Genomic DNA, 72,089 nt, shown 5'->3' with positions numbered 1-72,089 from the left:
CTTCTGAATCACTGCTACCATCAGCAAACTCGCCTTATATCAACAAATTTTTTTTTCAATAAAATTTTCCGAGTGATTTTTTCCCCCTCCTATTTGCCTTGCTTGAAAACTAGCTTTCCGCCCCCAGGGAATGCCGTCTGCCTCAGCCCTTTGAAGGGGTTTGCTTTGAATCCCATCGACGCTGGTGCTGGAGGGTGGGTGTGCCATCTTTCTTCCATCATCACCTCCCAGAGCCGTTACTGCCCCGGACCCCCACACCGGCCCCGTGAAAACTCTTGGCTCCCATTGGTTTGCTGTCATCTGCCTGCCTCCTTTTCACTGTCTTCATTGCCGTCTCTTCCATCACAAGAAGTGTGACCGTTCTCAGAGATGGCAGAGTTGGTCTCCAAGACATGTCCCAATAAATAACCTTTCTGCACCCAAAGCTCCATCTCAGGTGCTGGTTTGTCACCCCTGACCTGTGGCAGTAAGGATGTACCCAGTGGCTGGGTACCACTAGAGGCCTGGTGAGTGGTGTCTGAGTTTCTCAGTGAAATGCTCTATCTGTAATATATTGCCTCCTATGAGCCCCAAACTTTTGAATAGTTAGTTGGTTAGTGTTAGTTGCTCAGTCGTGTCTGACTCTTTGTGACCCCATGGACTGTAGCTGGCCAGGATTACTGTATCCCACCATGGGATTTCCCAGGCAAGCACACTAGAGTGGGCAGCCATTCCCGTCTCCAGGGGATCTTCCCGGCCCAAGGATCAAACCCTGATCTCCTGCACTGCAGGCAGAGTCTTTACTGTCTGAGCCACCAAAAAGGGACATTAACTCAAATTTGGTTGGGGACCCAAGGCAAAGTCATACCATGCAGATGGGAAAAGATCAAAACTGAAGGTCACTGGACAAAGAAAACAGATGTTCGGGTCTCAGTAACTTTTGTGGGTAACTTTTGCTCTTAAGTATTCCATGAGTCTTCGGGAGCCAGGGTCTGGATTAGTTCGTGTGTCCCTCACGACCCACAGGACCTCTTACTCAATGCATCTGCCTGGAATGGAGAGTGAATGTGTGGATGTTGGCCGCTTGGCAGTGAAGGCTGTTAGGACATCTCTTGGGACACTCATGGCCATGTGCCAATGTCCTACTGAGGGCAAAATGGCCTCAGCCTCCAAGGCGTCCAGCTCCCAAACCCTTGCTTGAATAAGGCAAGGAGCCACATATTCGCTTGGATGTCAACTCAAGGGCCTTGCCTGGTCTCCCTCTAAACAGAGGCGGGGGGTCCATGTAGACCACCTGAAGGGTCCTTTCCCCTCTGTCAAGTGAGGCATTGGAATTCAACCTGCCGTCTTATTTCAACACTGTCTTTCTGCCCTTTTCAACTTCATTCCCTAATCATTCGTCTTCTATTGTTTTTCACTTTCTTCCTCTTGAATCATTTTAAAACTTTGTGTCATCTTTTAATCCTCTTTAATAGCTTCTTGGGTGTTCAGGATCTCAGTTTACGTGGCTTCATTTTTCCTTTTCGAATGTGAAAGCTTCTTAGGTTGTTTACTTATGCTTTTCATTTCTTCCAAAATTAAACTTCGTGAACTTCAGGCCTTGGATCTTCTAAATTTATTTTTACTGCTCTTCGCTTGTTTTCTTTGAAGGCTTTTGAGTTTATCATAAGACAGACACAGGGAACCAGCATACGGGGACCAGCTGTGATTCAACAGTCGGTCTTCCCCGAATTGTCCATGGACATGAGGGAGTTGCGAGGAGCCAGGATGAGCCCCCCAGTGGATGGAATCACCGCAGAGTTCCCATGGAGTTTGGAGCCGTCCATGCACTCTCGACAATGTAGAGACTCTCCTTTGGAAATGGCTCCTCCATGGTACTAAGTGCAAGGGGACAGTGCCATAGGTCCCCAGTCATGAGCCAGATGATGCCCGACCCACCAGCCACCCACCTAGTCATGTGTGCCCCGCGTCACTCCATCGTTCAGTGGAAGATCCAGGTCAGAGCGAGCAGGGTCTGCAGACCCCAGAACCTGGCCCGAGCAAGGAGCTCGAATTCCCACTTCTGTCACAGTGCCACCAACTCTTCAGCCCGCATCGGTAACAGCTGATGGAGAAGAAAAATGGAACAGGATGTACAGATGTTTCTTCAAGAAGAGTCAGTGCACATGACAGTGGAGCGCTGCTGAATTCAGCCCTTACTCAGGGCCTTTACAGAGAAGGGAGAATGCCCTAAAAGCAGAGCTCGGGGCCTTTATCTTATCCACCTTGCATGAAGACATCCTGCTACTCCATGTTCAAGGTCAGGAGGGGCGGAAGAGAAGCGAAAAGCAAAGGAGAAAAGGAAAGATATAAGCATCTGAATGCAGAGTTCCAAAGAATAGCAAGCAGAAGTAAGAAAGCCTTCCTCAGCAATCAGTGCAAAGAAATAGAGGAAAACAACAGAATGGGAAAGACTAGAGATCTCTTCAAGAAAATTAGAGATACCAAGGGAACATTTCATACAAAGATGGGCTCGATAAAGGACAGAAATGGTCTGGACCTAACAGAAGCAGAAGATACTAAGAAGAGGTGGCAAGAATACAGAGAACTGTACAAAAAAGATCTTCACGACCAAGATAATCATGATGGTGTGATCACTCACCTAGAGCCAGACATCCTGGAATGTGAAGTCAAGTGGGCCTTAGAAAGCATCACTATGAACAAAGCTAGTGGAAGCGATGGAATTCTGGAAGATGATGCTGTAAAAGTGCTACACTCAATATGCCAGCAAATTTGGAAAACTCAGCAGTGGCCACAGGACTGGAAAAGGTCAGTTTTCATTTCAATCCCAAAGAAAGGCAATGCCAAAGAATGTTCAAACTACTGCACAATTGCACTCATCTCACATGCTAGTAAAGTAATGCTCAAAATTCTCCAAGCCAGGCTTCAGCAATACGTGAACCGTGAACTCCCTTATGTTCAAGCTGGTTTTAGAAAAGGCAGAGGAACCAGAGATCAAATTGCCAACATCCTCTGGATCATGGAAAGCAAGAGAGTTCCAGAAAAACATCTATTTCTACTTTATTGACTATGCCAAAGCCTTTGACTGTGTGGATCACAATAAACTGGAAAAATCTGAAAGAGATAGGAATACCAGACCATCTGACCTGCCTCTTGAGAAACCTATATGCAGGTCAAGAAGCAACAGTTAGAACTGGACTTGGAACAACAGACTGGTTCCAAATAGGAAAAGGAGTATGTCAAGGCTGTATATTGTCACCCTGCTTATTTAACTTCCATGCAGAGTACATCATGAGAAATGCTGGGCTGGAAGAAGCACAAGGTGGAATCAAGATTGCCAGGAGAAATATCAATAACCTCAGATATGCAGATGACACCACCCTTATGGCAGAAAGTGAAGAGGACTAAAATGCCTCTTGATGAAAGTGAAAGAGGAGAGTGAAAAAGTTGGCTTAAAGGTCAACATTCAGAAAATGAAGATCATGACATCCGGTCCCATCACTTCATGGGAAATAGATGAGGAAACAGTGGAAACAGTGTCAGACTTTATTTTTTGGGGCTCCAAAATCACTGCAGATGGTGATTGCAGCCATGAAATTAAAAGACGCTCACTCCTTGGAAGGAAAGTTATGACCAACCTGGATAGCATATTGAAAAGCAGAGACATTTCTTTGCCAACAAAGGTCATTCTAGTCAAGGCTGTGGTTTTCCCTGTGGTCATGTATGGATGTGAGAGTTGGACTGTGAAGAAAGCTGAGCGCTGAAGAATTGATGCTTTTGAACTGTGGTGTTGGAGAAGACTCTTGAGAGCCCGTTGGACTACAAGGAGATCCAACCAGTCCATTCTAAAGGAGATCCAACCAGTCCATTCTAAAGGAGATCAGTCCTGGGTGTTCTTTGGAAGGACTGATGCTAAGGCTGAAACTCCAACACTTCAGCTACCTCATGTGAAGAGTTGACTCATTGGAAAAGACTCTGATGCTGGGAGGGATTGGGGGCAGGAGTAGAAGAGGGCAACAGAGAATGAGATGGCTGGATTGCATCACAGACTTGATGGACATGAGTTTGGGTGAACTCTGGGTGTTGGTGATGGACAGGGAGGGCTAGCGTGCTGCAATTCATGGCATTACAAAGAGTCAGACACGACTGAGCTACTGAACTGAATCGAACTGAATTCAACGAAATTATCCGAACAGGGAGGGAGGTAACCATCAGCAGCTGCGTGTTAGGCACCACCTTCTCACATTTACTCCTTTTGTGGTAACCAGATGAGAGAAATGGCAAGGGATGAGGCTTGGCACTTGGACCATGGTACAAGAGTCAGGGACTCAAAATGAGCAGCACTGAAAACCAGATCCATTGGCTTGTGATGTTAAGCGGTTGGCCTATAGGCTATGTCAAATTCTCTTAGCCAGTGACTAAGAGATGCTGCTCTTTCTTCTGAAGTTAATATACATGACTCTAAGAACAGTCATGTGAAAAGGGATATGCAATTTTCCACAAGTTTCCCTGATGACCTGACTGCATTTTTTTAGTCTCGGTTAGAGAGGTCAGTACCCTAGGAAGAACTGAGATTTCCAGTCTTATAACAATGATGCATCCAGTGAGTAGGAAATAATGCTGCTCCTTGGCCATTCAGTGTTCCTCATGCTACTGGATTAAAGCAAAAAAAGGGTTATAGTGCCTACGTGCCTCTGCACAGCGGAGCATCCTGTGGCCTTCAGCCATACTCCTCTTCACTCAGTTTGCAGCAAACAGTTTTTTATCTTTGAGGCTCGGGATCCACCGCAGTCTTGGCTGAGGTCTTGACTCCTGTCTGACTTCAGCTCCCTCTGGGAGTGCTAGGTCTTGGATCCTCTGCTCCAGTCCTTGTCTGCAGATGACCCGAGCCAGGTAGTATACAGGAACTCCAGATCCTCCTGATTCATATGTGGACCAACCTGATGGCTGTTTCTCAGTATCCTCATCCACTTGGGTTCGCCTGAATGGTTGTTCACACTTGGACACAAGCCATGAGAGTCCTGGCTTCCTCCAGCCATGTCCCATCCTCCCTAATTCAAAGCCTGTTTGACTCAGACTCTCATCTCCAGCATGTCCTGTTCCCCAGTTTCCTTGACCATAAGCAGAAAGGGAAGTATCAGTGGTATGAGCTCAGGGAGGCAGTTCCAGAAGGTTGATGAAAATCATCCAGAAGTAATCTATAATAGGAATAGAACAGCATTTTATTTGAGACAAGCCGAGGGCTATAGTCCAGAAGCCAGCCTCTCTGATCACTCTGAGGAACTTCTCCGGAGAAGCAGGGCTTTCAGCGCAGTTTTATATCTTGTCAGAACAAAGAACATCAAACAAGACATAGAACAACCTAGATGTCCATCAACAGGGGAATGGGCAAAGAAGATGTGATACACACACACACACACACACACACACACACACACACACACACCCCAGAATATTACTCAGCCATAAAAAGGAATGAAATAATGCCATTTGCAACAACAAGGACTGACCCAGAGATCATCATACCAACTGAGGCAAGTCAGGCGGAAAAAGACAAATATCGTATGATATCACTTATATGTGGAGCCCCAAACATGACACAAATGATCTTACATACGAAACAGAAACAGACTCACAGACTTGGAGAACAGGCCAAGGTGGGGAGGCCCAGAGGAGGGAAGGATCGGGAGCTTGGGATTAGCAGACACAAACTGTTTTATATAAAACAGATAAACAACCAGGTCCTACTGTATAGCACAGAGACTATATTCAATGTCCTGTGATAAACCAGAATGGAAAAGAACATGAAAATAAAGGGGGAAAAAAACTAAACAAGTTGTGGGTGTGTTTCTTTAAGGTTTCAAAATAAGACCAGATTAGCACATACACGGCAACTCAGCACATCCATGTGCCATGTACCCAACCTGGGCACCTGGGAAGGAGCTCTTAGCATTGAAGGAGGACCAGCATCAGTGTCTCACGGCAGGAGGCATTTATTCTTTTACTTCTGATCAATGTGCCCCTTTAAAAAAAAAATAATTAAAGAAAATACACAATGTATGTTTGGTCAGCATAAAATTCAAGTTATCTCATGGATAAGCCAGAATGACTTCCTTAGACCTCAATATGTAAACATATTGAGCATCCTGAATATCTTTTCCCAGATAATTGGGAAGACAGTGGCAGGAGCTGAACTAAGAACGTGGAGGCAGCTTGTTTTACTGGAAAGAGTCTGCAGTCGGACAAAAAAGGCACACACTGTGGAGCGGAACAGATTGGACTTGAATCTCCGCTTGGGCCCAGGAACATCTGTGTAGGCAGAGGCAGCTTCCTAACCACTCTAAGCTTCAGTTTTCTTGTCTGCAAAAATGGTTCACTGAGCTAATGTCTGTGGAAGATTCCTAATGTATGTGCACAGTTCAATACATATTTTTTTTTTTGTTTTAAATCTTCAGTATTAACTATTCTACTACAGTTCTCCTGGGTTCCCTTACCTTACTGCTCTCCACCCGGGTGCCCTTTCCCAATAAAATCTCTTGCTTTGTCAGCACATATGTCTCCTCGGACAATTCATTTCCGAGTGTTAGACAAGAGCCCAGTTTCGGGACCTGGAAGGGGTCCGCCTTCCTGCAACAAATGGCAACTCTGGTGGGGTTCTTCTTCGCTGAGACTGACATCCTGACCACTCGGGGTACTCAGGGGCCAGCTTGCCTGCCAATGGACCAGACCCAGCGGCCGCAACTGGGACCCTTTTGTCCCTGGTCTCCTCCTGATGCGGACAACTGGCCAGAGTGCCCCGACCAGTAAGGAACAAGAGACTTTATTGCCCTCTCTCCCCTTCCCTCTCTTTCCTCTCCTTAACCCTTCCTATTCTTCCCCATTTTTCTAGTCCCCCAGTCCTGGATGCAGGAATCTGGTCGAAGGGCAAGCTGAGGATTGGAGACTGATCACCTCCTCTTGGCAGAGAACTTGAATTCTGGTTCTTGTCTGGTCTGATTTCTGGTAGGGCTGAGTTCCAGTCCTCCCTTCTCTGGAGGCCCAGAGAAAAGTCCCATAACGCCTGGGTATCTGTAGGTGGCAGGAGACGTCTGTAAGGCAATCCCTTTCACCCCCTCTCCCGCGTCCTCCCCCTTCTTCTTTCAACCTGGCTTCCTTTCCTCCTTTGAAATCTTTGATGTTAGCACTTGGATCCAAAGTTCTGTGTCTCTATTGGAGGTTTTCTGAGAGACTGTATTCTTGTATTTAAGGGCTTCCCTGGTGGTGCAGAAGTTAAAGCATCTTCCTGCAATGTGGGAGACCTGGGTTCGATCCCTGGGTCGGGAAGATCCCCTGGAGAAGGAAATGGCAACCCACTCCAGTATTCTTGCCTGGAGAATCCCATGGATGGAGGAGCTTGGTGGGCTACAGTCCACAGGTTGCAAAGAGTCGGACATGACTGAGCGACTTCACTTTCACTTTATTCTACTACAGGGCTTCCCTGATAGCTCCATTGGTAAAGAATCTGCCTGCAATACAGGAGATCTTGGTTCGATCCTTGGGTTGGGAAGATTCCCTGGAGAAGGGAAGGGCTACACACTCCAGTATTCTGGCCTGGAGAATTCCAAGGATGCTATACTCCCTGGGGTCACAAAGAGTCAGACACGACTGAGCTACTTTCACTTTCTTTCTGCTACAGAACACTCTTTTCTTTATTATGAAAAGGTATTGTACATACTGTTGTTGTCGTTCGGTCTCTAAGTCGTGTCTGACCATTTGCGACCCCATAGACTGCAGCATGTCAGGCTTCCCTCTCCTTCACTGTCTCCTGGAGTTTGCTCAAACTCCTATCCATTGAGTCAGTGGTGCTATCCAACCATCTCATCCTCTGTGGCCCCTCATACACACTACATATATAAAATGGGGCTTCCCAGGTAGCACCGTGGTAAAGAATGTGCCTGCTAATGCAGGAGATGCAAGATACATGGGTTCGATTCCTGGGTCAGGAAAGATCCCCTGGAGAAGGGAATGGCAACCCACTGCTGTATTCTTGCCCAGAAAATTCCATGGACAGAGGAGAGAGACAGCTCATAGGACTGCGGAGAGTCGAACACAACTGAAGCAACTTAGAATGCACACATGTGTAGCACAGGGAACTTCACTTAATACTCTGTAATGGCCTATATGGATAAAGGACTTTCAAAAGAGTGTGTGCATGTGTGCTCAGCCATGTCCAGCTCTGTGCGACCCCATGGACAGTAGCCTGACAGACTCCTCTGTCCATAAAATTTTCTAGGCAAGAATACTGGAGTGTGTTGCCATTTCCTCCTCAAGGGGATCTTCTTGACCTAGGGACTGAACCTGTGTCTCCTGTGTCCCCTGCATTGGCAGGCAAATTCTTTACCACTGTGGCCCTTGGGAAGCCTGTAAAACTGGTTCCCTTTGCTTTACGCCTAAAACTAACACAACATTGTTAGTCAATTATGCTCCAATTAAAAAAAGAACTAAAGAAGGTTTTGTAAATATTACCATTAAGACACCATTTGCATTTCTGTTATTTTATATCTCAGTTAAGAGTGAACAGTCTTACCACCCCCCAGTTTTATTTATTATTATTTTTTTCATGCATATGTGTGTATTTATTTCTTCAAAGCAGTTTTGTAACATCCTTTTGAGACAAATCCTAAAACCTCACTTTGACAACAAAAACTCCTTTCTGAACACATTTGTCTTTTCCCTAGTGACCTGAGTTAGCACTCATCATTGTGTTCTTTAAATACTATATTTATGGAAATGACATCATATGAGAAAGAGATGCTTTATGGCTGGTAATCTCTGTCTTGTTACATAGGATTTATGAGACCAGAGGGGCAGTCCTCCTCACTGGCCTTGGAGCCTGATGTTTCATGCGTTTTCCCTTCTTCTTTGTTAAGCAATTGAGGCTGCATTTTACCTTGTGTTATCCATTGATTTTCCTTTGCTTCTGCCATATTTGCTAAATGTTTCTTTTTTTTTTTTTTCTTTTTTAATTTAAATTTTCATTTTTACTTTATTTTGCTTTACAATACTGTATTGGTTTTGCCATACATTGACATGAATCAGCCACGGGTGTACATGAGTTCCCAGTCCTGAACCCCTCTCCCACCTCCCACCCCATACCATCTCTCTGGATCATCCCCGTGCACCAGCCCCAAGCATCCTGTATCCTGTATCAAACATAGACTGGCAATTTGTTTCTTACATGATAGTATACATGTTTCAATGTCATTCTCCCAAATCATCCCACCCTCTCCCTCTCCCACAGAGTCCAAAAGTCCATTCTAAACATCTGTGTCTCTTTTGCTATCTCGCATAGAGGGTTATCATTACCATCTTTCTAAATTCCATATATATGTGTTAGTATACTGTATTGATGTTTTTCTTTCTGGCTTACTTCACTCTGTATAATAGGCTCCAGTTTCATCCACCTCATTAAAACTGATTCAAATTCATTCTGTTTAAATGGCTGAGTAATACTCCATTGTGTATATGTACCACAGCTTTCTTATCCACTCATCTGCTGATGGACATCTAGGTTGCTTCCATGTCCTGGCTATTATAAACAGTGCTGCGATGAACACTGGGGTACACGTGTCTCTTTCAATTCTGGTTTCCTCAGTGTGTATGCCCAGCAGTGGGATTGCTGGGTCATAAGGCAGTTCTATTTGCAGTTTTTAAAGGAATCTCCACACTGTTCTCCATAGTGGCTGTACTAGTTTGCATTCCCACCAACAATGTAAGAGGGTTCCCTTTTCTCCACACCCTCTCCAGCATTTATTGCTTGTAGACTTTTGGATCACTGCCATTCTGACTGGTGTGAAATGGTACCTCATTGTGGTTTTGATTTGCATTTCTCTGATAATGAGTGATGTTGAGCATCTTTTCATGTGTTTGTTAGCCATCCATATGTCTTCTTTGGAGAAATGTCTGTTTAGTTCTTTGGCCCATTTTTTGATTGGGTCGTTTATTTTTCTGGAATTGAGCTGCATAAGTTGCTTTTATATTTTTGAGATTAGTTGTTTGTCAGTTGATTCATTTGCTGTTAATTTATCCCATTCTGAAGGCTGTCTTTTCACCTTGCTTATAGTTTCCTTTGTTGTGCAGAAGCTTTTAATTTTAATTAGATCCCATTTGTTTATTTTTGCTTTTATTTCCAGTATTCTGGGAGGTGGATCATAGAGGATCCTGCTGTGATTTATGTCAGAAAGTGTTTTGCCTGTGTTCTCCTCTAAGAGTTTTATAGTTTCTGGTCTTACATTTAGATCTTTAATCCATTTTGAGTTTATTTTTGTGTATGGTGTTAGAAAGTGATCTAGTTTCATTCTTTTACAAGTGGTTGACCAGTTTTCCCAGGACCACTTGTTATATTCTTGCCTCCTTTGTCAAAGATAAGGTGTCCATAGGTGTGTGGATTTATCTCTGGGCTTTCTATTTTGTTCCATTGATCTATATTTCTGTCTTTGTGCCAGTACCATACTGTCTTGATGACTGTGGCTTTGTAGTAGAGCCTGAAGTCAGGCAGGTTGATTCCTGCAGTTCCATTCCTCTTTCTCAAGATTGCTTTGGCTATTTGGGATTTTTTGTATTTCCATACAATTTGTGAAATTATTTGTTCTAGCTCTGTGAAAAATACAGTTGGTAGCTTGATAGGGATTGCCTTGAATCTATAGATTGCTTTAGGTAGTATACTCATTTTCACTATATTGATTCTTCCGATCCATGAACATGGTATATTTCTCCATCTATTAGTGTCCTCTTTGATTTCTTTCACCAGTGTTTTATAATTTTCTATATATAGGTCTTTAGTTTTTTTAGGTAGATATATTCCTAAGTATTTTATTCTTTTCGTTGCAATGGTGAATGGAATTGTTTCCTTAATTTCTCTTTCTGTTTTCTCATTATTAGTGTATAGGAATGCAAGGGATTTCTGCGTGTTGATTTTATATCCTGCAACTTTACTATATTCATTGATTAGCTCTAATAATTTTCTAGTGGAGTCTTTAGGGTTTTCTATGTAGAGGATCATGTCATCTGCAAACAGTGAGAGTTTTACTTCTTTTCCAATTTGGATTCCTTTTATTTCTTTTTCTGCTCTGATTGCTGTGGCCAAAACTTCCAGAACTATGTTGAATAGTAGCGGTGAAAGAGGGCACCCTTGTCTTGTTCCTGACTTTAGGGGAAATGCTTTCAATTTTTCACCATTAAGGATAATGTTTGCTGTGGGTTTGTAATATATAGCTTTTATTATGTTGAGGAATGTTCCTTTTATTCCTGCTTTCTGGAGAGTTTTTATCATAAATGGATGTTGAATTTTGTCAAAGACCTTCTCTGCATCTATTGAGATAATCATATGGCTTTTATTTTTCAATTTGTTAGTGTGGTGAATTACATTGATTTGCAGGTATTGAAAATCTTTGCATCCCTTGGATAAAGCCCACTTGGTCATGGTGTATGATCTTTTTAATGTGCTGTTGGATTCTGATTGCTAGGATTTTGTTAAGGATTTTTGCATCTATGTTCATCAGTGATATTGGCCTGTAGTTTTCTTTTTTGTGGCATCTTTGTCAGGTTTTGGTATTAGGGTGATGGTGGCCTCATAGAATGAGTTTGGAAGTTTACCTTCCTCTGCAATTTTCTGGAAGAGTTTGAGTAGGATAGGTGTTAGCTCTTCTCTAAGTTTTTGGTAGAATTCAGCTGTGAAGCCGTCTACCACCCCCCACTTTTAAAAGACTTCTTATGTTTGGGCTTTTGTTATTGCAAAGGCAGACAAGTTCACATTCGGAAGTGTTCATACATTATATAAAGTTTTATTTTCACCTAAAGTGGATTTGCTGAGGATTGTGGTATACTGACTGAAAGCTCTGGCATCATAGTGAATGTTAAGTTTTTGATCAAAGGCAAAGTTCAGTCATCCATGGCAGCTAGTCTTGTGTGAATTAGCCATGATTCATCTCAAGGCAAACATTTGTTGCTATGTTAGTCACGGAAAATCCTGTGATCTAGCCTGGCTTTGGGGTGGGCAATGCCATATACATTATTTCACTTAACCTTCACGACAGTTCTGTAAAGGAGATACCAAGGCAGAGAAGGTGAACGCTCTTTACAGATGAGGAGATTGAGTTCTGAGACTTGGAGTGGCTGGGTCGGGGTCACACATTTGATGAACGAGGAGGGCTGGTCTTCTGTCTGTTATGTTTGTTTCCTCACACTTCGCACACTTCCCGGTTGCTGCTCTGTGTGTTTGAATGAGAGTTGGCGAAAACACACCCTCATCCCTCCCGTTGGTCCTCTCTCAGGTTATTGCATGGCACCAGCTAGCAATTGTGGGCTTCCCAAGTGGTGTGTGTGGTAAAGAACTGTCTGCCAGTACAGGAGATGTAAGAGACATGGGTTTGATTCCTGGGTCAGGAAGATCCTCTGGAGGAGGGCATGGCAACCCACTGCAGTAGTCTTGCCTAGAGAATCCCATGGACAGAGGAGCCTGGCGGGCTACAGTCCATGGGGTCACAAAGAGTCAGACACGACTGAAGCGACTTAACACACACAAGTAGCAGGTATGACCACATGTGCCTGAAAGGTATCCTTTCAATGTCAACTTTTCTTTTCAGACAAGTCATCCCAAAGATGCCAGACTATAAAAATGAAGCACTTTCATATGAAACTTATTCTATTAAAACAAAGCAGGGTTGCCTTTCTCTTGGTATTAGTACTATTAAAGTTTCCAACTAAATGAATTGTTCTTTTTTAAATTGAAGTATAAAGAATCTGTCAGCAATGCGGTAGACCTGGGTTCAATCCCTGGGTTGGGAAGATCCCTGGGAGGAGAGCATGGCAACCCACTCCAGTATTCTTGCCTGGAGAATCCCATGGACACAGGAGCCTGGCCGACTATGGGGTTGCGAAGTGTTAGACAGAACTGAGCAAGTAAGGACACATAGTTACTCTACAATGTGGGGTTAGTTTCAAGTGTACAGCAAAGTGATTCAGTTATACATATAGTATTATATCTATGTATTGTTTTTGCAGATTCTTTGCCATCTAGGTTATTGCAGAATGCTGAGGGTAGTTCTCTGTGCTATACAGTAGGTCCTTGTTTATCTATTTTATGTGCCGTAGTTCTGGTTTCAATCAGTTCCTTAAAAATACACCTTTGCTCAGTTGTTCAGTTGTGTCCTATTATTTGTGGACTGTAGCCGTCCAGGCTCCTCTGTCCATGGGATTTCCCAGGCAAGGATACTGGAGTGGGTTGCCATTGCCTACTCCAGGGGATTTTCCTGACCCAAGGATCGAACTCACGTCTCTTGTGTCTCCTGTATTGGCAGGTGGATTCTATAACACCCTGCCACCAGAGAAGCCCCAAATGCACCTACTACATATGAGTAGTTTGGAACTTAAGAACAAGTCATATATTTTATTTTTAATTATATGAATGGCTCTTCAATTCCAAACTGTCCATACATAGACAGTGCATTTTTAAGGAACCTCTTGCTGCTATAACTCCCCTGAGGTTTGTATCCATGTGTAGACATTCCTGAGCTGCTTGAAGATATCTAGGTAGGGCCATGAAAGGTGTTCTTGGATGATGTCAAAATCACCCTGGGCTTCCCTGGTGGCTCAGCAGGTAATGAATCTGCCTGCCATTCAGTAGACCGCCTGCATTGCAGGAGATGCAGATTTAATACCTGGGTCAGGAAGATCCCCTGGAGGAGGAAATGGCAACCCACTCCAGTATTCTTGCCTGGGAAATCCCTAGATAGAGAAACCTGGTGGGCTACAGTCTATGGGGGTCACAGAGTTGGATACAACTTAGCGACTAAACCACCACCCCCAAGATCATGTTAAATGTATAGTGCTGCAGCTTTCAAAGCATAAGTTCATCATCTCAGCTAACTGACACTCAACATAGCCCTGGGAGACAGGCAGAGCAGACCCTCTGTTCATTTCACTGGAACACTGACGTGTCCAGAGGCATCAGAGGCAGACCTGTCTCCATGACGCTGTTCTTGGATTCTATCACTTACATGCTGTTAAAGAGGATATTTGCCATTTTATGTAGGGTGACTGGTTTGAAAACATCTCTACACTGCATTTGGTTCACTGGAAGAGCTGGGGAAAGTAACTGCTAGCAGTACAGCTGCAACTACCCAGCTCTCAATTCTCTCACCAGAGTTTAGCTGGGGAATGCGGTCAGCGCAGTGAACCATCTCTTCCTCGTCAAGACATTTGACCAGCTTTTTAGAATCTCCTGTGGACATGCTGGAAAAATATGAGGTCGAGCCTGGGATGCTGAGACGAATTACTAGCTGGCTAGCGGTGTCCAAAGGGATTGTTGACTCAGCCACCCAAAGGTTTTTGGTCTTGGTGTTGTAGAGCTTTCTCCAATTCTAGACTTTTTTTTATCAGGGCCATGAACAGAAACACAGAGCTCACTATTCTCGCGTTTATAGATAGCATGAAGGGCTTCCCTGACAGCTCAGTTGGTAAAGAATCCACCTGCAGTGCACTGGCAGGGAGGCTGATGAGAAGTTGATTACGGGGGCTGAGTCTATAAAAATCCACTTTTTAAAAAGTCTATTTATTTTTTAATTGAAGGATAATTGCTTTACAGAATTTTGTTGGTTTCTGCCAAACATCAACATGAATTAGCCATAGGTGTAAAAATCCACTTAGATAGCCATAAATGTGAATAATTCTGTTTGGATCTGCTCACCCAAATCTTAGAAATGAACTACTTTCCAATATAGGGTAAAGAAATAATAGTTTAATAGTAGCGACTTCCAAGCTGGTGCTAGTGGTAAAGAACCTACCTGCCAATACAGGAGATGTCAGAGACACTGGTTAGGTCCCTGGGTCAGGAAGATCTCTTGAAGGAGGGCATGGCAACCCACTCCAGTATTAGTGCCTGGAAAATCCCATGGACAGAGGAACTGGGTAGGCTATGGCCCATGGGGTCAGAAAGAGTCGGACATGACTATAGTGACTTCACTCAGTCAAATAGGAGTAAACACTGTTAAATATCCATTGAAAACCTTGTTTGATTTCACATGAGTTTATGGAAATATGATGTCTAGGTGGAGGTCTGGTGAGATCACACCAAAGGAACTGCTGCTCCATAAGAAGCCCATTGGGAAATGTGTGTGTGCAGGAGAGGATGCTCACTGTGGGAGGTGGCACCAGTCCCTGACCATGAAAATGCTTGAAGGAAGCAGAGGTCTTCCAGGAGGCAAGGGGAAGATTCGAGGTGACAGGTCATTGGTTATTTCCTGCACATGTGAGAAGCTTTTCTGTAGAAGAATTCTTTTCAGTCCTAAGATTTCAAACCAGATGGGTAGATGGTGGAAGATGAAGTAGGCTGCATAAGGCTGGGTTCCAGTTCTTCCAGACTCTGCAAACACTTGGAAGGGAAGATTACAGATGGGAGTTTGACCAGGGCTTTGATGCTCACTGGGAGAACTTTACTCAGGAAATGCTTCCTGGCAGAGATGAAAGTCACACTGAGCTTTGAAGAATGGGATGCAGGCTTGAAGTGTCCCAAGAAGTCATTCCAGGGGCAAAACAAGCAGCAGGGTAATGAGATGAGAGGCAGGAGAATGTGACAATTATGACTCTAAGTTCTGTTATCTGCATGCAAACTCTGCTACTTGTCAGCTCTGCAACCTTGATTCAGATAGAAGGGTGCACCCCCAAAGGTGGCCACATCCCCATGCCTGGAATCTGTGATTATGTTATATTACATGGCAGAGGGGCATTGAGTTTGAAGATGGGACTAAGTCTGCTAAACAGCAGACAGGGGATTATTTTGGATTATTTGTGCTCAGTCTCTCAGTTGTGTCTAACGCTATGTGACCCCATGGACTGTAGCCCACCAGGCTCCTCTGTCCATGGAATTTTCCAGGCAAGAATACTGGAGTGAGTTGCCATTACCTTCTCCAGGGAATATTCCAGACCCAGAGGTCAAACCCATGTCTCCTGCATCTCTTGAATTGGCAGGCAGATTCTTTACCACTGAGCCATCTTGGAAGTTCTTTGAATTATCTAGATGGGCCCAGTTTAATCACAAGAGTACTGAAAAGTGGAAGAGGCGGGACAGAGATCAGAATCAGAGAGTGAGGCATGAAAATGGAAACAAGGTCAGAGAGCTCCTAGGTGTTTGCCTTTGACGGTGGAGGAAGAGGCCCTCAGCCAAGAAATGCTGTGCTTGGTCATTCAGTCATGGCTGACTCTTTTTGATTCCAAGGACTGTAGCCCGCCAGGCTCCTCTGTCCATGGGATTCTCCAGGCAAGAATACTGGAGTGGGTTGCCATGCCCTTCTCCAGGGATCTTCCTGATCCAGGGACTGAACCCAGGTGTCCCACATTGCAGGTGGATTCTTTACCATCTGAGCCACCAGGGAAGCCCCAAGAAATGCTAGCAGCCTCTAAAGAAGAGGGCAAGAAAAAGGACTCTCTCCTCGAGCCCCCAGGAAGGAACCCAGTCCTGTTCACACCTCAATTTTCACCCAGTAAGATCCGTTTCAGACTTCTGGCTTCCAAAACTGTGCAATAAAAAAATTTGTATTGATATAAGTTACTGCTGTTGTATATTTGCTATAATAGCAGCAGAATTCTAGAACACTTGTGTTAGTGTGACAACTCAGAGCCAGTGTTTTTAATAAACTAGGATGTTAATAATATCTAATTTCTAGAATTCTTACAAGTAACCAGTACCCTGCTTGACATATTGTGTGTTTTCAGTAAAAAGTCATCATCATTGTTATGAAAGACTGATTTATGGTGACATCATTTAGCTGTCACAAGACCTTATAACCAATCCATTTCTTTCTCATCACCTTGCAGGAACTCCTGACACAACCCTCACTTCCCCAGCATCAGAAAACATCACCCCTCTGCTACCCAACTCTCCCATTTCAATTTCTAGGGAAAGATGAATTGGCCTAGCTGCCAGTTTGGACAAGGACCTACTTATCCAATCCTGATAAGGTTGACTATGTAGATAACAGGAAAGAAGTTTCTAGATAAATGAGGCTTAGCAAGTTCTCCAGTCTAGAGTCCACTGCTTGGCTTTGCATGAGCACATGTGTACACACACACACACACACAGAGTCATTGTATCCAGAGCTGCCACTACTCTCTGAGTATAGGATTGCTGGTTAAAACTATTTCTTCCCTTGCATGGTCTTGATATGGTGTAGATACTATGTCCTCACACCTTGCAGTGTGGGTCCTAGATGTGTGCACATCTGATGTGAACTGGAGGAGACAGAATAAGATGGACATTGGAAAGCACCACCCATTGGTCAACTGGATGTTTCAACACATGCTATCTCAACACATGTCTGTTTGCTGGCACATTGCCATGGACACGGACTGAACAAAACGGATTTCCTGATGTGTGTGTGTGTGTGTGTGTGTGTGTATACCTTCTCATCAGTCTAACCCATTCTGTAGGTACATTGAAGATCAAGAAAGGTGTGGGTGAGTGCTGAATGATGGAAAAATCTCAAGACTCTCTAAAGCTGGAGAGTCTTAGTGACCTACCTGCTTAAAATATTGCTAGGGTTCCTTTCTCTTCTATTTTTGAGGCGTACATTTGTAAATCGTTAATGCCAGACACTTTGGATATCATGGTTTTTATTCATCAGGCCCACTTAAGGAAACTGCGACTTTAGGACTTTTGAGTCTCCTGAGTTCTGAGGTTACTGATCTGCAGGAAGTACACATGGGGAAATAAACAGGAGCGTGAGTCGTAGGGAATTTGTTCTCAAATATGCCCTGAACTGTAGCTTGAGCCTTCTCAGATTACCTTTAAGTCAAGTTTGCCAATGATCACATTTTCCCTTCATTTAAAATGAATTTATTGAGTGTCTAATATGTTCTAGGCATTGCCCTAGGCATTGTGAATGCAACTGTGAGCAAAACAAAGTTGCTGGTTTCATGTAGCTTACATTTTAGTGGAAGAACATTCCATAGTGGTTGTAAGCTGTTCAGCAAAACCCAGTCTCCCCTTTGGTGGACACACACCAAAACTCTACTTCCCAAGTCCTGTAAAGTTATGTATGGACATATGGCCAAGTCCTTTCCAGTTAAGAACTAGAGCAGAACTCAGTGCCCTTTGCCTTAATTCACATGTTCATTTTCTTACTTAGATTCTTCTGAAATCCTTGTGACCATAGGAAAAACATCTAATTGACTCGGTCTGTTTTTAGGTAAAAATATTTTGATGTTCATTTTATTTCTCTTATGAGATGTTTGTTAAGAGAAATCTGTGCATCACATGTTTTTATGAAAAATATAAAAATGGGACTAGCTTTGTAAGCTTTAGTTCTATGGAGAAGAATTGAAAGAGTTCTTTGAAGTTTACTGTGAACTCAGACAGTAAAGCACTGAAATATACAAGTATGAAAAAAAGGTGGCACAGTGGTAAAGAATCCCCCTGGCTGGCAATGCAGGGGATGCAAGAGAGGCAGGTTCAATCCCTGAGTTGGAAAGATCCCCTGGAGAGGAAACGGCAAGCCACTCCAGTTTTCTTGCCTGGAAAATTCCACGGACAGAGGATCCTGGTGGGCTATAGTCCCTGGGGTCATGAAGCATTGGTCATGACTGAGCATGCACACAGGCACATGAAGGAATGAGACAATGTTTAAAGAGATTTGAAAATAGCTATAAAGGTTTCATTACTTGGCTTGTCTGTGCCTTAGTTTGCTCATCTGTGAAATGGGGATACTTTAACAGATGAAGAAACTAACAGGCAATTGAATTAGGCACCTAGATTCTGGTGCCAGACTGTCTGGAGTCTCTTCAGAGGACTCACTCGATGTGTGGGCAACATTTGTCTGGGTCTCAATTTTCTCATCTGCAAAATAGGGTTAATAGTACCTGTTCTGTAGGATTGTTAGGAGAATTAAATGAGTTAACATTCCAAGCACCACCTGGCACATCGCTATGATCATGTGCTAACTCCTGGCAATTTTAGTTAAGATATCAAATATCCTATTTTCTTAAGAAAATATACACAGACCTCCAGTTTTTCACTACTTTTATTATCATGAAATCTCACATTTTACCAATCTCAAATTTTGCTACAATTTGTTTCAATGTCTCATCACAGGAATTCTCCTTTAGTCTACCTTTTGAAAATAAAAATTGAGGAACTTGTCAACTTGGGATATGGCAGCCGGCTGCAAACGATGGGGAAGGGAAGCAGTTCTTCTAAAAAAGGAGATACGCTGAGTAAACAGTCCCCAAAGCAGTCCTGAGTGTGTTCCAGATGAGTAATGATTTATGAACAGGAAATCTGGGTCGGCGGGGCTTCAGTTAAACAGTGTGAGGAGATGGAAACCAGATGTCTAACCTTCGTCGCAGAGGAGCCCCACAGAGCAAGGCAGTGGGAAGAGGCCCGTGGAGGCGGGAGGACAGGGAGGACCGCAGGGAGCACATGTGGCTGGGGTTGGGGGCGGGGGCGCAAGGAAGGAGGGGGCGGGGAGTGGGGTCGCCAGGCAGGCCCTGATGGACTCGGACTCCCTCCAAAGTCAACTCATAAAGTGTGTCACCAGCCAGAAAACCCAGCGCTTGTTTAGGATATACATCTTGTTTCAAGCCACATTCCCATGGAGACCTGGACACCAGCTGAAACCGCTCAGACGTTTTTGTTAACAGAGATCATGTGTGTATGAGTGTGTGTAAATGCGATGTATTTCAGAAGATACTTCAATGAAATACCTCTCTTCTTCCAACTATATCTCTGAAAGGGCCTAGTTTCCTGAAAACCTAAAAGCAAGATTGACTTTTAATGTGAGCAAGAGAAGGAAATTTAAGTGCGTGTTCTTCCTGATGCCAAACCTGTCTTGATACAAAGAGAACAAGAGATTAGGAGAAGGGTCAGCAAACTGTAGCTTGTGGTCTATTTGAACCCACAGACTTTCCATACAACCCTCAGGTTAAGAGTCTAAAAAAAAAAATCTAAAAAGAAAAGAGTGGTGAGCAAAAGAGAGGAATATGAGACAGGATTGTGTGTAGCCCACGCAGCACAAAGTATTTGCCATCTGGTCGTGGACAGAAAAGTTCGCTAACCCTGATGTGAAACACAGTGTCCTGGCAAGTGAAACCAGCATATAAGATAAGAGGTCAACCTGGTAATTGCTACAAACAAAATGATCTGAGCCCTGATTTTGTAGCCCCACGCAGCACTGGTTGAGTTAAAGTTCACATGTTCACTTCACGCGAACCCCTAGACCCTGTCCTCAGAAATGGGCCAAGCTAACAAGCAGCACATACAGGCGGAAAGGCAGGCCTGGAAAGGGTCTCTGGCTGCTTCTCGGGGAAAGCACATGATGTTTCTGGGTCTGCACAGAGCTGTGCAGCCGCCAAGTTCAGAGCTGGCACTCACCTTCAAGCCTCAGGACAGCCCATGATCAGTGAGGGAAAGTCACAGAAAAATATGCCTTGGACTTTGGAGAGACCCGGAGAAATAAGGCAAACAGAGGCAGGTACCCGATTATACCTTTGCTTAGATATTAACGAAAGTGACTCTGATCAAATAAGTATGAAAATAGCAATGCAATAAACAAAAAGTAATAATAGTTAAGCTAGTCACAGCTACAATTTATCGAGTGTTTATAATGTGCCAGACATTGTGCTAAGCACTTCCCGGGAATTATATTTAATCCTTATAATAACTTTCTGAAGATGAAGAAACAAATTCACAGGTAAAGGAATATTTCCAAAGTCAAAACTGTTAGGAGGCAGAGCTGCGAACTGAGAACAGAGTCTTCACCACTGTCATTAAGGCATTTTTTTTGTTTGTTTTTGAGCTGTGCAGCAGGCGGGATCTCCGACCAGGGATTGAACCAGTGCCCCCTGCATCGGGAGCTCAGAGTCTTAACCGCTGGACCCCCAGGGAAGTCTGTTATTGCTTCTCTAATGTAGAAAGGCTCAGGGTGAAGAGCCTGAATTAAATAGGCAGGGTCTAATTGGAGAAGGAAATGGCAACCCACTCCAGTGTTCTTGCCTGGAGAATCCCAGGGACGGGAGCCTGGTGGGCAGCCGTCTATGGGGTCACGCAGAGTCGGACACGACTGAAGTGACTTAGCAGCAGCAGCAGCAGCAGCAATGGAACTGAAACATAAATTTTTATTATCCATATCTTATGTCCCTTTTCTTTTAAAAGCCAAGATAATAAAACCCTAATCACTGAGGTGTCACAAAACTCCATTCTAGGATTTATTTCCCATGGAGTCTGAAATGTGCTTTGTCGGGCCAAACTCAGCACTCTGGATGGAAAGGTATCCTCTCCAGGATACTCTGATTCTTGTCTTTTTTTCCTTTTGGAAAGTCTGTTCTTTTGTGCTCAGGTCAGCTGCTGTTGTTGTTTTAGTTGCTAAGTTGTATTCAACTCTTTTGCGACCCCACGAACTGTAGCCGGCCAGGGTCCTCTGCCCTTGGGGTTTCTCAGGCAAGAATACTGGAGCGGGTTGCCATTTCCTTCCCCAGAGGCTCTTCCTGACTCAGGGATAGAACCTGTATCTCCTTCACTGGCAGGTAGATTGCTTACCACTGAGCCACCAGGGAAGCCCCCAGGTCAGCTGACTATATAGTGTATCTTGACTTGACCTCACCTGGAAATGAAATTTAGTTATCAACATAGGCCTTTTCTCCAGTAACCCTTTCAGAACGCTCCCTTATCAAATAAGTGTGCAAAAGCCCACTTGTGCTTCCCCTGCGTGGGGGAGTCACCCTGCTTGAGGAGGGGTGGAGCTGGTCACTTGGTCAGAGCCAGGCATCAGCTTGGCACACAGAGCTTGGCTCAAACAGGGAGGATGGCGGTCGGCTGTGACAGTCAAGATCAGTCTGCCTCTTATTCTCTGGTGCTTACCTTGCACGACTTTTAACAAGAAGCCTCTAAGAGACCCTCATGTTTGTTCTTATGCTGATAATGCGTCTGATGCCTACAGGCTTTTTTCTTCATTCTCACTTGTGGTCCCCGTTTACCCTTGCAGACATTTCCTTAGTAAATCTCCTGCACATCCAGTCCCACCTTCTTAGAGGACAAACGCAGAGGTCAACGCCATTAACTAGAGCACGTGACCCAGGGGAACAGGAACAGCTCAGGCACGAGTGCTCCAGGCAGAGAAACAGTAAGTCCCATCAGCAGGGAGGATGCTCAAAGATCTTCCAAAGGACCGAATGCCTACACACCTATTCAAATGGCCCAGATCCAGAACTGACAGCCCCAAAAGCCATCGAGGATGTGGGGCAACAGAAATCCTCATTCACTATGGATGGGGAGGCAAAATGATACAGCTACTTTGAAAGACAAGCTAACATTTCTTTCAATGCTAAACATACTTATACCACACGTGTGTGTTAGTCTGTCAGTTATGCCTGACTCTTTGCGACCCCATAGACTGTAGCCTGCCAGGCTCCTCTGTCCATGGAATTCTCCAGGCAAGAATACTGGAGTGGGTTGCCATTCCCTTCTCCAGGGGATTTTCCCGACCCAGGGATGGAACCCAGGTCTCCCTCATTGCAGGCAGATTCTCTACCATCTGAGCTATCAGGGAAGCCCCATCTGTTGTTACACAGTAGTCCAAACCCACTGAATCTAAAACACCAAGAGTGAATCCTCATGTAAACTATAGACTTTCAGTGCTAATGGTGCATCAGTGTAGGTACATTAGTTGTATCAGGGAGTGGTGTTAATAGAGGGAGAGGCCGTGCCCCAGTGGAGGCAGGGGATATATGAGAGATCTCTGTACATTTCCCTCAGTTTTGCTGCAAACCTAAGCCTGCTCTAAGAAATAAAGTCCATCTCCACCACTCCTCCATCTAGAATGCTTGCAGCTGAGTCAGTGAGAGAAAGATGAGAAAAGGGCAAGATCATTCACCATCCTAAGGATTTTGGTATCATTCTGAAACAGTGGTAACCCACTCAGTGATTCTATGGAGGGAAGTTACATGGGCCAATTTTCATTTTAAAAAGCTCTTTACAGATGTGATGATTAGAATAATTTGATAAGAGGACAGAGGGAGGCATGGAACCCACTGAGGAAGCTATAACAGAAGTTTCATGCAGCGATTATGATGCATGTGGGAGAGACGGAATGTGCAACAATGGAGAAATACATGAAGATTAGAATATTGAGAAAATTCAAAGGAATCTTTGGGATAAAAGCAGGTATCTTTGGGGAAGTTGGGGAGTGTGAGCAGGCTGACTTGGGGTACCATGGAAGAATCTCAGTGGACCTGTTAGGAAGATAGTGGGATGCTTGTGATTCTGGGGCTCAGGAATCAGTGTGGGAAAGAGTTGGCAGTTTTAGGATATTTGGTCCATAGATGGTGTTTGATGTCATGTCATGGATGGGATTGCAAAGACAGAGAGTTTAGCATGAAGAGGTGTGGGCTATGGGCACACTGAGTGACTTTGGCATTAGGGTTAGTAGAAGGCAGCTGGAAAGGGAGGTTGCCAAGGGGCACAGAAGACCGTGAAGGAAGTAGGTGTCCTGCGGGCGGAGGTGTCATGATAGTGCAGGTGGGGACCCTGAGTAACCCCCCTGAGGGGGCACAAGAAATCTTAAAGGGTCTTTAAGGAGGTGAGGGAGCCACCTCAGCACAGACGCATGATTTAGGCAGAGGCGATAGCACGTGTGAAGCAGAGCTGGGAATGGTCATGTGGGAAACTGCCGCGCAGAAATGATGATGGGAGAGCTCAGTGCTGGAGGAGGAGACTGGAGCTAGGGCTGAAGGGCGATGCAGGGGCGATCCTAAAGGGCTCTGTCCATTTGGGAAAGCGTGGGCTCTGTTCTGAATTCTGCTTTATTGGCGTATTTCAAGCAGGGAATCTGCATGATCCAATTTGCATTTTGGCAGGCTCAAGACCCTGATGCTGGGAAAGGTTGAGGGCAGGAGGAAAAGGGGATGACAGAGGACAAGATGGTTGGCGGGCATCATGGGCTCAATGGACATGAGTTTGAGCAAGCTGCCTAGTGTGCTGCAGTCCATGGGGTTGCAAAGAGTCAAACACAGTTGTTCAACTGAACAACAACAATCCTGGCATGTGGTCCTGTGGCTTTGATATGGGAAGGATTGAGACCCAAGGGCAAAAGGAGGGTTGTGCTGGAATCCAGGCTGGAAGTGAAAAGGAATGGGGGTGCGGGGGTGGAGGGGTGGGGGAGGGACTCCAGAGATTTGTAGGAAATAGCCTGGGTAGGGATCGTAGTTAGATATCTAACACCTTGAAAAGTTCAACTTTAAAAATTTCCATCATGTTAGCATTATTCTTAGAGAAATAGGTCTTTAATTAAAACTCATTAGTGACCGTCCAGATATAAATTGTGGAAATGTCATTCCTTTCAGGATGTTGAATGACATTACAAGTTGGTGCCACTTCACATTCTTTGGGAACCACTGTTCATCTGTCCTCATTTCATGCATCTCGTACACCAGGCATATCCACCCCTATTAAATGTTTTCCCTCAGCCTCTGGGTACAATGCTATCTGTCTCAATGCCATTAAAAGTCAATTGTCACTGAACACAAACACACTGGTGATTTGCAAGTTTACTAAAAATTCTGACTTCCCAAGTTACAGACACCAATCAGAACAGCTAAAACTCGAGCCATCAATGCTTCCAAACCAGTCATCCTAATGCAGCCCAATCCCATTTTAAAAATGTAAAAATCCAGTGTGATTACACCAGAAGCACAGAGTGTGGCCTTAACGAAGCTGTGATGACTCACCATGGAATTTTCTAAGGCACGGTGGCGCTAGTGGTAAAGAATCCGCCTGCCCATGCAGAAGACAGGGTCTGATCCCTGGGTCAGGAAGATCCCCTGGAGCTGGAAATGGCACCCTACTCCAGTGTTCCTGCCTGGCGAATCCCCGTGGATGAAGGAGCCTGGTGGGCTCCGTGGAGCCACAAAGAGTCAGACACGACTGAGCGGCTGAGCACCAACAGTGCAGTGTGGTCCTGCCAGGATTTGCTGCTAAGAATTCTGGGACATTTCCTTATATACCAATGCATGTTACCGATTGCTACAATCCTTAATGCTTCCTCCTTTCCTTTCTTTCTCCCTCCCTCCCTTCCACAATTATTTGAACATCTTATGTCCCAAGTACTAGGAACACACCAGTGAACACGCAGAAAGCCCTGCCCTCATGGAAGTTTTATTCTATTGATACTATGGGAAACCATTCAATGTGATCATTAAATTTAGTTTTTTTTTTTTTTTCTTGTGATGGATCCTGAAGACCTGCATTGAAATCCTCACTCTGCTCACTTTCTGTATGATTTTAATCACTCCACATCTCTGAGCTTTAATTTACAAAATTCTTGAGAGGATGAACTGCCTTTCACAAAGTATACCCTGCCCCACACATATATGATTATCCCTGTAGAGGTAACTGAAACTGCAGATCTAGCAAGCTTTTGGCATTTAAATGGTGGTTGGATTTGTAAATCCTTTAATCTATATCCCTGTGTGTGGGCTCCTTTGTGTTTGAGATGAGATAGGAGAGATTTCCAAATTAAGGTCAAAGAACTTGGAACACATTTTCTGGGATCTCCCCCAAACCAGCCTGTCTTTGAGAAATCCTACCGTGGATAAGTGTCTGAGTTTCTGCCTGGACTGTGGTCATGGGGGCCTCCAGTTCTATTCAATTTACTCAGCCGCAGCCTTACCATCACCGCCTACGCTCTCAGCGAGTCAGATCCTTCTGGAAGCAACCCAACATTACATTCTACACTGCACCTTTGTTAATAAAACGAAATTTAAGTGACTCCGAAGCTAAGGCAGGGTCTCTTTCACATGCACGGTTAGGGCATCTTTCTTTGTTGTTGTTTCAGTCTAGTTGTTTGAAACTTGCAGTAATTTCATCATGACTGACTGTACAATATTAGAAGATATAGACATGTATGGATGTGAGAGTTGGACTCTGAAGAAGGCTGAGCGCCGAAGAATTGATGCTTTTAAACTGTGGTGTTGGAGAAGACTCTTGAGAGTCCCTTGGACTGCAAGGAGATCCAACCAGTCCATTCTGAAGGAGACCAACCCTGGGATTTCTTTGGAAGGAATGATGCTGAAGCTGAAACTCCAGTACTTTGGCCACCTCATGCGAAAAGTTGACTCATTGGAAAAGACGTTGATGCTGGGAGGGGTTGGGGACAGGAGGAGAAGGGGACGACAGAGGATGAGATGGCTGGATGGCATCACGGACCCGATGGACGTGAGTTTGAGTGAACTCCGGGAGATGGTGATGGACAGGGAGGCCTGGCGTGCTGCAATTCATGGGGTTGCAAGGAGTCGATCACGACTGAGCGACTGAACTGAGACATGTTTGTCTAGGTCTCTAGAATTTGCTTGCTGAGGAACTTCTTTTGTCCTAGACTTTTCTAGTCTTCACAATTAACTTGACTCATCTCTCTTTTATGTTTATTTTTTGATGTGGACCATTTTTTAAAGTCATTATTGAATTTGTTAAAATATTGCTTCTGTTCTGTATTTTTTGGCCATGGGGCATGTGGAATCTTAGCTCCTTGACCAGAGATCGAACCCAGGCCTGCTGCATTGAGGACAAAATCCTAACCACTGGACCACCAGGGAAGTCCCTGACCCGTCTCTTTGATGTTCACGCTTCTGCCTGCTTTCTCCCGCGACACTCCAAGACAACGAGAGCCTCTGGGCTTTGCCACCAGGAGGACAGACATTAGGGCTTGTTGCTTTAAAAGGTTCTTAATTCACTTTGTGTTCTAGCTGCATGTAGACAAAACAATCAGTGGTCATTCCATGAACATTCTGATTTTTCCCTTTAAAGATAATTATTATATTATGAAGATAGTAATATGCTAAATTATTTCAACCAATTAAAATATCAATCCTATTCATTGTTATCTATTTGGAAGAAAAAGAAAGAAAAGCAAGACTGGTATCAGGAACTTTTCCATGCAACAAATACTTATCATGCACCTCCTGAAGATAAAGATACTGTGTTGGTTACTAAGGATCCTGCTGGGAATGAGGCAGCCACTGCTGCTGTCTCTGTAGACCTTGTCTCAGCCGGGAAATTGATTAGAAATGAGACATATTTACTAACGGAGCCAAAATCCTTCCTGTTCAACTCCAACCTTTCACCCTTGACCCTGCATCCCTCAGCCAAGGGGGCTGGGAGTTGCCTCCTAGATGGTGTTATTAAAGAACGGACGTGAACAAGCACTTCAGACACTTCTTAACATAGGTTGAAACAAAAATGTATTTGATTAACCCCCGAATTCAACCAACTTGAAACCCATTTAACCAATTTAGTTGAGGTGTTACACATAATTTAGAAAGGGTAAATATACCTTTAGAGAGCTTCCAGGTTTGCAAAGACTCTCACCAGTATCTTTGCTTTGTGCCTTTGATAATCTGCTGAGGTTATCACTAGATGCTATTGGTCTTATTTTATAGTCGAGTAGAAACCTGTGGAAGTGTTAGCTGCTGTCATGTCTGAGTCTTTGTGACCCCATGGACTGTAGCCCGCCAGGCTCCTCTGTTGGTGAAATTCTCCAGGCAAGAATACTGGAGTGGGTAGCCATTTCCTCCTCCAGGGGATCTTCCTAACCTAGGGATCGAATCCAGGTCTCTTGCATTGCATGCAGATTCGTTACCATCTGAGCCACCAGGAAAGCCCAGCTTCGAGTATTTACTGTGTGTAGGACAGAGGAGCCTGCGGACTACAGTGCATGGACCACAGAGTCAGACATGACTGAAGCAACTTGGCACGGACACACAGACGGCTGTCTTCAATCTGCTCTGGAAGCTTAAAAATGAAACTGAGGTGAAAAATTATTGAGTGACCTTCAGATAGAGAAGAAGAAATATGGTATGATATCCCTTTTATATGGAATCTAAAAAAAATGATACATACGAACTTATTTACAGAACAGAAAGAGACTCACAGACTTAGAGAACAAACTTATGGTTGCTGGGAGAAGGATCGGGGAGGGAAGATAGATAAGGAGTTTGGGATGGACATGTACACACGGCTATCCTTAAAATGGATAACCAACAGGGACCCACTGTGTAGCACGGGGAATTCTGCTCAGTGTTGTGTGGCAGCCTGGATGGGAGGGGAGTTTGGGGGAGAATGGATACACGTATATGTAAGGCTGAGTCCCTTTGCTGCCTACCTCAAGCTATCACAACATTATCAATCAGCAGTGTTGGAGAAGACTCTTGAGAGTCCCTTGGACTGCAAGGAGATCCAACCAGTCCATTCTGAAGGAGATCAACCCTGGGATTTCTTTGGAAGGAATGATGCTAAAGCTGAAACTCCAGTACTTTGGCCACCTCATGTGAAGAGTTGACTCATTGGAAAAGACTCTGATGCTGGGAGGGATTAGGGGCAGGAGGAGAAGGGGACGACAGAGGATGAGATGGCTGGATGGCATCACTGACTCGATGGACATGAATCTGAGTGAACTCCGGGAGTTGGTGCTGGACAGGGAGGCCTGGCGTGCTGCGATTCATGGGGTCGCAAAGAGTCGGACATGACTGAGTGACTGAACTGAACTGAACTGATACTCCCATACAAAACAAAAAGTTTGTTTTTTAAAAAGAAAGAGAAAAAATTCTTTTTTTTTTAAAGAAGGAGACAAAGAGTAAGTTGGGAAAACAGTCCTTGAATGGCCTAGATTTTGTTGCTGAAGTCAGTCTCAGCCAGTTTAAGAGCACAGAGGTAGATGGCCCAGAGGGAGTCTCTCCCAATGAGGGCCTGTCGGTGTGACCTCACCCAGAGGCTGCAGGTCAGCTGGATTCTTGGGGCCAGCTTTTCATCTCAAGCCACTGGTGTGGGTGACCACAGGAATTTCTGCAAGATACAGATGGTGGCTGACTCTCATGACTTGTACTGGGTGCTACTGAAGATGTTTCTGTTCTGGATGATTCAGTGGGGGAATTTACTCTGATGTGGGGCGGAGGCCAGTGGTCCCTGGTGTTTTCATTTACTGGAACATCCCAATAGATCAACCCCCACATGGACAACAGTAGCTGTCAGATTTCCTCTAATTTCAAACGTTTTTGGAATTTTTTTTCTATTTTAAACTTAAGTATGTACAGGAATTCATATCCATCCCCTTTAAATTCCAGCTGGGTAGTCTGGGCTCACTCTTCTGGCTTCCTGCTCTGTGCAATGAGGGGATCAGACTGCAGCACAAAAGCCTCTGCAAAGCCTTTGACTTTATCAAGTGCTGAATCGCTAGATTCCTGCCGTGTCATGAGCTGAGACAGGAAAGGCCGTGTGAGATGCAGACAAGATCTCACTCTGGAACCATCCACTGAGTGAGGACAGCAGAAAGCTCAGTGATAGGAATCACCTCCTGCTTTGAATTCAATGTGTGGTGAAGCTGCTGGCTCAGAACCACAGAATGTGTGAACAGCCAACCCCATACAGATGCAACCCGCTCCGGGATTCTTGCCTGGAGAATCCCATGAACAGAGGAGCCCAGAGGACTACAGTTCATAGGGTCACAGACAGTCAGACACGACTGAGTGACTGAGCATAGCTGCAGACTCCAGAGCTGACATCTGAGATAGAGGCCGTCCTGGTGCCCTGCACCCTCCACCGCCATATCGATCTCCCCGGCTGCCCACCTGTAGATCTTTGCACCTCTTTCCCTATCTCCCCCCTCAGCTGACAGTGGTGCCCTGCTCCCACTAGATGGAGAGCTGGCCACCTGTGTTCTGACTCCTCTCCGCTCTTCCTTCTAAGGACTTTGATCCTACAAATCTCTCTCTCTTCTGTGTCATTGGAGAAGGAAATGGCAACCCACTCGAGTACTCTTGCCTAGAAAATTCCATGGATGGAGAAGTCTGGTGGGCTATAGTCCATGGGGTCACAAAGAGTCAGACACAACTGAGCAACTTCACTTTTTCACTTTCTGTGCCATTAGTCATTTCTTCTACACTATTTTCTCAGCAACATAAGCTTTACTATTTCCTGTCTTAAAGCAAGGGCTTCCCAGGCAGTGCTAGTGGTAAAGAACCCACTTGTCAATGCAGGAGATGTTAGAGATTCGGGTCCGATTCCTGAGTCAGAAAGATCCCCTGGAGGAGGGCATGGCAACCCACTCCAGTACTCTTGCCTGGGGAATACTACGGATAGTGCAACCTGGTGGGCTACAGTCCATAAGGTCGCAAAGAGTCGGACATGACCGAAGCGACTTTCTGTGCACGCATGTCCTAAAACAAAAGCAACATCATCAATTAAAAAGAAAATTCCATGAAACTTGTGCAGCCACCTCGATTCTCCACTCTGTCCCGGTGAAGCCCCACTTCTGTTGGCTTTAATGGAGCTGCTCTAACCAGGCTTTATACCCATTGCTTTTGCCTTTCTCCCAAGATCACCGATGCCCTCTGTGTTGCCAAGTTCCACGGCCCTGACTCTCCTGTCATCTTCCCTAAACCGCTGGCGCTTTTAGTGCCCTGGACCTCCTTGAAAACCTTTCTTCCCTCAGCTGTCAGGACTCCAGTGTCTCCTGGTTTTCTTCCCATTCACTGTGGGGTCCTGCCTAATCTGGTGTGAGCCTGTGTCTCTGGTTTCCTCTCCTTCTCCCCTTAATGTCTCCCGCTCCCATGCCCCCTCTCCATCACACACACAGATGGAGGGTGCATACCATAGCTATGGCTCTGGGGGTCTTGGGAGGGGTGATGGTGAAGCTGGAACCAGCCTGCAGATCTGAGAGTCAGTAAGAGGTAACATTACAGCGTCTCTGCCTCCAATCTATAGTCAACAAGGTGCAGACTTTGCAGGTGGTCCATCCAGGGGTTAAGAATCCACCTGCCAGTGCAGGGGACATGGGTCAGATGCCTGGTCTACGAAGATTCCACATGCCTTGGAGCAACTAAGCCCGCATACTGCAACTGCTGAAGCCTGCGTGCCTAGAGTCTGTGCTCTGCACTAAGGGGGGCCCTTCCATGAGAGCCCACACAGCACAAGTAGAGGGTCGCCCTGGCTTGCTGCAATTAGAGAGAGCCCACATGCAGCAACAAAGATCCAGCGCAGCTGTAAATAACTAAAATTCAAAACAATAAGTAAACAAGGCCTCAGGGGGACAGCAGGATTTCTGCGTGGAAATACAGGTCACAAATATAATTTAAGTGATGAATTAAAGGCTCATTCAATATTTAAATACACTGCAAAGCAATTCTAAAGCAAAGTCGCCAGGTTATATTGACAGTGATAGCAGGGTAGGCAATCTTTTTTCTTTAAAATTGTTCTCTTCAAGGTGGGTCATAAAATGGATCACGGGTCAGCATTCAGCTGATCACCAGGTGGAGCGTCTCTGGGCAGCAAGAGACACTGGCTTTACTTGGAAACCAGGGTTAACTTGACTAAAACCAGGCGAGGCAGCCTGTGAGCAGCTGTGATGGAGTTCTGGGAGATTAATGTCCCATGAAGGGATTTTACAGATCAGATCATGGTTCAGAAAGCCTGGTAGTCAAGTAGTGAGAGCTGTCAAAAAGAAAAAACAAAACAAACAAACAAAAAAAAACAAAGGGATCAAAAGTCTAGGGCAAGACTTTGCAATTTGGTTCACTGAACTAGCTGGGCAAAAAGTGACTCCATTTGATTAGGAATGATGAATCTGTCAAATTTGTATGAATATCGTGTGATAACCTGTGCTACGGTGCTAAGTCACTCAGTTGTGTCTGATTCTTTGTGACCCCATGGACTGTGGCCCACCAGTCTCCTCTGTCTATGGGAGTCTCCAGGCAAGAATACCAGAGTGGGCTGCCATGCTCTCCTCCGGGGGATCTTCCTGGCCCAGGGATTGAACCCGTGTCTCTTACACCTCCAGCGCTGGCACACAGATTCTTTACCACTAGCACCACTGGGTCACCTAAAACAACCAAACTCTTCTGCTGCTTACCTGGAGGTGACTTCTTGAATATGACACCCAAAGCAAAAGCAACAAAAGCAAAAATAAACAAATGGGATGACGTTGGTCCTAGCACTGGATGGAGAATAGAATATCCTTTCTATTTACTTATACCTCTTACTAAATGTGTTGTTGTGGTTGTTTGGTTGCTAAGTCGTGTCTGACTCTTTGCAACCCCATGGACTGAAGCATGCCAAGCTTCCCTGTTCTTCACAATCTCCCGGAATTTGCTTAGACTCATGTCCATTGAGTTGGTGATCCTATCTCTCTCTTCCTCTGCAACCCTCTTCTCCTTTTGTCCTCAATCTTTCCCAGCATCAGGGTCTTTTCCAATGAGTTGGCTCTGTGCATCAAGTGACCAAAATATTGGAATTTCAGCATCAGTCCTTCCAATGAATATTCAGGGTTGATTTCCTTTAGGATTGACTGGTTTGATCTCTTTGCTGTCCAAGAGACTCTCAAGAGTCTTTTCCAGCACCACAGTTCAAAAGTATCAATTCTTCAGGTACACAGATTTATTCATGGTCTAACTCTCACATCTGTACATGACTACTAGAAAAGCTATATGGACCTTCATTGGCAAAGTGATGTCTTTGCTTTTGAATATGCTGTCTAGGTTTGTCATAGCTTTTCCTCCAAGGAGGAAATGTCTTTTAATTTCATGGCTGCAGTCACCATCTGCAGTGATTTTGGAGCCCAAGAAAATAAAATCTGCCACTGCTTTAACTCTTTCCCCTTCTATTTGCCATGAAGTGATGGGACCAGATGCCATGATCTTAGTTTTCTAAATGTTGAATTTTAAGCCAACTTTTTCACTCTGCTCTTTCACCTTCATTAAGAGGCTCTTGAGTTCCTCTTCACTTTCTGCCATTAGAATGATATCATCTGCATAACTGAGGTTGTTGATATTTCTCCTGGCAATCTTGATTCCAGCTTGTGATTCATCCAAGTGATATATCTACTAAAAATGTAGAGAGGGGATATTCCAGATTTAATTCAGTGTCAAGACTGATAGAAGAGAGATGAACACCAGCAGTCAATTATTAAAATGACTAACATGAATGAATAGCAAACACAGATCAACACCCCAAACACAGAGCAACCATGTGGCAGGTTTCCTGTAACTTTATTGTGTTTAGTACTTGGAGGAAATGAAGGGCTGGGTCAAAGAGCACATTTTCAAATATCTATGTAACTTGTGGAATTTTTGCAAACAGTTTCATCTTCTGATGTAAGTTCCTGGGCAGGGGGTGGTGGTGAAGACAATCATTCCATGTGTTTGGCTTCATTTAAGTCTAAGGATCTATCACCACAAACTAATCACCCTACGGAGTCAGCATTCCAGCACCTGGAAGCAGAGCCACGTGAGTTCTGAGCAATCTTGACGTCTTGCAATTTTGCTCTGGGACTTAGGGCTGCAGGTCTGCATCCAGTCCCGTCTTCTAAACATGTCCCGGTTCCTTTCCTTAAGTCCTGGGTTTGGGTCCAAAGCCTCACAATTGAGGCAACCGTCGTTACTCCTGTGGGTGGAGGGTCAAGCCAGAGTTTCTGCCCTCTGCAGAAACAGGTCGCAGGTCTGTTCATATGAAAGTTTCAAGGTGAGAGAATGAAAGCGTAGGAGTTTCTGTATACTGAATCTGATCCTGCATTCTCTGTGAAAATAGAAAATGTGATGGATAGATAGTCAAGAGATCTTAATGGATGATGGTTGGATTGGTGGATTGGTGGATTGGGTGGATGGATGGATGGATAGATGGATGGGTGAATGGATGACAGAGAGTATGAGAGGGATGGACAGACAGATAGTCAGATGAATGAATGGATGGCTAGATGGGCAGACAGATGGTAGAGAGATGGATAGATACAAAACTCAGCATGAACTGGGAGAAAAACCCGCTTTTGCTCTTTCATTAAGGTAACATTTTTGTTGATTTTTCTCCCCAGGGATCCTCTGATTCATGCGCTCAGCTGTGTCTTCCTCTCTGGCTGCTGGAAAGAGCAGACACACATTTAATCTCATCAGTATCAGGTGTAAGGTTCTCACAGGCTGCATCTTGGATGCTGGCTTCACTCCTGGATCATGGTTTTTTTTTTTTTATCATCACTATTGTTACTCCTGGGGCATTATTATTATTTTTTCCCTCTCATATCCAGTTTTTGTTTTAATCTAACCTAATGTTTACTTTTACAAACTGCATTTTTTTTTTTTAAGGGAAAGGAGCTGGGAGGAGAGGCCAGGAGTGCTGGAATGTGGCAGGAAGGGAGATGGTCCAGGGAGCGAGGGATGGAGCCCCACAGAGACTGGCAACCACCACAGGCAGGGCTTCCCCTGGGTCCCTGTCCCTTCCCTGGACCCCTTCTGTCCTCTCCAAGGCCTGTCCTTTTCTGAGACACCCCTTGCTTCTTCTCTGGGGCTGCATTGCAACAGGAAGCAGAGGCTCACAGAGGGTGGCGAGCCTCCTGGGGTCACATGGCCTAGGAAGTAGCGGAGTCTGACTCCTGATGGGGCTGCCGACAGGAAAGGTCACAGCCATGCTTGCCGCGCCCTCCTGCCTCCCTAGATGCTGGGGTCATCTCAGGACCGCTGTCTGATGGCCACCCTCTCCTCAGTGTCCCCTCCCATCCCTGGGTATCGCTTGTCTGCATGCACCCCTTCTGGCTGTCCCTGGTCCTGCCAGGCCCCACCCCTGATCACCCTCCTCCCCTCTGCGAACACTCTTCCCCAATGCTTATCCTGCTTCAGCCTCAATTCGAGGACTGCCTTCTCTGAGACCCTTCCCTGCACCGGGGTGGAGCCTCCAGTCTCCCCAGTAAGTGGGTGGCAGTGGGAGTTTGAAACTCGGGACTGGGGATCTGCATGACTGGGTGTCAGAGCCGCCTCTCCTGCGCTCGACTCAAGTCAGCGTGAAGGTTTCAGATGCTCTGCAGGAGACATGCTTACCCCCGGCAGGATGCAGAGGGGGGCCCGGGGAGGCTGTGAAGCTGTGTTTGAAGGTCAGGAGACCCTTCACTGTCACCAGCCCAGGAGTCATGTTTGCAGGGAGACAGGGTACAGGAGACTTCGACTGCCCTGAACCTCAGTGGACTTTGTTACAAGGGGATGGCGTGGTGGGCAGTGTGGGGGCCTCAGGCCTGGAATGGCTGCCAACAGGCTGGTTCTTCTACCATCACCTACTAATGTGCTTGGGCCACAAGCTGATAAACAGAGACTTTTAACAGCAATAAAAGTCCAGTCTCCCCTATATCCACCCTGTCTGTACTGGGGTAGTTCAGCAAGCTAGGGTAATTGTCATCACTGGCTTCCCACCTGCGGCCACCTGTGCTCTTTGCTCAGATAAACCCAGGGCTCGCCAACATGTCCCTGGGGAATAAAGGGAGTATCGGGTGACTCTGGAGATATGTAAGAGACCTGGGTTCGGTTCCTGGGTCAGGAAGTTCCCCTGGAGAAAGGAATGGCAACTCACTCTGGTATTCTCGCCTGGGAAATCCCCTGGACAGAGGAGCCTGGTGGGCTACAGTCCAGGGGGCCACAAAGAATTGGACATGGCTGAGCACACACACAGCTGGGCTGTCTTAAACTAGAAACAACTCTCGTATTTGCTAGAGAGCTGGGGAGTCCAGTGGGGCTCATGTGTGGCCCCTCCAGTGACAGTGACGCTGACACTAACGAGGTTGGACCTGGCGACAGAATCTGCCCTCTCAGCGCTGGAGGATTCGTGGGCAGCTGGCTGGGGAGTGGTCATCGGTTTTGAAACCTGCAAAGCGCAGTCCCTGAAAAAATCTTAATCCCACTGAGAGTAATCATGTCAAGGTACTGAAGACAAAAGGTACAGCAGCCTCCTTGCAGGAGTCAGTGGATCGGGTGCCAGTCTGGGAGTCAGGGCCTGGCCAGGGGATGCCTGTGGCTTCCTCCACAAGAAGGACTCAACAGGCGCTTCCCTGCCCTGGCTCCAGAAAACTCCAAGGTTAGAAGAGGCCTGCCCTGGTTCTTGCAGGGGGTTGATCACACAGTCTCCCATCTGCAGGGCTGCGCTGTCCCTGGACACAGACAGAGGGGGTCTTGAGTCCCTGCAGGCCAGCTTGCTGGCAGTGGGGGGAGGGCAAGTGTGTTCCCTCCTCTTCTGGCCTGGACCCTGGCCTCTGGGGACTCTGCCAGTAGGCATCAGGCATTGGAACACCAATCCTTCCCTAGCTGGCAGCAGAACGCCCAATATGGAAAAAGAATCCAAACTCCAATTTCAAGTTTTACAGCCAGGCTTTTCCAAATAAAAGGGCAATGGAAAAGCCCCAGGGAGCTCAGAAGCCCCCTTTGTCTGTGTTCACAGGGAGAAGTGCTGATCCTTCCTCAGTCCTTTCAAACAGAAGCCCAAGCTGCATTTCCTCTGCGGCTGTATTTACATACTCATTCATTAGGATTTTTTTTCACTTAGTTGTGATTCTTTCTTTAGTCAGTTCAGTCACTCAATCGTGTCTGACTCTGCGATCCTACGGACTGCAGCACACCAGGCTTCCCTGTCCATCACCAACTCCTGGAACTTGCTCAAACTCATGTCCATCGCATCACAATGCCATCCAACCATCTCATCCTCTGTTGTCCCCTTCTCCTCCCTTCAGTCTTTCCCAGCATCAGGGTTTTTTCCAATGAGTGGGTTCTTCGCATCAGGTGGCCAAAGTATTGGAGTTTCAGCTTCAGCATCAGTCCTTCCAATGAATATTCAGGACTGATCTCCTTTAGAATGGACTGGTTGGATTTCCTTGCAGTCCAAGGGACTCTCAAGAGTCTTCTCCAACACCACAGTTCAAAAGCATCAATTCTTTGGTGCTCAGATTCTTTCTTAGCCACATGAATAAAACTTCAGGTCAAAGTACCTAACCACTGAACAGCTTTCAAACCTGCCCTCTCTGCCTACCTGTACAAGAGTGGTTGCATAGGCGAGAAGACAGGATAGACAGGGTTCCTCTGAAGAAAGGCTTTGATGCCAACCAACATTTAGGATTGGGAACTGATGGTCCAGTCAGTTGGTCATCTGGATCTTCGGGACTCTTGCAGCCTTCCTTTTGTACACTTCCTATTTAGTTATTTTACCGTATTTTTTCACAGCTTGTTAGCATATCTCTCACCAGAGTAAGAAGGGAGAAGAAAGAAGAAAAATGTCAATTAATACATTTTCCTTTACTTTCATCATGTTGGTGAAAGACTAGACAGAAGCAGAGTTAGATGTTAACCAGTTAGAAGAAAACTTAAGATGATATGAAGGTTTCTGCTACGTATTCTAATATCCCGCTCCTTTTGTTTTTAGCTGCATAGTCATGTCTAACTCTTTTGCCGCCCCCTGGACTGTAGCCCACCAGGCTCCTCTGTCCATGGGATTTCCCAGGCAAGAGTGTTGGAGTGCGTTGCCATATCCTACTCCAGGGGATCTGCCCGACTCAGGGATCGAACCTGTGTCTCTTGCATTGGCAGCTGGATTCTTTACCACTGAGCCACCTGGGAAGCCCATTCTCCTCCTTACCAAGATTTAAAAGATGGATTGATTATGTTGTGTGAAATGAGAAATCAACATGCTGTTAACAATTTGGTAACTTTTTAAAGGTTAATTTTTATTGGAGTATAGTTGCTTTACAGTGTTGAGAAGCGAATCAGTTATACAAATACATACATCCCCTCTCCTTTGGATTTCTTTCCCATTTAGGTCACCACAGGGCATTAAGTAGTGTTTTCTGTGCTATGCACTAGGCTCTCATTAGTTATCTCTGCCAGTGCCCGTTCCTGGAGTGTAGGGGCGGGGGGCTCTGCCAATGCCGGTGGAGTGTAGGTGGGCTGCGGAACATCTCTGAGCCTCGGCCTTACACTGAGGTCAGTAATGTATGTTTCAGAAGATTTTCCTAAGAATGAGGGAAGATGTACGTACATACAGTGCCTGTGAGCGGAGCTCAGGAAATGGTGCTGCCTTCTCCTCTCCCCACGCGAAGGATCTGCAAACCTGTGCCCAGCCCTTGACAATGCCAACTGAAGACTAGCACTTGCCGTCTGCCTCTACAAGGACTGAGTCACTGGCCACTGGGGTTGCTGACCTCCAACACCCCCTGAAAGGAGTAAAAGGAGGAAATCAGGAGGGAGGCTCTCTGTGCTCTGGGAAAAACTGGCAGAACACGTCTTTAGATAGTTAGATATTTTCTCAGGAGGAGGAGATTTTATGAGCTCGATTTCTTACATCTTCTCGTATCTCGAAAGGCACTAAAATCACTGACAGCGACATCTGCTCCTCGTGATGAACCACAAGCGTCTGCCAAGTGTGTGCTTGACGGCGCACACCCCCTTCACTAAACTGATGGATGGTGCTGCCTCCTGCCCGCTTCCGACAGCTCCTTGGGGCTATCTGAGGCGCTGTCTCCCAGGCTCTTGCCCTCATTTTGCCCCAAATAAAACTTGATGCACAACTCTCATCTTGTGCTTCCCGCTGCCACCCACCGAGTTGACAAAAAGCTTTAGGTCCCCTGTCTCCCCAGCAATGCTGTGCAGCTGGGTCCCTTCACTGTCGCTTTTTCCAGAGAAGGCGAGGGGCCTCCCCAGAACCCCACGGCCAGGAAGGGCCAAGCAGGGATTTGAACTGAGGTTGTGTGGGCCCCGAGTGCAAGCTCTTTGCTTCTTTGGGAGCTTGTGTAGGCGAGGGGCCCTGGTGAGCTGTGAGCTTGTCCCCTGCCCCCTGCTGAAAGGACCAGAGGAGGGACACAGGTGGCAAGAGAGGGCAGACTTGCCATAAAGGAAGGCAGCGCTGGGCCCCTGGGCGCCTCGGGGAGGGGGTCCCAGGGGCAGAGGGGATGGGGCGGGGGGATGAGAAGGAGAGCCGCAGACGGAACATGCCCTGGAGGAGGAGGCCTGCGCTCTGCAGACCCTGAGTCTGGAGCTGCACCAGTGTCAGAACTCAAGCCGTTCCAAGAGCTGACTTTGATACGTAAGAGATGAGGTCTGGAAACTTCCAGGAGAGGCAAACGGCTGGCCCAACGTAGCAGCTTCTGAGTTATTTCCCTTGGCATACCATACTTTGTAGAGGGTCCAAACTCATCATCACCCATTGGTGACAGTTCCAACGAGGGCACCAAGTATAGAAGTGACTTTGAGCCCGGGGAATCCAGCTGTTCTGTGAAAGAGCTGTTTCCATAGTTACAGACTCTTTACCAGAGAAATAGCATGAGGTCACTTGGGACAGAAATAGGGCTGTCTGATTTGTTCCAGAATAAAGTGACTTTTAGGTGTCTCAGGCAATGGGAGAAGTGAAGACTCTCTGTCTTTATGTCCAGATAATTCTCATGCATCTGAATGATCTTCCCAAAGAAGGCTGCCAATCACTTTATCGCAGAGGAAATATAAGAGTCGAACATTTAAGAAAAATGAGGTCTGTGATTTGTAGGTCGAAACATAATATTTGTTTGATGAAAAGGTAATCTATGAATATATGAACAGAAGAACTTGTTTCCCATGATTATGCAAATACCATCTGGGTCCTGTCCCAGGCAATTTTATTGCTTTTATCAGGAAGCAAAGACAAAAGATATTTTTAACAATGTTTTTGTTATAAAAGTAATAAATATTCATTGAGGAAAACTGGGAGAATAAAGAACATAAAAGAGAAAATAAAACGCCAATTTCATAACAACCTTTCCTCGATCCATGCATTATTCTTTTATTCCCTTCTATTATTCCTCATTCTGTTTCTTAAAAAATATGTCATAGCCCATATGATTTTTTACATGTAGTATAAAATATTTCATATGTAATATGCAAGTGTATATAATTTTGCTTTTCTTTTAAGATTACACTCTAGATATTGGTATTATGCCTACTCTTTATTCTGTTTTTTTTTTTTTTTAAATATAACAAGTATAGAATTCTAGACAAAATCAAAGTATTATTATATTATAAGCATCTGTAAATTTGTATTTTTCTTTAAATAGCATTAGAGACTTCCCTGGTGGTTCAGATGGTATTTTCCCACGTCATTCAATTTGCCGGAGCTTACCACCTAGCTGTGACCATCATTAAATATCTTCAAATAGGAACCTTCCTGTCAGTCCAGTGGTTAAGACTTCACCTTTCAATGCAGAGGGTGTGGGCTTGAGCCCTGGTTGGGGAGCTAAGGTGCCGCATACCCTGTAGCCAAACAAAACGAAACATGAAACAGAAGCAGTATTGTAAAAAATTCAATAAAGACTTTTAAAATGGTCCACGTTAAAAAAAAATCTTAAAAAATAAAATCTTCAAATGTTTGTCCATAGAGGGATATTTATGTGAATGGACCAATTTTTAATATAAAGGGGAAGCATTTCCTGGAGCCATCACACTTTCCCACAACATGATTCATGTAATGGTTCATGGGATCCCATTATTTGGCTTTTCAATTTTTTATTTTCAGGCATGTGGATTGCTTCCAATTGTCATTATTACAAAAGTGAGTTGTTTAGCAACTTCACCTACTGCCTCTTAGTAGAATTTCCCAAAGGCTTTCAAGTGGCCAGAGGCTCTGTGACCAGATTGCTTTCTGAAAACCTCAAACCAAGTTGTGTTTCTTCAGGAGCAGTCATATGCCTACTTTTCTATATCTTTGCCAACAAGGAGTTGTTAATCTTCTTTTTTCACTTAGAATTTTAGAAGTAATTATCTTAATTATTTTAAATTCATTCTTTGATAAAGTTCTAACATTTTACATTTATTTATTGGTTCCTTACATTGTTCAGGCACTAAGTCGTATCCGTCTCTGCGACCCCATGGACTGCAGTACACCAGGCCTCCCGATCCCTCACTGTCTTCCATATATCACTTCTTTGTAATTCCTTAATCACTTATTTTGCCTTTTTTTCAGTTGGCATAGATTTGTCTTTTTTTACTGATTTGTAAATGACTGTGATACATTATGGCTTCCCTCATAGCTCAGTTGGTAAAGAATCCGCCTTCAGTGCAGGAGACCCCAGTTCAGTTCCTGGGCTGGAAATATTCCCTGGAGATGGAATAGGCTACCCACTCCAGTATTCTTGGGCTTCTCTTGTAGCTCAGCTGGTAAAGAATCCGCTTGTAATACAGGAAATCTAGGTTCACTCCGTGGGTTGGGAAGATCCCCTGGAGAAGGGAAAGGCTACCCACTCCAGTATTCTGGCCTGGAGAATTCCATGGACTATATAGTCCATGGGATCGCGAAGAGTTGGACACGACTGAGTGACTTTCACTATAGCTTCACACTATAGCTTGATACACTGAGACTCTCAAACCACTGCCATTTATTTTGGAACAGTTTCCACTCATGTGTCTTTAAACTTGAGTGTGGAGTTTTCAGATATACAAGCTGTTCTCATTTTATACAGTAGATTATTCTCTTGATGGTGTTTGCCTGAGGTTTAAGGTCTTTGGCACCCTCAGATATTATAAAGTCAACATATTCTTCTATAGTAATTTACACTTTTATTTTCATACATTTCATTTTTTCAGTCCATTCAGTTTAATGTATTTTAAGACAGATGGCGAAGCAAGGACATCATTTGTAGGCTAAGTGTAAAGTGAGAAAATTTTTTAGCAAATAGTTTTCCTGGTAGTAATCTTTACCTGTCAGTTTTAAGTATCACATCCCTCTCAGTTGCATTTGTCTGGGGAACTAATTCACGCCAGAGTCCTGGAGCCAGTGTGAACTGGGAGGGCCTGGAGACTTGCTTTCTGGGCACACGGAACCGTGCACACCCCTCTCTTCGGAGAGGGTGCAGGAGGGAAGGGGTGGGGAGGGGAGGGTTGAGTCAGGGATCAGTTTTCACTTCTGACAAGATGTGTGGCTTTGGGCGAGTTGGCTCTCTTTCTCATGCCCAGTCTCCTTGTCTACAAAGGCGAGCCCAGGCCCTGAAGACATCTAGGTCTTTCTTGTCTCTAATGACCCAGCGGCCCTGCAGGGCGGGAGGGGCTCAGGGGTGTGTGTGCCAGGCCCCAGGGAGCTGGTGGGGCCTCTGCTCTGTCAGTGCTGGGAGCGGATGCCAGAACCAGTAGCTGCAAAGGCTGACGTGGAAGTCTCTGAGAGGCTTCACGGATGCAGGGCAGGTCCTGTGGGAGAAAGAGCGGGTGGCTTCCAGCGTCCTGCTCAAGCCCACCTGAGCCTGTGCCAGATTCTTGCAGAAATGATGTGCAAAGTCACTGTTGGCTGTCCAGTGGGATGGGTGAGGGCTGTAGCCCTGGTGTGGTGCCAGGAAGGTGTTTTCAGCTCCAAAGGTAGCATCTTACCCAGAAAAATTCTCATTGTCAGTAGCAAACTTGGACCCAAGCTTTCTCACAATTCAGCAATCTGTCTCACTCTTTGGCTTCTGTTCTCTGCTGGGGCGTAAAGATTGTTGCCCAAATCTGGGCTTTGGTTCCTACACTGTAGCAACATCTCTTTGGGCAACTCATGTCGAATGATATGGCCCATTTTCCTTGGCTCAGCCTGAACGAGAACCCTCAAAACTGCAGAGCTGCACACAGAGACCCAGAAAAGGCTTTCTGATTCCAAGCTTTCTGAATGTGACCCAGCACCATTCTGTTCCCTGCTTCGTTTGCAGGGCAGTGTGCAGGAAAATTGGAAATAAGAATCGTGAAGTGCCATTCCATTTAGCATAGATAACCAAAGGATGCTTGAACATCCCAAAGGATAACTTTGGAATACCAGATTTCCACCATTCTGTTGGTAGAGGTTCTGTTCTGCCAAGGTTATGCCCCTGTTCAGAAGCAATGCCAAGGGCAATGGCCTGTTGTTGACAATTTAGTACAGAAAAAAAATCAGAATTTTGATTCCAAATCCAGAGAGTAATAAATTTCAAATAAATAATCGAATAAAAGATTATTTTTCTTTTTCTATTTGTGTGTGTGTGTGTGTGTGTGTTTTTTTTTCCATTTAGACTTTAAAGTAAAATTGCTACTATCCGGTTGCACTGTGGTCCAGTAAAGTTTTAATTTGTTCTTCATAGTCATTTTCTTCATCCTCGGGCCCCCTTTACATAGTTATGTTCCTGTCTGGCATCTGAGGCCGTGACCCCTGGCGAAGGATTCCTGGAGACGGAAGCCCTGAGGGGCTCCCTGTCCGTGTGGCAGGAGGGAAATAGCTGGGCTTTGGGAAAAAGTGGTGGGAGGAATGAGTGTGAAGCAATAGGTGAACTTGGGACCCAACAGAACATCCCCAGAGTGGTTGGAGGGCCTGGGAAGAGGCATGGGTGAGCAGGAGCATCCTGACTAGTGACAGGCATCCCTGGGCGATGCCTGCTGGCACCTGATAGCAAGACTCTGCGTGCTGGGTGTTCACAGCCTTTCCAGGTCTTTCCTCCTGGTTGGAAGTGCATGAGAGATTTGTCTTTCTCGCTCTCACTCCATTTATTCACTAACTCAATTATTTACTTGCATCAGTGTAGTCTCATGACTTTCATACTGCACGTTCAATTATAATCGCATACAACTTCATCTCATTCAAATTGCTTGGTTTTGGCTATTGGGACTTTTGGGCTATGGTGGACTCCTGTTATCCCTATGCAACACCTCTATTGCCCCTTTGCAGCTTTTTCCCTTTGTAAGTTTTTGAACATCTTCTTATTTTCAGCACTACAAGATGATTCAGGCTTATTTTATATATTTTCCACTACAGCCCTAGAATCATCCATTTCTCCAAGGAGCCCTGGTTCCTTGTACTGAAGTATCCTTTTATCAAAGTATTAGAAACCAAGATCTGGGCACAAAATGTATACATTACACTTTTAAACTATTGCTTTAAATTTATTTCGAATATTCTTTGCTAGATGTCATAATTCTTTTAGACAGGTTGACTCTTTTACATTTTTCACTATTCTAAACTATGGGCTTCCCTGGTGGCTCAGCTGGAAAAGAATCTGCCGGCAAGGTGGTAGACCTGGTTTGATCCCTGGGTTGAAAAGATCACCTGGAGAAGGGAACGGCTACCCACTCCAGTATTCTGGCCTGGAGAATTCCATGGACTTTATAGTTCATGGAGTCTCAAAGAGTCAGACACGACTGAGCGACTTTCACTTGCATTCACTTTAAACTATGTCCAGTGAATCCTGTAAGCAGGTATAGTGGAATTTTAGAAGAATCGCGTTGCACCCTGTATCTCGCCATTATGACCTCTAAAATAAGTTGACTCGTCACCTTTAGTTGTAGAAACGGAAGTGTGTGCAAATGAGTTTTGGATCCTCTTGGCTGTGGAGCAGTTCCCCTGCTCCTCCTGTTCACTCTGTCCCAACCAGAACCGCTCATCCCAGGACAGGTGCCAGGGAAAATAAATAGCTGCAGGCTGTTGACCTTGCTCTGGTCTGCAGCCCCCATGAGATACCTCCCTGCCTTTGGATATATGAGTATATTCATATTCTCCCAGTGGGGACTGAGTCAATCACTAGCTATCCCTGAGATCTCTAGGTGGACACAGCTTCAAAGGATCCTTGCCGAGTAGGAGTAAATGCCCGATATGGTTAATTTGCAAAACAACAAGAGTTCAGTTTAACCTCGTAGGACAGACTGAGGGTGGGTGTTAGACTCTGACTTTATCAGCAGGTTTCCACTAAGGCCTCAGGTTTCCCTCTTACACAGCATCTTCTGTTCTAATCCTCTGTTGCCCTTGCTGGGTGGTCTCCCCAGACATGGTTTGGAAGGAGCTGTTGGTTCCTTCCTCTTGCTGTTTGCTCTCAAATCCCACAGGGCGCAAAGCCATAAATTCTTTTTTTAATACGTAGTTGACATATTTAGTCCAGGGCACATTACTTAAAAGGCTTGAGATGGCCACACAGAATAGGGGCAGAATCATCTCAGGATATTTTATTTGTCTCTGGTTTGCCTATGAGGCATGAGGATATGGAAGACACTATCTACACATGTTGGATTCTACAAGTTTTGAGGAAAAACTGTGAAATTCTCTTTGCTTATACTCAGGCTATATACCAGGATATTCTCTCTCTCTCTCTCTTTTTTTTTTTTTTTTTGCTTTCTTTTCATTTTTGTTTTTTTTTAATTGGAGGACAATTGCTTTACAGTATTAATTTCTGCTGTACAACAAAGTGGGCTTCCCAACTGGCTCAGCAGCAAAGAATCCAGGCAGTGCAGGAAACAGATTTGATCCTTGGGTTGGGAAGATACCCAGGAGGAGGAAATGGCAACCCACTCCAGTATTCTCGCCTGGGAAATCCCTTGGACAGAGGAGAGTGATGGACTACAGTCCGTAGGGTCACAAAGAGCAGGACAAGCTGAGTGAGCACACACTTACAACAAAGGGAATCAGCTCTGTATGTACATGTCTGCTTCCTCCTGGACCTCTCTCCCCGCCCCCATCCCACTGCTCTAGGTCATCACAGAGCCCCGAGCTGAGCCCCCTGTGTCACACAACAGCTTCACACTAGCTACCTATTGCACACATGGTGGCACGCGTATGTCGGTCCTTATCTCCCAGCTCGTCCCTCTCTCTCCTTCCCCTGCCTATGTCCACACATTGCTGCTGTTCAGCCATGCAGGTGTGTCTGACTCTTTACGACCATAGGCTTCTGCCCCACGTCAGGCTTCCCTGTCCTTCATTATCTCCCAGAGTTTGTTCAAACTCATGTCCATGGAGTCAGAGATGCCATCCAACCATCTCATCCTCTGCCATCCCAATCTCCTCCTGCCCTCAATCTTTCCCAGCATCAGAGTCTTTTCCAGTGAGTTGACTTTTCACCTCAAGTGGCAAAAGTATTGAATCTTTAGCTTCAGCGTCAGTTCTTCCCGTGAATATTCAGGGTCTATTTCCTCTAGGATTGACTGGTTTGATCTCCTTGCAGTTCAAGTGATTTTCAAGAGTCTTCTCCAGCATCACAGTTCAAGAGCATCAGTTGTTTGGCGCTCAGCCTTTTTTTAGGTCCAACTCTCACATCCGTACATGACTACTGGAAAAATTATAGCTTTGACTACATGGACTTTCGTCGGCAAAGTGATGTCTCTGCTTTTTAAAATGCTGTCTAGGTTTGTCATAGCTTTTCTTCCAAGGAGCAAGAGTCTTTTAATTTCATGTCCACAGTCTCTATCCACAGTGATTTTGGAGCCCAAGAAAATAAAGTCTATCACTGGTTCCATTTTCCCCCCATCTATTTGCCATGAAATGATGGGACAGGATGCCATGACCTTTGGTTTTTGAATGTACAGTTGTAAGCCAGCTTTTTCACTCTCCTCTTCCATATAGCCACATGTCTATTTTTTAAGTCCACGTCTCTATTCCTGTCCTGCAAATAAGATCATCTGTACCATTTTTCTAGATTCCATACATATGCATTAGCATACAATATTTGTTTTTCTCTTTCTGACTTAATTTATTCTGTATGACAGATTCTAGGTCCATTCACATCATTAGAAATGACCCAATTTCACCTCTTTTTAAAAGTCATAAATTCTTTAATACCTTTAACTTCACCTTATATTCACTTTTAAATGTTTTATTTAAAATTGTCCTAAGGGGTCCAGCCTTGCAGAGCTCTGCATGGAGAATTCTGTGCAAAGCATGGTACAAACAACAGGATGTGGAGTCAGAAAACCAATGAACCAACCAAGCAAGCACCCAACCAGCAGATTATAGGGTTGTTCATCCCTGATGGACTTGAGGTTATAACTTTACAGTTCTGTCATTCCTGGGAAGTGATTCAGTCTCTCAGAGACGAGAGTGCTTAGCATCATGTGTGAAGATATCCTACATCTAGAAAACAGCAAAGACTTCTTTCCCTGCCTTCCTTCCTCTCTTCCTCCATCCCTTGTGGGCTCTCTTCTCCTTTATCTCTCAAAGGGAATAGAAGGAAACACACTTCCCTCTAGACTTTGGAGTCGAGGCCCACCCAGGTCTGTGAGGGCTGTGAAAGCCTGCCCACGTTTGTTTTACCCAATCCCTTACTAATAAGACCACTCCCACCAAAGACAACTCTAAGATATTGCTGTGAGAGCCCTTGCTGAATCATATAAAATTGCTTCCAAAAGTCTGTTAAGCCATGCATCAAAATCTGAACCCATTTTCCCCTTTTTCATTTTATTTCTCCAAGTTGTGACATAAATTATGCTTACAGAAACAAGAAGTTCATTGTAGAGCCTTTAGTATATTCTGCAAAATACAGAGGTTAGCCTGCCAGATGGGATTATGATGATAAGATAATAAATGCAATACCATGCATAAAACCTGGCACAGATGTGCTTTAAACTTTGCAAAATACTCAGGAGTGCTTTGAGTTAAAAAATGCAAGCTTGGACATTTAAACATTGAGTAAACAGTACTCTGAATTTGAAACATTCTTTTATTTTTTGTTAGTATGTATTTTTAAAAATGTTTTAATTGGAAGAAAACAGCTTTACAATGTTGTGTCAGTTTCTGCCATAGAAGAACACAAATCAATTGTACTATATATACATACACACACACACACACACACACACACACGCCCCCTCCCTCTTGAGCCACCCTCCCTTCCCCTACCCAGTCCCTGCAGGTCATCACAGGGCGCCAGGCTGGGCTCCCTGTGTTATATAGCAAGTTCCCGAAAGCTAGCTGTTTGACACATGATAGTGTATATATGTCAATGCTACTTTCTCAGTTCATCCCACCCTCTCCTTCCCCTGCTATGTCCACAAGTTTGTTCTCTGAGTCTGCATCTTCATTCTTCCCTGCAAATAGGTTCATCAGTACCATTTTTCTAGATTTCATTATGGACAATAGTACGATGATTCCTTAAAAAATTAGAAATAAATCTACTTTCAGTTCAGTTCAGTTCAGTCACTCAGTCGTGTCCGACTCTTTGTGACCCCATGAATCGCAGCACGCCAGGCCTCCCTGTCCAGCACCAACTCTCGGAGTTCACTCAGACTCACGTCCATCAAGTCAGTGATGCCATCCAGCCATCTCATCCTCTGTCGTCCCCTTCTCCTCCTGCCCCCAATCCCTCCCAGCATCAGAGTCTTTTCCAATGAGTCTACTCTTCACATGAGGTGGCTAAAATCTACCTTATGATCCAACAACTCCTCTACTGGACATGTGCCCTCAGAAAACCACAGCTTTAGAAGACACATGTTCCCCAATGTTTATTGCAGCCCTGTTTACAATAGCCAGGACATGGAAGCAACCTAGATGTCCACTGACTGATGAATGGATTAAGAAGTTGTGGTGCATATATACAGTGGAGTATTATATGTTTAGTCACTTCAGTCATGTTCAACTCTTTGTGACCCCATGGACTATAGCCTGTCAGGCTCCTCTGTCCATGGGATTCTCCAGGCAAGAATCCTGGAGTGGGTTGTTATTTTCTACTCCAGGGGATCTTCCCAACCCAGGGCTTGAACCGATTCTCTTATATATCCTGCATTGGCAGGCAGGTTCTTTACCACTAGCGCCATCTGGGAAGTCCAGTGGATTATTCAGTTCAGCTAAGTTCAGTCGCTCAGTCATGTCCGACTCTTTGGGACCCCAGGAATCGCAGCACGCCAGGCCTCCCTGTCCATCACCAACTCCCAGAGTTCACTCAGATTCACGTCCATCGAGTCAGTGATGCCATCCAGCCATCTCATCCTCGGTCGTCCCCTTCTCCTCCTGCCCCCAATCCCTTCCAGCATCAAAGTCTTCTCCAATGAGTCAACTCTTCGCATGAGGTGGCCAAAGTACTGGAGCTTCAGCTTTAGCATCATTCCTTCCAAAGAAATCCCAGGGCTGATCTCCTTTAGAATGGACTGGTTGGATATCCTTGCAGTCCAAGGGACTCTCAAAGAGTCTTCTCTAATACCACAGTTCAAAAGCATCAATTCTTCGGTGCTCAGCTTTCTTCACAGTCCAACTCTCACATCCATACATGACTACTGGAAAAACCATAGCCTTGACTAGACGGACCTTAGTTGGCAAAGTAATGTCTCTGCTTTTGAATATGCTGTCTAGGTTGGTCATAACTTTTTTTCCAAGGAGTAAGTCTCTTTTAATTTCATGGCTGCAGTCACCATCTGCAGTGATTTTGGAGCCCAGAAAAATAAAGTCTGACACTGTTTCCACTGTTTCCCCATCTATTTCCCATGAAGTGATGGGACCAGATACCATGATCTTCATTTTCTGAATGTTGAGCTTTAAGCCAACTTTTTCACTCTCCTCTTTCACTTTCATCAAGAGGCTTTTTAGTTCCTCTTCACTTTCTGCCATAAGGGTGGTGTCATCTGCATATCTGAGGTTATTGATATTTCTCCCAGCAATCTTGATTCTAGCTTGTGTTTCTTCCAGTCCAGTGTTTCTTACCCAACCATAAAAAGAACAGATTTGAGTCAGTTGTAGTGAGGTGGATGAATCTTATAGCCTGTTATACAGAGTGAAGTAAGTCAGAAAGAGGAAAACAAATATTGTATATTAGCATATATATATATATATATATATATATGGAACTTAGAAAATGAATTTGAAACATTCTTAATTGATTTATATATTTGGTTTCTGTGTATCTTTTGTTCCACTTGTAGTCCTAAGATAGCTTCACAAAATATTATTCAAAGGCAGAACTCTGTCTTGCAAGAGTCACTGTATGCTCGAGCTCAGAGACTGCTATACTTGGAATTCATGCTTGCACCCTGCTGGCTTGGAGATCCTAGACTGCTAGGTAAGAACACTTCTGTCCATGAAATGGTTCCACTAAATTGAACATGAAATGGTTCCACTAAACTGGAAGGAGAGATTTCCACACAGCCACTGGGAGACCCTCATAACCTGGAATTCACAGTCAGAAAAGGAGTTAGTTTGCTGGCTGGAGTTATTGATTCTGATTATCAGGGCAAAATGGGGCACAGAAGAGCGTGGCTACATGGACTGAGCCTGGAACCCAGGGGATTCTCTGAGCACCTCCTTGTACTTCCCTGTAAGAACTAACTCATCATTAAGTTTAATGGAAAGCTAGAGAGACCAAAGGCAAGGTGGGATCATCAAGGACACGGTCGCTTTGGGTATGAAGACTTTGGCTCCTCTTCCAGGTAGAAAACCCAGAGTGGCCCAATCCTGGCTGACAGCAATAGAGGAAGAAGTGGCTATAGACTCCAACATGGCTTCATGACAAGCAGCCAATAAGAGACCATAGAGGCTTTACACGTTTTCTGTTTGCTCATTACAAATAAGGATTTCTTTCTATATGTTAACCATTCTTCACTCCCTTCCTCATTTTTATTTTATGCGCAAGGTTTTGGAAATTAATTTTTATAATTTATGCAAAAACCCTCAGTGGGACAGTGACTGAATTGGAGGAATAATTAATACAGCTGATAACTGATACAACGATTATTGGGACTATGACTCCTCAATCTTGGGAAAGGGTGAGCATTTCTCACCTCCAAGATGCATGGCTGGGTCTAGTTAGGAAGAAGATAGAGCGGTTTTGTGGTTTCTCTGGGGTTTGGGGGGCTTCCAAGTGGCTCAGATGGTAAAGAATCTGCCTGCAATGCAGGAGACCCAGGATTGATCCCTGGGTAGGGAAGATCCCCTGGAGAAGCAAATGGCAACCCACTCCAGGATTCTTGCCCGGAGAATCCCATGCACAGAGGAGCCTGGCTGGCTACAGTCCATGAGGTCACAAAGAGTCGGACACGACTGAGCGACTAACACTTTCACTTCCAGTAGTCTGTGCAGAGCCGAGGTGTGAAGGCGGAAGGGCTAGAGGAGTGAGCTGTCAGCTCCAAGCTCACCCTCACTGCCAGCCCTGCAGAAGGAAAGATAGACCCTTTATGAATTTTCCCTTGTCAGCTGGCAAGTCCTGGTCAGTGGAGGGCCCTGGAGAGACATCGCCGGAGGAAGAGACTTCCCTCCCTGGATCCAGGCTGTTCCCCCTGCAGGCTCCTGCTGCGGATGCAGCCTCTCCAGCGTCCCAGCTCCCACAGCCTAGGGGACGGTCCCACATGAGCCGGCTGCAGTGTGGGCGGATGCTACGGTGCCAGCTCGTGGGTGCCTGGCAGCTGGCATGTGGCTTGAAACAAGGCACCTCCCCCAACACACCTGCTCATGAAGTTTCCCTGGTTCTCCAGAGAACACTTTCCGGCATGTTCTAGAGGGCTGGGTCCCAGCAAGTTCTGCTGATGACACTGCGGCATCTTCTCTGCTGGCTGCCAAGGCTGCCCTCTGAGTGCTGGTTGGGGGTGCGGGAGGCATAGGGAGCCCCTTGAGCATCCTGTCTCAGCCCAGGGGGTGGCTGCACCTTCCAGCTGCTACCCCGTATCCTCTAGACAGCTCTTCTCTTCTTCCCAGTCAATCCTTTGTGGCTCAGATCCCCCTTTTAACTCAATTTTTATAACAAACTTTCCCTGTCTACATTACTGTGTGGTTTCTGTCTCCTGGTTAGACTCTAATTGACACAAGACTAATCTTTGGAGGGTAAGAAAGACAAGTTCAAAAAGGTAAAAATCAACTGGGCATTGAGTAAACCACACACTGCTCCCACTCTTGCAATATGAAGCGTCTTCTTCATCAGTTGCGCATTTGGTTCCTGTGTGTCTTTGTTCTGTTTCTTTCGCTGAAATAGTTCCATAAATATCATTCAAAGGCAGTTTGTGAGCTTCATCTTCTCCAGCATTAATCAGCTTAATGCATCAAATACCTCTCTTTCAGGAAAGCGTTGCTAGCCGAGTCCCTAGAGCGTTTGCTAGCCTAAGCTTGGTCAAGCTGGAGACCATCTGGCACTCTGGACAGCTTAAACTGGGGATGTGGAGGATGGAATTTTACCAAATCAAATGCGTGCATGATGGTGAAGTCCTTATGTCTCATTGCCTGACCTCAAACTGCAATCCTAAATGAAAGAAGAAGAAGAAAAAAAACCCTCCAGAACTTCAAAGGAAAATTGCTTTTTAATTTCTCGGAGGAATGGCAGCTAAGAGCAAAGCCCTTGCAGCTGTACCGGATATAGATTTAGGAAATTATTTCAACTCGTGATATGAGACCTCTTCAGCCGAAGCAATCAGAACCAGTCCTGGCCTGGCAGTCCCTCTCCAGGGCAGCCAGACCAGGCATAGCTGTCTCATTCTGATTGCTGGGAGTTGTTTTTCTCTCTGGAAGGCTGGCTTTCCTTTCCCCCACCTGCTAAATAAAATATGATCTGGATCACTGTTTTGTTTTTTTTTTTTTTTTTAAACCTTTAAAGGGAGTGGCATTTCTCATTGAATTCATATGCTTGAATTGCCCCCAAGCCCTCTCCCCGTAGGCACCTTTCACATCTAGTTGTATGAATCAGAAGCCAGAAAACATGTATGTGTGTGCCCCATGTCTGTTCACGAAGCCTTGCAGATGGAACACGGGTGAGTAGGGAATGAACTGAAATGAAAGGAGATGGTGTCTTCACAGGGGAGGGCCATAAATGCTTTAAAAATCACCCCCGTGCGCTTTTTTGGAGTGTTGCCGCTCTTCCAAATGAATCTGGGAACTTTTCTGGGAAGAAGAGGGTGTGGTGTGCAAGGGGGAAAAAGTGAGTTTCCCCCTGCGGTTAACTCTCCATGTCATCCTGGACTGTTGCCTCCCCACCCTGGGCTGTGTCCACACTGGCAACCTGAAGGGTCGGGATTCCTTCGAGTTCAGGAATGTTATTACCTGAAGTTTCCTTCTAAATTCCTCGGAAAGAACCCCACCCTGGAAAAAAAAAATCGTGGCAGCAACAAGCCCCAGATTCCCCTGCCAAGGGGCTGAGTAGCTATGTGATGTGGGAGTGACCACGTCCACCCACTTGGACCATAAGGGCAAAGATGACCAAGTTTATTGGAGGGTGGTCCACAGATGGAAGTTCCACAAGATGGTCTTTATAAAAGGGGGTGAGGGGGAGGTAAGCTCAAAGCTTTGGAAGTTAAATTGGCAGAAGGCTCCAAGCAGGACAGGATCAGAGGAGGAGGGAGATCAGCCCTGAGATGCAAGTCCAGCGTGGGCTCCAGTAAGGGGGGAGGAAGGGCTCTGTGATTCCTACATGGTGAAGCATGGTTCAGGTGGGATTTGGAGTATTTTGCCGGGAGTCCTGCTGTGCCTCATTGCTCAGACCCTAAGTGGACATCTCAGGAGTGTACCAACCTTGTTAAGAGATGGGGAGACCTCAGTCCTTGGGGAGCCCCCTCACAATCCAACCAGACCCAGCCACTTTCCAAAGAAGAGATGGGTTACATAACAAGATGGTTGGGAAGACTTGTCCCCAGTTCCCAGTCATGTTGCGAGACTGCCCCCCCATCAACCCCCACCCCCCAATATTCCTACTTCCATCGGCTCTGCCTCTGGTCACAGCTTTCTACCAGCTCTGAGCTCTATGCCCTGGTGAAAGGGAAACACCAGTGAGATCAGGAGATGTGTGGGCCTGTGGGTGTGCTTGGTTCATGCCAACAAGGCTTTCTTTCCCCTCATTTTGAGATAACAAGATTTTTTTAAGCTTTTTATTTTATACTGGAGTCAAGTTCATGAACAAGGTTCTGTTAGTTTCAGGTGTATGGCTAAGTGACACACATACATCTGTCTATTCTCTTTCACGTTCTTTTCCTGTTTAGGTTATTATATAACATTGAGCTGAGTTCCCCGTGTTATACAGTAGGTCCTTGTTGGTTATCCATGTTAAATACGGCAGTCTGTGCATGTCCATCCCAAACTCCCTTCTCAAAGCTTTCTTGAGCATCTACCATGGGGCAGACTGTACCTGTGCCTCGTGCTTGCCGGCTATATGATCAAGGGTGATCCACTTTTCTTCCTGAATCTTGGTTTTATCTTTTATAAAATGGTAGGTGATATTCTGACCTCCTTTATAGTGCTGTAAATACTAAATGAAGCAATGCACATGGGGCTGAATGAAGGACTTTATAATGTCTAATACTACTTGAACAGTCATCTGTCAATTTCACCACCGTTTACCAAGCATTTGCTATGGACCTAATACTCTTGACACACTAGAGACACACCAGTGGAAAAGGACACAGCACCCGCCCCTAAATCCTTACATTTGAGTGACATGAGTCACAAAGGAAAATACGCAAGTTCTATGAACGATGACTCCAAATGGTTGTGTAGAGGCAAGAATTCAGAACCGACTCTAGGACTGAAATTCAGAACACTGGGTTTCTGGAACCCTCAGTCTGCATTTGTGATGATATGGGCTCCACGCTTGATAAAGAGATTATCATGATTAGCCTCAATTTTTATGGGTGGAGCTGGTAAGTTTTTAGATAGGAAGGCTTTCTGAGCTTGGTATTGTACACTCAGGTCAGTGCAGTTCAGCCGCTCAGTCGTGTCCGACTCTTTGTGACCCCAAGAATCGCAGCATGCCAGGCCTCCCTGTCCATCACCAACTCCTGGAGTTTACCAAACTCATGCCCATTGAGCTGGTGATGCCATCCCGCCATCTCATCCTCTGTTGTCCCCTTCTCCTCCTGCCCCCAATCCCTCCCAGCATCAGGGTCTTTTCCAATGAGTCAACTCTTCATATGAGGTGGCCAAAGTACTGGAGTTTCAGCTTTAGCATCAGTCCTTCCAATGAACACTCAGAACTGATCTCCTTTAGGATGGACTGGTTGGATCTCCTTGTAGTCCAAAGGACTCTCAAGAGTCTTCTCCAACACCACAGTTCAAACGCATCAATTCTTCAGTGCTCAGCTTTCTTCACAGTCCAACTCTCACATCCATACACGACCCTGGAAAAACCATGGCCTTTACTAGACGAATCTTTGTTGGCAAAGTAATGTCTCTGCTTTTGAATATGCCATCTAGGCTGGTCATAACTTTCCTTCCAAGGAGTAAGTGTCTTTTAATTTCATGGCTGCAATCACCATCTGCAGTGATTTTGGAGCCCCCCCAAAATAAAGTCTGACACTGTTTCCCCATCTATTTCCCACGAAGTGATGGGACCAGATGCCATGATCTTCGTTTTCTGAATGTTGAGCTTTAAGCCAACTTTTTCACTCCCCTCTTTCACTTTCATCAAGAGGATTTTGAGCTCCTCTTCACTTTCTGCCATAAGGATGGTGTCATCTGCATATCTGAGGTTATTGATATTTCTCCTGGAAATCTTGATTCCAGCTTGTGCTTCTTCCAGTCCAGCATTTCTCATGATGTACTCTGCATATAAGTTAAATAAGCAGAGTGACAATATACAGCTTTGATGTACTCCTTTTCCTATTTGGAGCCAGGCTGTTGTTCCATGTCCACTTCTAACTGTTGCTTCCTGACCTGAATACAGGTTTCTCAAGAGGCAGGTCAGGTGGTCTAGTTTTCTCATCTCTCTCAGAATTTTCTACAGTTCATTGTGATCCACACAGTCAAAGGCTTTGGCATAGTCAATAAAGCAGAAATAGATGTTTTTCTGGAACTCTCTTGCTTTTCTATGATCCAGCGGATGTTGGCAATTTGATCTCTGGTTCCTCTGCCTTTTCTAAAACCAGCTTGAACATCTGGAAGTTCACGGTTTAGGTATTGCTGAAGCCTGGCTTGGAGAATTTTGAGCATTACTTTACTAGCATGTGAGATGAGTGCAATTGTGCGGTAGTTTGAGCATTCTTCGGCATTGCCTTTCTTTGGGATTGAAATGAAAACTGACCTTTTCCAGTCCTGTGGCCACTGCTGAGTTTTCCAAACTTGCTGGCATATTGAGTGCAGCACTTTCACAGCATCATCTTTCAGGATTTGAAATAGCTCCACTGGAATTCCAAAACCTCCACTAACTTTGTTCGTAGTGATGCTTTCTAAGGCCCACTTGACTTCACATTCCAGGATGTCTGGCTACTCAGTGATATTTTTTATCACACAAGAGCCTGTTTGTTTTTTGTTTGTTTGTTTGTTTTGTTTTGTTTTTAGTGTTTGAACATTTAGAAACACAGACCAATCATTTCAGTTTGACTTGGACTCAAACTAGATGTGAGGTTTTTTTTAAAAAATATAAATTTATTTCTTTTAATTGGAGGGTAATTACTTTACAATACTGTATTGGTTTTGCCATACATCAACATGAATCTGCCATGGGTATACACGTGTTCCCCATCCTGAACCCCCCTCCCACCTCCCTCCTCGTATCATCCCTCTGGGTCATCCCAGTGCACCAGCCCCAAGCATTCTGTATCATGCATCGAACCTGGACTGGCAATTCATTTCATATATGATATTATACATGTTTCAATGCCATTCTCCCAAATCATCCCACCCTCTCCTTCTCCCACGGAGTCCAAAAGACTGTTCTATATATTTGTGTCTCTTTTGCTGGCTCACATACAGGGTTATCATTACCATCTTTCTAAATTCCATATATATGCGTTAGTATACTGTATTGGTGTTTTTCTTTCTGACTTACTTCACTCTGTATAGTTTCATCCACCTCATTAGAACTGATTCAAATGTATTCTTTTTAATGGCTGTGTAATACTCCATTGTGTATATGTACCACAGCTTTCTTATCCATTCATCTGCTGATGGACATCTAGGTTGCTTCCATGTCCTGGCTATTATAAACAGTGCTGCGATGAACATTGGGGTACACGTGTCTCTTTCAATTCTGGTTTCCTTGGTGTGTATGGCTAGCAGTGGGATTGCTGGGTCATAAGGCAGATCTAGTTCCAGTTTTTTAAGGAATCTCCACACTGTTCTCCATAGTGGTTGTACTAGTTTGCATTCCCACCAACAGTGTAAGAGGGTTCCCTTTTCTGCACACCCTCTCCAGGATTTATTGCTTGTAGATTTTTGGATAGCAGCCATTCTGACTGGCGTGAAATGGTACCTCATTGTGGTTTTGATTTGCATTTCTCTGATAATGAGTGATGTTGAGCATCTTTTCATGTGTTTGTTAGCCATCTGTATGTCTTCTTTGGAGAAATGTCTGTTTAGTTCTTTGGCCCATTTTTTGATTGGGTTGTTTATTTTTCTGGAATTGAGCTGCAGGAGTTGCTTGTATGCTTTTGAGATTAGTCCTTTGTCAGTTGCTTCATTTGCTATTATTTTCTCCCATTCTGAAGGCTGTCTTTTCACCTGGCTTAGAGTTTCCTTTGTTGTGCAGAAGCTTTTAATTTTAATTAGGTCCCATTTGTTTATTTTTGCTTTTATTTCCAATATTCTGGGAGATAGGTCATAGAGGGTCCTGCTGTGATTTATGTCGGAGGGTGTTTTGCCTATGTTCTCCTCTAGGAGTTTTATAGTTTCTGGTCTTACGTTTAGGTTTTTAATCCATTTTGAGTTTATTTTTGTGTATGGTGTTAGAAAGTGATCTAGTTTCATTCTTTTACAAGTGGTTGACCAGTTTTCCCAGGACCACTTGTTAAAGAGATTGTCTTTTCTCTATTGTATATTCTTGCCTCCTTTGTCAAAGATAAGGTGTCCATAGGTGTGTGGATTTATCTCTGGGCTTTCTATTTTGTTCCATTGATCTATATTTCTGTCTTTGTGCCAGTACCGTACTGTCTTGATGACTGTGGCTTTGTAGTAGAGCGTGAAGTCAGGCAGGTTGATTCCTGCAGTTCCATTTTTCTTTCTCAAGATTGCTTTGGCTATTCGAGATTTTTTGTATTTCCATACAAATTATGAAATTATTTGTTCTAGCTCTGTGAAAAATACCATTGGTAGCTTGTAGGGATTGCGTTGAATCTATAGATTGCTTTGGGTAGTATACTCATTTTCCACTAGATTGATTCTTCTGATCCATGAACATGGTATATTTCTCCATCTATTAGTGTCCTCTTTGATTTCTTTCACCAGTGTTTTATAGTTTTCTATATATAGGTCTTTAGTTTCTTTAGCTGGATATATTCCTAAGTATTTCTTTTTATTGCAATGGTGAATGGAACTGTTTCCTTAATTTCTCTTTCTGTTTTCTCATTATTAGTGTATAGGAATGTAAGGGATTTCTGTGTGTTGATTTTATATCCTGCATCTTTACTATATTCATTGATTAGCTCTAGTAATTTTCTGGTGAAATCTTTAAGGTTTTCTATGTAGAGGATCATGTCATCTGCAAACAGTGAGAGTTTTACTTCTTCTTTTCCAATTTGGATTCCTTTTATTTCTTATTCTGCTCTGATTGCTGTGGCCAAAACTTCCAAAACTATGTTGAATAGTAGTGGTGAGAGTGGGCATCCTTGTCTTGTTCCTGACTTTAGGGGAAATGCTTTCAATTTTTCACCATTGAGCATAATGTTTGCTGTGGGTTTGTCATATATAGCTTTTATTATGTTGAGGTATGTTCCTTCTATTTCTGCTTTCTGGAGAGTTTTTATCATAAATGAATGTTGAATTTTGTCAAAGGATTTCTCTGCATCTATTGAGATAATCATATGACTTTTATCTTACACTATCTGGCACTCCCGGTGCATGGAAGAGCTTTGGATGTGAAAGGAAAAGGCGTCACTACACAGTTAATGAGAGAGACTCCACAGCTGAGATTCCAAAGTGACTCGCCAGCATCCTGTCAGGGTTAGCGCCCAGCCTCTCCCACTCCTGTCTGAGAGTGTCCAGGTCTCTGGCAATGTTCAGGACTGCAGGATAATTTAATATATGGGTTCAATTAAAACAACGAGACTCAAGAATGCAATTGGGCTGAAATTTCCTTGGAAGAATAAAACCAACAAGTCCTGTTTGGTGTTTGTATCTCAGAACTAAGAGCTAGTTTCTGACTTTAGTGATTCTGGAGAATATTTTTGTAAAAATGACATGGCAACTCCCACTTGAACACATAATATTTATATGTTATTAATCATTAACCAACGCATGGAGTTTGGGTTAAAAGAGTAATGAATATAATGGTGACTACCTTGGAAACAAACAAACATCCTTTTAAAAATAAACCTAAATACGGGTACCAGAATAAATTCAGTACACTCAGTTCTTTAGAAGCAAAGTGCTTGACATTTGGCTAACAACAATCAATGAGTTATTCAAATTACTGCTTAAGATGACGCATTTGTAGGATTATCTCTCATCCAATTCCATCTATTTTTGGTGTGGATTTCCAGTGGAGTGAGTTTGAGGGTGATTTACTTTCTTCTAGTGCTTTATACCCAGTGAAAGTTTCAGTAATGTCTGTGGTTTTCACTTCCTGTAAGAAACAACCATGTAGATGTTTTTTCTTAAACTATTTTGTCATCCAACTTGTAATTGGGAAAGTAGAGGAATTTACATTATTATTCATCATTTTATTGAATAAGCTTTAGTTTACTCAAACTTTAAATAATGATTTAGATGAACAGTATCATCCATGATGAAACTGGTCCAGGAAATGGGGGTGAGAATGAGTTTAGCTAGCCTGCGTGGATTGCTTGTCATTGCTATTTAATCGCTAAGTCATGTCCGACTCTTTTGTGATCTCATGAGCTGTAGCCCACCAGACTCTTCCATCCATTAGATTTCCCAGGCAAGAATACTGGAGTGGGTTGTCATTTCTTTCTCCAGGGGATCTGCCTGACCCAGGGATCAAACCAGTGTGCTCCTGCCTGACAGGAGGGTTCTTTACCACTGAGCCACCGGGAAGCCCATGTGGCTTGCTTAACAGAAACAAACTTTCTATGTACGTGCTCATGAGATTATCACAACAACCCCTGTCATGGACTGCCAGCCTTTCTCAGGTTATCGTGCTTTTAGCATCTCAGTAGATTTCCCCAGTGTCCCTAAAACAAAAGAAATACCCAATCGTTTTCTGTAGTTAGGTCTACACAACACAAGAGTCCCAGTATTGTGATAGACGCCTATAAGGACTGAATCAGGAGTTCATGCTGTATTTAACAGCCATGACTCCTAGAAGACTGAATGTGGCCGTTGGCGCCTGGGTGAGTTTGCTGCGGTATCCTGGGGTGTCTTGGCACGTAATTTGGGAACCATGGCCTCGTGAAGTTAAGTCCTAATGATATCTCAGTTTTACTAATGGGAAAGCTGCGTTTGAGGGAGGTTAGGTACTTAGAGTTTTTATACAGTCATGGAGTTCTCAAGGCTATGATACTGGAGTGGTTTCCTGGGAACCCTGGCATGCTACAGTCCATAGGGTCATGAAGAGTTGGATGTGACATGACGACTGAACAACAGCAAGAACAAGGTACTTAGCCAGGATGGCACCACTGGGAAGAAGATGTCAAACCTCGGACAGTTGATTTTAGCCCCTGTGCCCATCTCCCAACTTCTTACTGTGAGGAGAACTCCAGGCTTCCAAAGCCCAAATGTCAAAAGGAAGAAGAGCATTTGGGATGGATATCAAGGGCATCATCTGAGGCAAAAGGACGATCTGGAACCAATTCATTCATTTTATCTTTTTTCCATTCATTTTTTCACTTCGGTTATTTGAAAAGCATTTGTGGCTGGTCCCTGAGCTGCAGGCCACGGAGCTCCTGGTCCCATGGCAGGGAGACATGACAGAGCCATGAGAATTGGTGCCAGACTGGGGGCGGGGTGGGTGGGGGGAGGGCGGCCAGGCAGGGCTACGAGCAGCCAGGGTGGAGCTCAGTGTTCAAAGCATCGCCAAAAGAGAACAGAGCGGCCTCTGGAAACTGGTGCAGCCCTGCCAGGCTGTCTTCACATTTCGTTACTGAACAGCCTGTGCCCGACTGACTCAGTCCCATCATCTGACCTCAATTGGATGTCATAGCTATGCATACCTGCAGTGCAAATGTGCCCCATAAGCAATTTCTAAGGTGAATAAGCTTCCTCTTGTTCGATGGTGGTGAAATTCACACTTGGCTCCATATGAAATTTGAAAACTGCGTTTCGGTGTCTTAGCAACTTTTTGCCCACGTGTTTTTCCTTTTGAAAACGAATAAGTCGTGAATGACTCCACCCTTTGATCAAACAATGCATGACTTTCCCTTATTGCCAGCTCTGTTTTTTTCCTCTGAGTAGGCATATTTCACAAAGGCAGCAATGTGAGAAGCATTTCTTGAGCACCTGTGTGTAAGGGGCCTCAGAGAGGTCACTCTTCCACCTAGGGCTCAGGCTAGTGGGGGAAGAGCCATGCAGACCTAAAAATACATGGTCCGTGTTACAGGTCGGTGGTGGGGGGCTTGAGTGGAGTCTTTAGAAATAAAGCGAGAAGTGGAACGGGGAGGGTTCCAGCCAGAAGGAAGATGACTGGGAACCTGGGAATGGCTGGCCTGGGGGAGGCAGGTGAAGGAGAAGTTGGAGAGGACAGAAGCAGGCAGGGGCCTGATTGATTATCAGGAGGTGGTTTATCTTGCTAGGAGCGTGACATTTTCTTGGAGCCTCTAAAGGATTTGAAGGAGATAAGAGTGATAACCTTGGTAACCTGGCCCATGGAAGGAGCCACAGACATGCAAAACCAGGTCTTAGTATATATCCTAACATTTAAAATACATGTTTACAGCCTCTGCTATTTTCTACCATCATTCAACGAAGATTGGTGAACACCATGATTGCCAGGCACTGTGTCAGGGGCCACCTAGGGTCCCTCCTGGTCAGGAGGACTCAAGGGCCACTAACAATGATCTGAAAAGTCCTGTTCTCCTCCCTGTGTCCCGGTTTCCCCTTCTACCTCATTTCAAAGGAGAATACAAAAAGAAAAGTAAATCACGCCAGGTTGCTGGTGACTTTTATGAAAACCCTTTATGATTTTTGCCCCAAGTGAAAAGAACTTCTGTTTACTTCAGTTGATGGGGATGGGTCCCCGAGTCACCATCTCAGGAAGACTGATGGCTCTGTTCTTTGGCTTTAAAAGACCCTGTCTGCTGTATATCTTCTGAAACATTTCACAGGGCATAAGAACATTTTTTTTCTTTCTCCTAAGATGGGAACAAAGTGCTTTCTTCACATTGCCAAGTTCATGCCGAAGCTGACACAGGGCTTCTCTGCCTGTTTTCCTTGACTTTTTTCCACATTAAATATGCATTTAAGTTTCCTCTATTTTTTTCACGGCTTAATAACTATTTTCTTTTTAACACCAAGTAATGCTTTTTGGTATGCTGTACCAATACAGCACCCTTTCTAGTATCAGAACTCCCTTCCATGCAGACCACCATGCTATCTAAAGAATAAAGATATTTTTATTTCTTCCTTTCCAACTGAATGCCCTTTTTCATTTTCCTTGTCTTGTTGCATTGACTAGGTCCTCTAGTATGATGTTGAATATCTAGAACCCTTGCTCATGGCCACGTGGGGTCATATGAGGAAGACTAGAAGAAAATTTACAGTATATATTTGTGGTGGTGATACAGAGTCTAACCTCCCCTTCAATCAAGTAGCTTCAGTATAATATCCAGTTATAAGATAAGTTCCAGAGATGTCATGCACAGCATGATGGCTACAAGTAACATTGCCATATGTAACATAAGAAAGTTGTTAAGACAGACTGACAAAGGATTAATTTCTAAAATACATAAGCAGCTCATGCAGCTCAATACCAGAAAGACAAACAACCCAATCAAAAAGTGGGCAGAGGACCTAAACAGATATTTCTCCAAAGAAGATATACAGATGGCTAATAAACACATGAAAAGATGTTCAACATCACTCATTATTAGAGAAATGCACATCAAATCTGCTATGAGGTATCACCTCACACCGGTCAGTGCCGGAGTCCAGCCCGAAGGGTGGACAGCGTTGGCGAGGAAAGACTTATTAATTTATTGGTATAAGATTAGATTAAGAAACAATAGTGTAGTAAGAAAATTAAGTGGAGAAAGAGGGCTGAATAACTTGGATTCTGCTGAAGACCAATAAAATTCCAGACAAGGAATTTGCACCATCTACGGTGGGCCACTGGCACTCACTTGAATATCTAAGGGTGCCTCGCCTTAGGCTCCCTTTTGCGCAGGTCTTAACAGCCAGGGCAAGTAAGTAGACTTGGTGAGCCTCTGGGCCCCAGAGGGGAATTCAGCCTGAAATTAAAGTAAAGAGGAGAGGGAGGGAAAGGGAGGAAAGGAGAGAGACACACACACACACACACACACACACACACACACACACACACACGGGGGAAACCAGTCCAGCTACTGGCTCCGTCCTCTATTGTTCAGAGGGCCTTTTATACTTTTGATAAAACATGGAGATCAATGGGTAACACAAAGTTATGTAGCGTTAGCAGCCCAGACTCTTATCAAAACCAGGCTTTTCTCTTTGTATACCTAATTGTATACACAAGTCTTAGGTAATTTACATCATCTTCCAGCCAAAAGGGCCAATTAACATTTTACAGCCTTTTTTCTGATAAGGGTTTGTCAACCAGAAGACTTATTTGTGTTGATCTTCCCAAAGTCTGGTGCCATTCTCAGAAAGCACTAAATAAAGTTACATTCTTACATAGCAAGGACACAAGAGGAGTGCAGTGATATGTAACAAAGAGAAAAGTAATTAACTCAAAAGTCTAGTGTTGCTAACATCAAAACTACTATATATCTTATTCCATATCCCATTTACATTGATTAACATCCTCCCTGGTGCCTAAAAGATAAAGAATATGGAGGCCTGGCAGCAGTCATTGAGTCAACAGTGAAAACCCTCTACCAATATGATTTTAAACTCTTTAGAAAAGGCTCTGTATCTTTAAGGTGCTTTTAAGCTTTGTGCCTCTCGCAGTTGGGGGGCTGTAAGCAATTCACAAGCTGTAAGAGGTCTGGGGGAACCTGTTAGGCAAGCTAGAGAGTTATCAGAGGGGGTTTAACTGAAACATCCCTTTCAAATGCAGAAGACTAAAGCCCTGAATTGACTTTTTTCCAGAGAATATCAGAAAAGTGGAAAAGCAGAGTACAATAGCCGGCAGATTTTTGGTTTTTTGTTGGGGCACATGCTCAGGAAATTCCAGGGGGAGCCCTGAAATCTGATCATGACCTTGCATATGTCAGCTTCCTTTCTCATGACCTTGTCACGGGTGGGATTCCGCACACTGGCTTCTGGCAGGTCAGAATGGCCCTCATCAAAAAAATGTATGAATAATAAATGCTGGAGAGGGTGTGGAGAAAGGGGAACACTCTTGCCCTGTTGGTCAGAATACAAATTTATACAGTCACTATGGGGAATGGTATGGAGGTTTCTTAAAAAGCTAGGAATAAAACTACCATATGACTCAAGAATCCCATTATTGGGCATGTATCTGGGCTTATACCCAGAGGAAACCATAATTGGAAAAGACACTTGTACCCCAGTGTTCATCACAGCACTCTTTACAATAGCTAGGACATGGAAACAGCCTAGATGTTCATCAACAGGTGAATGGATGGATGAAGAAGCTGTGGCATGAATATACAGTAGGATATTACTCAGCTATAAAAGTGAACACATTTGAGTCAGTTCTGATGAGGTAGACTGACCTAGAGCCTATTATACAGAGTGAAGTAAGTCAGAGAAAAACAAGTATTGTATATTAATCTATATATACGGAATCTAGAAAGATGGTACTGATGAACCTGTTCGCAGGGCATTAAACTGTGGTGTTGGAGAAGACTCTTGAGAGTCCCTTGGACTGCAAAGAGATCCATCCAGTCCATTCTGAAGGAGATCAGCCCTGGGAATTCTTTGGAAGGAATGATGCTAAAGCTGAAACTCCAGTACTTTGGCCACCTCATGTGAAGAGTAGGCTCATTGGAAAAGACTCTGATGCTGGGAGGGATTGGGGGCAGGAGGAGAAGGGGATGACAGAGGATGAGATGGCTGGATGGCATCACTGACTCAATGGATGTGAGTCTGAGTGAACTCCGGGAGATGGTGATGGACAGGGAGGACTGGCGTGCTGCGATTCATGGGGTTGCAAAGAGTCGGACATGATTGAGCGACTGAACTGAACTGAACTGAACTGAAAGGAGGTGCAAACATAAAGAGCAGACTTGTGGACACAGTGGGGTAAGAAGAGGGTGGGATGAACTGAGAAAGTAACATTGAAATACATACACCACCATGTGTAAAATAAATAATTGTGTATGATGCAGGGAGCTCAAACTGGGGCTATGTGACTACCTAAAGGGGTGGGATGGGTTGGGAGATGGGAGGGAGGTTCAAGATGGAGGGAACGTGTGTATACTGGTGCCTGATTCATGGTGATGCATGGCAGAAGCCAACACAACATTGTAAAGCAATTATCCTCCAATTAAAAATAAATAAAGTAAAATAGAAAGTAAGTAAGAGAGTAGATTCTGGCTTCTCATCACAAGAAGTTTGTTTCTTTCCTTTATATTATATCTGTATAAAATGCTAAATGTTATCTGAAGCTGTTGGGGTAAGCATTGCACAATACATGTAAATCAAACCATCATGCTGTACACCTGACTTTCAAGGCGATGTATGTCGATTATTTCTCAATAGAACTGAAAAGGCAGGAATCGAGGGAGGCGCCAGGACTCCCTGCTAGGAGACTCAGTCATATTTCTGTTCACTGGACTCAGGATATTCCCAGTTATAGATATGAAATGGCATAAGTAGATGTCTCCTGCATTTATTCCATAGGAAACACTTGATAAGGTAGTCATCACTGTATTCCCTGCAGGATAAAATATATCATTGCACTGACCTCACAGCCTCCTGTGATCTTTGTGGTTGGAGGCTGCCGTTTGGCCTCAGTCAGGCTGGGATTCCATCATTCCTGCGGACGTGAGGTCAGGGAGTCTATTTCAATGGCAGACCTCCCCTCTCCTTCTTGCTTACTGAGGATGCTATGACAGGGATCTTTAGGGGAGCTGGTTCTCAGTTCCTTATGTGCCGGCTTTGGGGACCACCTGAAGACAGTCAAGATGAAGGTGAGTGGGCCGACCGTAATAAAACCTGCTTCCGATCCTCGTCTCCCTTGGCCTTTCAATTCCTTTCTCCACGCAGTGTTGCGCAAGTTCTGACACCCTGACCTCACTGAATGTAGGTCACCACTCAATCCAAGTTCCAGTCAATGAAAAATGCCAGCTGGTAAAGCCATTCCAGCTGTGAAAGCTAGAACATTAAATCCTGAATCTTTGTACAAGCATTCCTATCTTGGCACGTTCAATATGATGCAGTTATATTTCGTCCTGCTTGGTCTGATACCCTTAAAACCTATATTTTTGAGGTTGCTGCCTATACAGATCATTTTTGATACATCATCATTTGGTGCATCATCTCTTCCATCTCCTGAAGACTTTGGGATTATCCCTTGGGTCATGATGGATCTGAGCCGTAGGACTTGAGGCAATGAGTGGTGTTGAGGGTGGTCCTGAGAGGCATAGTCATTCAGACGACTGCTCCAAGTATTATTCTTTAAACAAGGCAAGGGCACCTCCTTGGTCCTGGAGAAAGGTCTAATTTTTCTGGAAGGGCAACGCAAGAGGATTTGGAGGTTCAAGATCTCCAGATTATCCTATTTACCCAATAGTCCGATCTCATGTCTCAAGACCCCTCCTCCCTTATTCCAAATAAGTGTGTTTTTCTTAACAGAAGCATCCTGTCAAAGTTGCATTGGGAGGGGCAATATAAGGGTAGGGTAGTGGGAGGGGCAAGCTATTGGGTGTAAGGTGAGCTCCAGGATGTATTATACAACACAGGGAATATGCCTACTATTTTGTAATAATTGTAATGGAGTGTAGCCTTTACAAATTGAATTTTTAAGAGTTGCGTTATGAACTTAGTTTGAATTCTGTAACTCACATAGTCAAATTTTGTGACTGAATTTCCCTAGCTTTGCCTACACAGCCCACACGGAGATGTTCCAGGTCACCAGGCACTTTGGTGGAGCCACTTCCCTGTGTATACACTTGTCACAGTGGCATATATAAACAAGTATTTCTTTTAAGTCTATGGGAGAATATTTCTCCTTCTCTGTGTCTGCTTGAACTGAGTCAAAGCCCTGAGTACATCATTTTCTATTTGAAAGGTGTCTAGCACAGTAAGAAGCAACTACAAACCTCATCTTTGAGAGCTGCAAGTATCTGGAGGATGAGGGGTTTCTTAGAAGATTTGGAAATATATCTTCTGGCCCTTTATAGAGTTGGTGTGGTGCTGTGCTTAGTCACTCAGTTGACTCCATGGGCTGCAGCCCACCAGGCTCCTCTGTCCATGGAGATTCTCCAGGCAAGAATCCTGGAGTGGGTTGCCATGCCCTCTTCCAGGGGATCTTCCCAACTCAGGGATCAAACCCAGGTCTCCCGCATTGCAGGTGGATTCTTTACCATCTGAGCCACCAGCGAAGCCCAAGAATACTGGAGTGGGTAGCCTATTCCTTCTCCAGGGAGCTTCCCGACCCAGGAATCGAACCGGGGTCTCCTGCATTGCCGGTGGATTCTTCACCAGCTGAGCTACCAAAGAGCTGGTAATCCATGGCCTATGCCCAGTTATAATAGGTATCAGGGTGGCCGCTTAAATGGAAAGAGAGCCTTGTCATTCCATGAGCATTATTGTCAAGGTAAAATGAACAGATTTAGCTCGTAAAGAAACAATGCAACTTTGTTAGATCCAGTTTGTACCTTACAAAGACAAAAAGCAAAGCATACCACCTCCCCTTGCCCCTTGTTCCACAGGATGATACCAAAACAGCGGGAAGCAGGTGACAACATATGAGTCATGGGGCCCTGTTGCTGAGAGACCTGTTTCGTGCTGCATCCAGGCTGTTACACTGACTGTAGCTGGACCCTAAAGGAGGTGGTTGGGGACAGAGTGTGGACGGGGAGAAGGGAGCCTCATACCTCCTCAGAACACAGGAGGTGATGAGAAACTGCCCCATGAGCGGGGAAGAGCCTGGTAATAGCTCCTCACAAAGCTCCTGTGCTCTCATATTCTGGTTGGATCACGGGAGTTCTGCTAAGGTCCACATTAACTGTGATAGCACTTTGCCCACACAGCCCACATGGAGACGTGCAAGGCCACCAGGCACCCCCTGCTGGAGCCACTTCCAGGCATTTATTGTTCCATCCATTCCTGCTGAAAGCAGAAAGATCATTTGATTTCCAGGCAAGGAACTCCCTCCAGGGACTCTGAGTTCACTGGTTCAGAAGCTCTGAGTACAGCTTGTTCATCTAGCACTAGCCAGTGGAGGAGTCAGGAGGGATTATTGACTCTCGCTGTCATCAGGGGCCAGGGCTGCTGATAAGGATCTCTGGAGCCTCAGCGTGGGCTGAAACAGCTTCCAGTGCTTTCAGGCCAGCAATGTAAGTAACAGATAATGGCAGCAATCCTGACCTGCAGGAGGCAAGGGAGCCTCGCCTCACACCCTTCTGGGGGAGATCTGGGTCATTTGAGCAGGCAGTCAACTGAGACTGGTCAAAGCGAGTGGTAGCCCAAAGCAAGTGACTTCTGGATAGGGTGGTAAAGGTAGGAGGTGAAGGACGGGGAAGGTAGGAGGTGATAAATGGTGTTGGGGGCTCTGGGTCAATGGAAGCAGTGGGGCTGTACTTTGTTCCACTAACTGTGGATGCTAAATCTTGCAGACTCATATCTGGTTGGACTGAATGTGAAGGGCAGGAGAGGAAGCGAAGAGTGCAAGGGGGTTATGAACAGACAGCTCTGGGCTCCTTCCACACCTTCTTGACCTCACCTAGATCCTAGCTGTGACTGATGGGAAGTCCTGGGAGGGCTCCCATCATGTTTCACAGACAGCTCTGACCTCAAGCATGAGCCCATATCCTTCATGCTCTGCCTTGGGCTCCCACAGAGTTGTGGACGTGGCTGGTCCCCACGTGGCACACGTGTTAGAGCAGCCTAGAAGGGGGAGCGTAGTCATGCCCCGGAGGGCACCCGAGACAGCAGGAAACATAAGTAAGTGTTGTCCATTTTGATCCTGGAGGCAGGGGCAGTGTTTGGACAATTCTAACAGGCATTCTGCACGCTGAGGTCCTGGTAGGACTGAGCACCAGCTGCCACAAAAGAGACCCTCATAATGCACTTTACCTGGACTTCCATTTTCTTCCTCCATTCACGCTTCCTGCTCACTTATATTCTCTGAGATCACAGCTCATATAGAATTTCTGTGCTTAAGTCCTTGGGTCCGACTCTGATTTCAGGGCTAGTGCGTTGGAGAGCAAGCCAGGCTGGGTGCTGTCTTTCCCACAGGTGGGCTGACAGGTCAAAAAGGCCAGCCAGGCGATGTGGTCAGATAGGACATGCGCAGTGAGGCAGCCGAGCTTGTGATGTGGGTGGACACTGTGGGAGACAACTTGTGAACCCTTGCTCACTCTGGTCCCGTGTGCCCACCTCGGGGCATGAGCTCTTACCCCTCCCAGTCTCTCTCCTGAGCTCTGGAAATGCACTGAAACATCCATCCAGGCACATGTCCAGACTGAAAGTGTCCTCTTCCAAAGTCACGTCTCCCCAGGAGCTCCTGATGCTGCTCCATTCGTGTTTTTTCAGCCTCATGACGTTGGAGGTCCTTGAGGACTCCTCTTCCTCGCCCCCAACTGGTGATGAGTTCTCCTCCTTAAAGGTCTCTGCAACTCACCCCACTTGCCCCTGTGCCAGTCCAGACCCTTCTCATCTTTCTTGGTGTTTAATAATTATTTCAGAACCAGTGTGTCTGCTTAAGGCACCTACCCTGTCCCCAACTTGTCATAATCACTCTATTATAAAACTGTTCTGTTCTTAATCATCGCATCTATCCATTCCACAAATATTTGTTGATGTCCCATCTTCCAGCAGGAATAAAAGAGACCAAATCTAAACTCCTTGGCTTGGTTTCCTGGAATGTTCACAAGCAGACTCAGATTGATTTCTTTGGAATCGTTTCAGAACTTCACATTGTCCATCATGGCTACATGTGACATCTAGGCCTTCTCAGCCCACTCTTTAATTCAGATTGTTAGCCCGGAGTGAGAGAAGGAAGGTGTTTTCTGAACCACTGCTACTCTCGCTGTTGTTGCTCAGTTGCTAAGTCTTGTCCGACTCTTTGCGACCCCATAGACTGCAGCATGCCAGGCTTCCTGTCCTTCATCATCTCCTGGAGTTTGTTTGAACTCATGTCCATTGAGTTGGTGATGCCACCCAATCAGCTCATCTATTTTCAGATGAAACAAAAGCCTTCAGTTCAGTTCAGTCCAGTCACTCAGTGGCAGCCAAATTTGATAGCCATGGCGGGGCGGGGGGGCGCGGGGAGAGTAAATCTGGCTAGAATAGGGGGTATCAACTCAAAAGAAGGCTATGGAAGGAAAGCTGAGTGAGCTGTCCCATGGCTTTCTAGAACAGTCTGTCTGATAACAGCACTCTGGCAGGCAACGAGGCTTCCTCACCTCCCTGAGGAAGGCAGCGGCTCTGGGCTATCAAAACGCTCAGGCAAGGCATCAGTGTGGAATACCCACATCTCAATTTTCACTCAGTCTGTTCACTTCTGTGGGATCTGGATCCTGGATCATGCTGTAGTCTGTAGGATCTGGACTGTCCCGCAGTCCTCCCAGCATCTTGTTTGTCTCCCAGGGTCCAGACTCTGGCCACCTTGGGTCCTGACTATATTCTTCATGTGGGTGAGACTTTGGATCTTTGTTCATGTTCCCCAAGTACCTGGCCACACAGCCTCCTCACTCTTCTTGCTCCAGAGTTTCCCAGCTTATGGGGTGAGAATCTGGATGAGCCAACCCTACAGTGGGGCCAGAAAAGACAGGGTTGCGGTCAAGTAGGAAATGAGTGGGGTCACTGGTGAGAGGAGGAGCATCTTCCCTGCTGAGACAGCATGTGCAGAGGAAAAGCTGTAGGCTGGGGCGGGGGGGGCGGGGGCGGGGTTGGCTGGTGGACAGGCGCAGGCAGGAGGAGACAGCAAGAGGACGTCAGTCAAGTTGGTAAGAGTCAAGACTAGAGGCGACTCAGGAGCAGATCCCATGGCCAAGGTCAGAGCTGGAAGCCACGTGGCCTTGGCCGGGACAGCTTATAATCCCTGACTGTCAGATGATCTAGGTGTTATCCACGAGACTGCAGCATTCCTGGAGCAGGCAGAGCAGCCGCTGAGGGGGCAGAAGCTTGAGTCTTGTGGTGACCTTGTAGTAATGAGCCAAGTAACTTCCCTCCTCCAGACGCTAGGTCCTCTGGGGTCCTGTGGTCAGCAGCTGTTGCTTGATCATCTACTTTGTGGCTTGCCTTTGGGGCACCACCTCTTCCGCACAGGACTCCATTCATCCCATTGTGCACACCCAACTGAGAAGGTCAGTGATCTCCTACCGTCTGGATGATAGGAACTCCCTGATTCCCCTTCGAAGTCTGCTTTTCCAGCTTTTTTTTCTATTTCTATGAGCCACCCCATATTGGTCTAATAAATTTCTTTTTGCATGGGGTAGAGTCAATTTCTGTTGCTTGTAGTCAAAGAACCCAAAATGAGGCAGGCCCTGTCACCTTGGATCCTCTGTGGTCTCAAGCATCAGTGTGTCATGAGTTTGAAGCAGGGACTGTGGCTCAGAGAGGCTCTTCACCTGGGAGATGCTGCTGGAGGTGGAGGCTTGACTCTGTGGCACTCTTCTTCCCATGGGTCCCATCCCAAACCTCACCCAGGTGTCCGTTGCTGCTAGTTCACTCCGCTTTGGGTCCCTTGGAGGAGCTCTGTACTCTTTAGAGCAGTGGTTTCAAGGCTCTGAATCCAGTGCTGGAAACTCTGGGGTTTTCTCGGGAGAGGTGCTGAGGGACTGATTAAATCTCCACACCTCTCTGCCACCTAATCAGAAATGTTCCTCCTTTATCTGCTTCCTATGTTTTCTGCAAAATATTTATTTGAAATACTGCATTTCCTTGTTTTCCAGGTGGCTCAGTGGTAAAAGAATCTGCCTGCCAATGCAGGAGACTTGGGTTTGATCCCTGGGCTGGGAAGATCCCCTGGAGGCGAAAATGGCAGCCCACTCCTGTACTCTTGCTGGTGTACATGGATAGAGGCGCCTGGTGGGCTACAGTCCATGGGGTCTCAAAGAGTCAGACATGACTGAGCAACTGAACACACACACACATTTCCTTACTAAAAATAAAGAGTAAAGGTCACTGCTTTTATGGACTCCACTCTTGAGAGTTTTCCAAGATGGAAACTCACTGAAAATCTGGTCCTACTTTGTCCTGATCACTGGCTCTTCCTGCTGATGACTCTCCACTGCAAAAATGCATGTAGGCACGGAAGCTATTTTCCAAAGAATCTAAGCTGAAAGTTCAGTTGAACTGACTCTGTAACACCATGGTGTTTAAGCATGACTCAACTAACAGATAAAGTTGATGGAGTCAAAAAACATATAAGACTATTGCCAAGGGTGCCAGTGAAAAGGAATCCCTTCTGGAAGGACACTCAGAGCAAGTTTGGACCTGTCTCCAGGGCTGCTGAGCACTGTGTGTGACCCCGAACAGC

The sequence above is a fragment of the Budorcas taxicolor genome, chromosome 3 (assembly GCF_023091745.1).
Source record: "Budorcas taxicolor isolate Tak-1 chromosome 3, Takin1.1, whole genome shotgun sequence".
NCBI lineage: Eukaryota > Metazoa > Chordata > Mammalia > Artiodactyla > Bovidae > Budorcas > Budorcas taxicolor.
The sequence above is the reverse complement of the archived record's forward strand: the minus strand, read 5'-3'. Positions refer to the sequence as shown.